At 33.6% G+C, this 65,843-nt stretch overlaps 4 protein-coding genes, 1 long non-coding RNA gene and 1 other non-coding gene across 10 annotated transcripts; 1 reads left to right on the top strand and 5 right to left on the bottom strand.

Moving 5' to 3' along the window:
- Positions 1-19,894: 19,894 nt before the first annotated feature.
- LOC136064948 (uncharacterized) lies at positions 19,895-21,963 on the bottom strand. Of its 2 annotated transcripts, none has more exons than XR_010626601.1 (3): positions 21,670-21,963; positions 21,386-21,542; positions 19,895-20,828 (listed from the first exon to the last, which is right to left on the bottom strand). It is a non-coding gene; the product is annotated as an uncharacterized LOC136064948 (long non-coding RNA). The 2 variants fall into 2 exon arrangements; XR_010626600.1 differs by having other exon boundaries at positions 19,900-20,850; positions 21,670-21,962.
- Positions 21,964-25,292: 3,329 nt separating this feature from the next.
- Positions 25,293-25,442, top strand: LOC112001002 (U4 spliceosomal RNA). The gene has a single exon (XR_010626602.1). It is a non-coding gene; the product is annotated as a U4 spliceosomal RNA (small nuclear RNA).
- Positions 25,443-30,842: 5,400 nt separating this feature from the next.
- On the bottom strand, positions 30,843-35,365 carry LOC112000986 (cell division cycle 20.5, cofactor of APC complex). The gene is made up of 8 exons (XM_024033153.2): positions 35,144-35,365; positions 34,928-35,026; positions 34,293-34,484; positions 32,745-33,011; positions 32,545-32,647; positions 32,114-32,430; positions 31,550-31,711; positions 30,843-31,181 (listed from the first exon to the last, which is right to left on the bottom strand). The coding sequence occupies exons 1-8, from the start codon at positions 35,216-35,218 to the stop codon at positions 31,038-31,040; spliced, it is 1,359 nt and encodes a 452-aa protein (XP_023888921.1). The 5' UTR covers positions 35,219-35,365; the 3' UTR covers positions 30,843-31,037.
- Positions 35,366-39,011: 3,646 nt separating this feature from the next.
- Positions 39,012-40,496, bottom strand: LOC112000998 (histone-lysine N-methyltransferase, H3 lysine-9 specific SUVH5). Its single transcript, XM_024033166.2, has 2 exons — positions 40,394-40,496; positions 39,012-40,207 (listed from the first exon to the last, which is right to left on the bottom strand). The coding sequence occupies exon 2, from the start codon at positions 40,162-40,164 to the stop codon at positions 39,106-39,108; it is 1,059 nt and encodes a 352-aa protein (XP_023888934.1). The 5' UTR covers positions 40,165-40,207; positions 40,394-40,496; the 3' UTR covers positions 39,012-39,105.
- Positions 40,497-54,017: 13,521 nt separating this feature from the next.
- LOC112000991 (superoxide dismutase [Fe], chloroplastic) lies at positions 54,018-58,619 on the bottom strand. 2 transcript variants are annotated; one of them, XM_024033159.2, is made up of 9 exons: positions 58,358-58,619; positions 58,214-58,266; positions 57,402-57,473; positions 55,727-55,915; positions 55,119-55,290; positions 54,876-54,994; positions 54,698-54,724; positions 54,553-54,576; positions 54,018-54,427 (listed from the first exon to the last, which is right to left on the bottom strand). In XM_024033159.2, exons 1-9 carry the CDS (start codon positions 58,428-58,430, stop codon positions 54,218-54,220), a joined length of 939 nt encoding a protein of 312 aa, XP_023888927.2. In that variant the 5' UTR covers positions 58,431-58,619; the 3' UTR covers positions 54,018-54,217. The 2 variants fall into 2 exon arrangements, with proteins under 2 accessions (XP_023888927.2, XP_023888928.2); XM_024033160.2 differs by having other exon boundaries at positions 58,361-58,617.
- Positions 58,620-60,539: 1,920 nt separating this feature from the next.
- LOC112000997 (probable pterin-4-alpha-carbinolamine dehydratase, chloroplastic) lies at positions 60,540-63,714 on the bottom strand. 3 transcript variants are annotated; one of them, XR_002881772.2, is made up of 4 exons: positions 63,157-63,714; positions 62,397-62,589; positions 62,092-62,243; positions 60,540-61,003 (listed from the first exon to the last, which is right to left on the bottom strand). XR_002881772.2 is itself a non-coding variant. In XM_024033165.2 (3 exons), exons 1-3 carry the CDS (start codon positions 63,508-63,510, stop codon positions 62,152-62,154), a joined length of 639 nt encoding a protein of 212 aa, XP_023888933.2. In that variant the 5' UTR covers positions 63,511-63,713; the 3' UTR covers positions 61,581-62,151. The 3 variants fall into 3 exon arrangements, 1 of the variants encoding a protein (XP_023888933.2); XR_010626599.1 differs by having other exon boundaries at positions 62,032-62,243; positions 63,157-63,713; XM_024033165.2 differs by lacking the exon at positions 60,540-61,003 and having other exon boundaries at positions 61,581-62,243; positions 63,157-63,713.
- Positions 63,715-65,843: the final 2,129 nt, after the last annotated feature.

Here is a 65,843-nt window from a genome sequence, read left to right as displayed (position 1 = left end):
GGGGGGGGGGGGGGGGGGGGGGGGGGGGGGGGGGGGGGGGGGGGGGGGGGGGGGGGGGGGGGGGGGGGGGGGGGGGGGGGGGGGGGGGGGGGGGGGGGGGGGGGGGGGGGGGGGGGGGGGGGGGGGGGGGGGGGGGGGGGGGGGGGCGCTCGTAACTTGAAATCTTGGGTCCATCCTTGCAACTACCTACCTAAAAACAACCAGCTTTTTTAATGAAAACAGTTGTAGAAGAGCCTATGGTAGCCAAAAGGAAGATGGAAAGCATTTCTATCAATGACGTTACAATTTTAGGGATGGATCCTGTTAAGTTATGGTTTTTCATATAACATTTATGTTGACTTTATCTCATGGCAAAAAATGTTGTAATTTCATTAATTTATTTCCTTGTATTTTGTGGGATTTAATTGTAATAAGTTTAGTATTAAGTTGGTGAAAATCTGATCAAAACAGTTAAAGGTAACATGAAGAGCACATGCCGGAAATTGAAGAGTCAATGAGTTTTGTGACTCATCTCACGATTTGGCCAACTCGCAAGATAACCCACGAAATGCACTGATAGTTGGGATTTTAAATGTGACTCTTATATTCTTCACTCATACTATATATACCCTCATTACCCACAAAATTGTAAGAAGGCTATTTAGAAGAAAACCCTAGAAAGGTTTCTACAACACACCCACCTTGTTAGAAAAAGCTACACATCCTTAAGAGAGAAATCCTTAGTCTCTTCTCCTCTCTTCTCCCATTGTTATACCATTGAGAGGAGATTTGTACCCAAACACAACCCACACCTATTCATAATGTAGAGAGTGTGTCAGAGCTTGAGAAGCATTGATATTTGCCAAAATAAGCCAGTAAGGCTTGGCAGTGCAATCGAGCAGTATTGCAGGATCTGGGAAGCTAGTGAAGACACGACTCTAAGAAGTCCGTTGGTAGTTGGAGCTTGGAGGGCTCAAGTTCTTTGGGTTAATTAGGCTTGGAGGGTCTTTTTGGTATCCTTGTACTCCAATTTATTCACTAGTGGATCATTTCGACTTGGAGGGTCGCGGATAGGTTTTTTGGCGAGTTCTTTTGTTTCCTCTTTAATAACACATCGTCATGTTATCTTGGGTTTGCTATTCTTTTATCTATTGCCCTTTCCATTTTAGCTTGCACTTTTTTGTTCATCCATGCAATTGTTGAGTGCTTCGATTAATTAATTTGCTAATCACGTATATTCCGCATCAAGTGTGTTAAGCATACTATTAATCAAACCATAATGAAAATTGGGAGTCTAAGCAAGCTCTAGTTATTTGCAATATCGAGCTTTCAAATCCTAGATAGATGCACTAGTCATTTACAAATGTATGTTCATTTAGGGATAGACATGATGGTATTTTTTTTTTTTTCTATATATTCTCAAATGTAGAAGGATTTCTAGTAGGGACTATGTTCATTTAAGAAAGATATGTTAACTTATCGACAATTACAGGCCTTATCACTATTAATGATCCGGATCAGCGAGTAACAAGTAAAATTTTCATATGTTCGGTGTTAAAATTATCTTTTTTTGGGTGAATTTTGGGGCTCATACTTAGAAGGCTTTCCATACTTTTTTTAAAATTTCAATCCAATTGAAATTAATGAAACTTTAAAGTAACAAAATAGAAGTTTACCAAAACCAAAAAGTTTGGACATTATTGACTAGGATGAGTCATGTTGTCTCAGACAGTGGCTCTTCAACGTTTAGTTGCAGAAGTTGAAGCTGTGGTAGTGGTGAAACCTTTGGAATTTTCTTTGGAAATAGGTACTATAGAGATTCTGAGGGAGACTCAAAGCTAATAATGAATGCATCTCTATTGTGACCTCTTACATAACTTAATTGAAACTTTTAGAATTTCAAAATTTTAATGGAACAAAATAGAAGTTTTCCTATAAAAAGAAAAAAAAAAGTTTGGACATTATTGACTAGGTTAAATTATATCACCAAAAAATTTGAAAAAGGAAAAGCCAAGAAATTCATTGTAGGATTCAAATCATTATTGTCCGTAAGTTTTTTCTTGCATAGGCATTGATGCATTTAAAAATAATAAAACACACACATATATAAAAGTTTAATACTAGGTATATTTGATTTTTATTTATTTTTTCCAACTCTTGAGAAATCTTGTAAAGATATCGATTGAGACAATCTGCAAATAGCTCATTCCTAGTTGCATCCTTTTTGTAAGTTATAAAAATAAAAAAATAAAATAAAATAAAAAAAAGATTAATTTGGAGAAACTTTGATGAGTAATGACAAAAGGAGATTTGTTGTCAAACTTTATGGTGTCCCAAAGATTAATTCGAACATATGGATAAAATTCTAGCTATTGGTTCTGCTCATCATAATTACCATACATGAAGGAGGGTTTGGTGATGTAGGTAGTATCTTTGCCTAGCTTCTAGAGGTCTTATGGTTTAGCAACTCCTGTTTCCTTGAGGAAAACTTTTCACATTCCAAAGATATTTTGTCTATTAACTTGGACGGAAAAGAAGATCATGTGTAACTCACGTGACCTTTTGCATACGTGGCACCACATGAAAAGACTAAATTGCTGATTTTCAATCCCTTAAAACAAAGTTTTCATGGTACCACAAGAATTGAATTTGTTAAATGATTTTGTTTTAAGTTTTGAAGCTTCTAAATAGGCTGTAAAATAAAAATGAACAATTCACTCTCCATAAAATTGAGATTTTCTTTATTTTTAGTAAATTAGAGAGTTTAATATTTGTGGATTTAAAATATCTCTTTGATTTTATCTAGAACAAATACTAACCCATTTTTTCTATACTTTACGTTCTACGTCACATTTCTCGCTTTTGAAATTAGTTCCCAAGAAAAAGAAGCCAATATAGATAAGACTTCATTAGCTATGTGGCTTGGCTAGGTGGCCCTTTTTTAGTGGTGACGGCGTGATAGGTGATTATAGAATAATGTTATAGACACAAAATTTTTACAACAGTTAAATTTGCAAGTTTTTATTGGCCCTTATTTAGACCTATTACTTATATTACTTTATTATTTACCATTAAAAATTTAATGACCTTAACATTCGTGAAATATTTTATGAAATTTTTTGTGTTGGCCATCTCTACCGTATGCTAGTTGGACTGCGTTCTGAAGAAGAGCGTGGAATAGACCTTCTCTATTAAAAATAAACGTCTAATGGGCCAAGTTATAAGCCCATCTCTATATTACAATTAAAGGCGTGAAAAATTGATTACTAGCATTGAAATGAAATCCTTAGAGCAATTTCAGTACTCCAACTCTCTCTCTCTCTCTCTCTAAAAAAAAAAACTATTTTTTAATTAATCGTAACATTTTTTTCTATAATAAAATGTTAAGAGCATGTCACATCATCAGTCCAATAGCATAACTCTAGTATAATGGTCACACAAAAAAAAAAAAAAAAANAAACTCTCTCTCTCTCATAACATTTTTTTTTTTTTTTTATAATAAATGTTAAGAGCATGTCACATCGTCAGTCCAGTAGCAAAAGTCTGTAATAATGGTCAAGAAACAAAAGTCGAACTTCTTCGAGCTAACGTGATTTCAAAAAATCAAATGAAATCTACAAGTGGCAAAAGAGCCCAAAAACTAAAAATCTAGCCCAAGCCAATGCCACGGTGGGCCAGTGGCATGGCATTGTACAACTTTTATGGGTAGGCGATGCCACCAGTCCCTCAACTAAAAATTTGACCTTTTTGACAGCCACAAGGCACATGAAAAAAACAATTGAAATGATATAAAAGATTCTATTATTTTAGAGAGGTTTCTATGTGTTGCAGGGAAATCAAATAAGAGAAATGGAACAAATTGGAAAAATATTAAAAGTTCTTCGTTCGACGAGTTGTCTTACTATCAATGATTGAAAAGTTTTCTCAAGAAAAATGGAAATTCTATTATTGCAAATAGTAATCTAAATCTTTACTGAAAGTCTAAATAACGTTGAAAACACTATGAATGTTTAGACTTCCAAAAAACAAATTATCAATTCAAGCCTTATATCAAATAATGTATGTGCAAAAAATAATTATAAGCTTATACCAGAATTGATAAACAATTTAAACCAAATAAAATCACATCGACAGCAGACATTAAATGTCAAAGATTAAGGGAAGAAGATGCAAACATAAGGACAACATAGCGATGTGTTATTGAAGAGGAAACCGAAGCCTTCCGCGTAAAACCTCTTCGCCGCCCTCCAAGCGGTCAATAATCCACTAAAAAATGAAGTTGGGATACATGAACAACAATAGACCCTCCAAGCCTAATCTACCCAAGTACTTAAGCCCTCCAAGCTTCTTGCTCCAACAGGGTTACGCCGAACCTTTATCTTTTCTAGCTTGCCGGATTTCGCTATAAACCATAACATCAACCAATAACCATTGGTCCCTTCCAAATTACTTTCCTTAGCACTAAAAGACCTTCTCACAGATGTAGATATGGTGAGAAAATGATTTGGTCAAGAACCTCTCAAGGATGTATCAATGGAGAGGGTGAGAGTAGAGGAATTTGAAGAGTCTCTATGTGGAGATTGCGGATGAGGCAATCTTGTTTTTCTCTAGGATTTCTCTCTCAAAATTTTCTCTGGAGGCTCTCTATATTTCGTGGGTATGAGAGGTATATATACTAGGGTGAGATAGGAATGCAAAGAGTCAGGTTTTTCAAAACAGAGCTGGTTGGCGGCTTGGCCTCACGACTTGGCTGAGTCGCGAGTTCAAGCCGCGAGCTAACAGAATGGCCATGTTGGATTTTTGTCCTGTAGTGCTCCAGTTGGCGCGACTGTTCATCTTCTCGCACGCTTCATTCGTGTGTTGCATTTGGCGGCTTGCCAGTCTCGAGTCACCCGTGAGTCCTAGCCGCGGAGCCCTGCATTCTTTCACTTTCTTGAGCATTTCTTCATACTCTCTCACTCACTACCCTTACATGAATCCCTACCTAAATATAGGGTTTCTAAGTGCTGAAATACAAGCAAATTGGTACGGAATAAAGCCAACAAGATGGTTGATTAAATTCAACATTATATTTACAATTACTCTCTTTTACATTATAGCTTAGCAAAACAGAGAGAGAAAGAGTGGGAAAATAAGTTTGTTACAACAGTCCCTGACCGACTTAATTATCTAAGTATCCCTTATAATGTGGGATCCTAGTAATTAATCCAACGCATTAGGGAAAGATCAAAACGTTAGTGTCTCCTCCTTTGCTACTTCTAAGCTAAAACGTTAGCGTTTAAAAATTCAAAGACCTAAAAATTTACCAAAATACCCCTAGTCGCATGTAAGTAACAAATTCATGACATTTTTTATTTATTTTTTATCTTACCATTGGAATAGGATTTCGTGAATCATCTTCTATCATTGGGCTTTCAATGATGACTAAAATTTGAAGTTGTTATGATAACCTTTCAATGTTACAAAGATTATGAAGAAAATGGGGAGGATTTTCTTAATTTTTTTTGGAGAATCCATTATTTTGAGTTTTTCTAGTTTTCGACTAATGGTCAGTGAAGCAAAATTGAAGAGTGGGTAGGGACTAGGGATCACTTGAGCTCCAAGTGGAAAAGCTCTCTAATGATACTGGCCAAGATAGTTTACTTGTACACGTTGCTTTTAATTTGAAGAGAGATACTACGTCCATAATATTTTACAACATTTTCCCAAAAATCATAGGTGGTTAGTTGTTATTGGTTCTTTCTTTCTTTCTTTTTTTTTTTTTTTTTTTTTTTTTTTTTTGAGGAAGAAACAATAGATTAAAAATTAAAGAAAACCGGCAATATTAGCCAGGACAACAGAAAAGAAAGGTGGCAGAACATCCTCCATCTACACAACAAAATTTGAAATACTTAAAGCATGTCTAGCCAAAAAATGAGCAACCTTATTACATTCTCTTCTTACATGAGGGTAACGTAATTCATTAAAAAAATAGCTCAAAAACAAACATCTTCGATAAATAATCCATTAGTTGACTTTTGCTAGTCCTCGAGCAAAACAGATAAAGAGTAAAACAAAACAAGAAAAAGGAAATCTTAACTAATCCACTTTCGCTGGAAATTTCGATTGCATTTAGTTTTTTTTTTTTTTTTTTTTTTGAGAGAGAGAGAGAAAGAGAGAGATTTGGAGTACGAAATCGCTCTAAGGATTTCATTTCGATGCTAGTAATCAATTTTAAATGCCTTTAATTGTAATATAGAGATGGCCACGTTGGCCCATTAGACGTTTATTTGTAATAGAGAAGGTCTATTTCATGCTCTTCTTCCGAACGTAGTCCAACTCGCATACGGCAAAGATGGCCAACACAAAAAATTTCAGAAAACATTTTAAAAATGTTAAGGTCTTTTAAGTTTTTAATGATAGATAATAAAGTAACATCAATATTGAGTCTAAATAAGGACCAATAAAAACCTGCAAATTTAACTGTTGTAAGAATTTTGTGTTTATAACATTATTCTATAATCACCCATCAGGCCATCACCACTATAAAATGGCCACCTAGCCAAGCCACAGAGCTAATGAAGTCTTATCTATTTTGGCTTCTTTTTCTTGGGAACTAATTTCAAAAGTGAGAAACGTGACGCAGAACATAAAGTGTAGAAAAAATGGATTAGTATTTGTTCTAGATAAAAGTAGAGAGATACATTAAATCCACAAATATAAACTCTCCAATCTACTAAAATTAAAGAAAATCTCAATTTTATGGAGAGTGAATTGTTCATATTTGTTTTACAGCCTATTTAGAAGCTTCAAAACTTAAAACAAAATATTTTAACAAATTCAACTCTTGTGGTACCATGAAAACTTTGCTTTAAAGGATTGAAAATCAGCAATTTGACTTTTCAAGTGGTACCACGATGCAAAAGGTCGCATGAGTTACACATGATCTTCTTTTCCTTCCAAGTTAACAGAAAAAATATCTATGGAATGTGAAAAGTTTCCCTTAAGGAAATAGGTGTTGCTAAACCATAAGACCTCTAGAAGCTAGGCAAAGATACTACCTACATCACCAAACCCTCCTTTAGCTATGGTAATTATGATGAGCAGAACCAATAGCCAGAATTTGATCCATATGTTCGAATTAATCTTTGGGACACCATAAAGTTTGACAACGAATCTCCTTTTGTCATCAAGGAGAATATACATTTTTCATTGGGGCATAACTTCTTCTCTTGAACGTTTGCGAACTAGCTCATACTCAACTTCCATTTTTAGGTTTAACTTTTCTAATTTTTGTTATAGCAATTAGAAGGTAGAATGACCTCTATGAATTAGACGTTTGAGGTGCGTGCCTTTGTCATTCCTCATAAAAGTTTCTCCAAATTAACCTTTTTCTATTTTTTTTTTTTATAACTTAAGAAAGGAATGCAACTTTTTTTTTTTTTTTCTGAGAATGAAAAAGAATGCAACTTGTAATGAGTTATTTGCACATTATCTCAATTGATATCTCTACAAGATATCTCAAGAATTGGAAAAAAAATAAATAAAAACCAAATATACCTAGTATTAAAATTATATATATATATATATTTACACACACACACGTGTGTTATTATTTCTAAATGCATCAATGTCTATGCAAGAAAAACCTTACAAACAATAATGATTTGGATCCTACAGTGAATTTCTTGGCTTTTCCATTTTCAAAATTTTTGGCGATATAATTTAACCTAGTCAATATTGTCCAAACCTTTTTTTTTTTTAAGGAAAATTTCTATTTTGTTCCATTAAAATTTTGAAATTTTAAAAGTTTCAATTAAGTTATGTAAGAGGTCACATAGAGATGCGTTCATTATTAGCTTTGAGTTTCCCTCAGAATCTATAGTACCTATTTGCAAAGAAAATTCCAAAGCTAGGTTGTTGTGGGTCAATTTCATTGACAAACCATTAAGTCCCAATCTACTCGCTGATCCAGATCAGTATGGTGATAAGGCCGTAATAACTAATAAGGCCCGTTAAACTGTCAATAGGCTGTTGGTGGACGCAATGTGTGTAGATTTCATAGATGTATCGGAAAAGGTGATTTTTTAAAAAAATGTTATTTCCACAATATTTTCACAGCATTTTCATAACAAATTCTAAGTGGTAAATTTTTATTGATTATTATGAGTGGACAAAAAAATAATTATGGTTGTAGATTCAAATTATTTATTTTTTGAGCAACAAGTTGTAGATTCAAATTAGAGTAAAGTATTGCGAAAATATTATAGACGTAACACTTCTCTATTTGAGTGGTGACTCGCCAAAATCCATCACATGTATGAAGCATGCAGGAAGATGAAGGGCCAAGACAGTTGGATTACTATAGGAAAAAAGTACAATCTGGCCATTCAGTTGGATTGCAGAAAAATGACTTTTCACATTCTTTCTCATACCCTACTATAAATACCCTTATACCCATGAAATGTAAAAAGCTTCCATAGAGAATTTTGAGAGAGAAATCCCAGAGAACAATAAGATTGATTCATCCACAATCTTATACATTTAACTCTTCAAATTCCTCTACTCTCACCCTCTCCATTATCATACCCTTGAGAGGATCTTAAGCCAAATCTTTACCTCACCACATTCAAAGCAATGAGAAGGTTATTGGTGTTTGAGAAGCAATTCAAGAGAGAACCAATTCATTTGGTTGATGCAATGGGCTAATTACTGGATCTAGTAAGCTAAAGAAGATAAGATTAGGCATAACCCTATTGGAGCAAGAAGCTTGGAGGGCTTAGGTGCATCGGGTAGATTAGGCTTTGAGGGTCTATTGTTATTGATCATGTATCCCAGCTAATTTTCTAGTAGATCAGTTTACCGTTTGAAGGGCAGTGAAGAGGTTTTTCACCAAGTTCTTCGATTTCCTATTCGATAACACATGCCGATGTTATCTTGCGTTTGTTTCTCTCTATCTCTTACTCTTTGCTTTTAATTACTATTGTGTTGTGATTAAATTATGGCTTAGATTAGTTCGCATGTTTGGATATAGCTTATATTTATCATGCCGCACAGATATTGTTTGAATACAAGCTTGTGTTGGTTATTTTGTAATTGGGGGTCTGAACATTCACTAGTGTTTTACACACTAAGTGAGCTTTCAGATATCAATTTGTCCCATTCTCTTCATGAAGTAAGAAATGGAGTATTAGTAGCATCACCCTAAGTTTTTAATTAATTGATATTGAATTTTTGCTTTTCCTTATAGTGCCATATAGAACATATTTTTACAATCGCGAGATATTAATACATAAGCTAGATCTTGAACAATGGGACTCCAAGATCTTGAACAATAGGACTCCAAAATAAACCCATCAATCCAAGCAATTTCAACACCCACAAAATCATATGCTGAAGCACAAAGTAAATTAAAAAACAAGAATAAAAGCACAATGAAAGAGAAAAAGAAAAGGTTAATTCCCTATGTTTGGTTTCATATCTATTCGTTTTTAGACCCCTTAAAACATAACCAAATTAACCTAGTTAATTAGTCAAGTAATTATTTAGTCAAATTATCAGATCTAGGTTAACACAAATATATCATATCATTGTATAGTGTGGAAAATAAAGAACACAATGATATGATAACCCAAGAAAACCAAACCGGTAAAAAACCTAGGCAGGATTTAACCTAACTATCCTCAAGGTAAAACAAATCCACTATAAAAGAATTGAAGTATACATAATAGCGACTTAGACCACTAACATCCTATTGCTACCTCGAGTAGGAAACTTACTACCACGACCATGTGACAGCTCTGAGTCCACAGACTACTTCTTTCTTGGATTAACAGCAAGTACAAGAACTCCCGCTTGTGTATCTTTAAGCTCTTGAAACTGCAACTAAATTGATCATCAAGCTCTCAACATCAATCTAGATCTTGAAAATCCTAAGTGTGTATGAAGGCAAACACATCTAGATCTCACAAGAGATTCACACACACAACATAAAGAGCAACCTCAAAATGTGGCTAGAGTTTTCCCTTTTATACTTAAAGCAAAACATAAAACTCTATACGTCAAACGGGCTTATGCTGAGCTGAAAAATTTTGCAAAAAAATAATCTTCACAAGCTTCAATCGATTGAGTCTAAGTTTCGATTGATCGAGTCAGGCAAATTTACACAGTAAATCCTGCAGTACACTCGATTCCAACTTTATACTTAAACATACTTTGAGCAAGTCTAAAACAAGATTAAAGGTTCTGATCATGGTTTGCCAACATTACAAATTGAAGTTCTAATACATTTAAACCTAAAGTCTTAGAACCCAACAAACTCCCCCTTAGCAATCTGTGACAAAACACAAACTAGACAGAGTGCTCAAAGTTACAAAAACAGCCCATTACAAAAACATTGCCTAATACAACAAATCCAACCTAACTACTATCTATCAGTTGCAAGTGTAGACAGTAGCACGACTGAATCAACCTGTATATTTTTGTAACACTTAACAAACACAGAAACACATGTGTGGAGTAAAACAAAATAAATTCTTGATTTCACGTAAATAAACTACAAGACATATATCATAAATAACCTCATAAATATAAATCAATAATCAATGTAGCACAATGTGAAACAAGAATCAGAAATAAACACATCATAGTATCTCCTTCTATCATAGACAACTCAACTAAAACAAAAAACATCATGAGCCAAAAAATATAAATACATGATGAAGCACCTAGATACAATCTAAAACACTACAACTCCAAAACAACAAAAATCTCCCCCTATTTACAAAATCTCCTATCCATATGTACTCCCCTTTTTGTAACGAATTGCCAAAGGGCAATCACTCATCATCAAAATGAGGTGGTGGAGGTGACCGTCTAAAACTTGCCAAATCTGCTCTCAAAGCTTGAAGCTCGGTAAGCATGTCCACCAACAGCTGACCATGAGCCGCTTAAACGGTCATGACAGTGTCTAAATCACAACGAATGCTAGCAACATCTGAAGCAGAAGGTGGAGGAGCAGCAGCAGCAGTCGGATCAACATAAGCATCTACAGCAGGATCACTTGAAGAAGAAGGAGAAGGAGGAGGAGGAGGAGCACCAAAAGAGGAAGAATCGACTAGGTCATTTAGAGCTAGCTCGCATCTAAGCAGCCCTCTACCGAAGAAAGGTGGCACCTATGTGAGCTATAATATGTACGGACTTAGACGCTGGAAACTGCTCTAATCCTAAATGTAACAATATTGTATGAATGAAAACAGGAAAGAAAAGAGCATGAGAAGTACAACTAGTCTTATGAACCTTAATCAATGAATGATTGAAAAGATGAGAAAAACTCATAGGAGCATCTGTGACAAAGGCATACAAAAATACACATCTCTCCAAAGGAATAGTGTGCAGGTGAGAGATAGGCCAAATGGAATGGCAAGAAATCCGGAAATAGAGATAATGAATCTCAGTCAACTCGTAAGAGGTGATCCAAGGATCAAAACCCCACTGGATAGAAGTACCAGTAATAAATTACATAATGTCATCTAGGGGAGGAGACTCATCGTAAGGATAAACAGGATGCTGGACCAATGGTGCCCCAAGAGCATTAGCCACTACAGAAGGAGTAATGGTGTACTCTTCACCCCGTATCCAACTCTTTACCTGAGTATTAGAATCATAGAAATGGACCGAGAGGTTCAAATAGAACTCTCTGATCAAGGCAGCCAAAGGGGGATGTGAAATGTCCAACAAAGGAAGCCAACCCTTACGCTCAAAGTTTCTCCGAATCTCACCATTTAACTCATTTAAAACGATCTTCCTCTCAACCCATACATTCCTATGAATTTTCAACTTTTCATAAGTTTCCTGGTTTTTCTCACTAAGGAACCGCTCACTATCAAAGGAAGGAGAAGAAGTAAAGTTGGAGGTCCTATGAGCTCTAGTCTTCCCAACCATGATGCTAAAGCGCAAAAAGGAAAGACAAAAAAGAGACAAAAGAAGAAAACAAGAAAAACCCAAAGGCAGACTGCAATTTAGCACAGAAATATAGAAAATAACAATCTATATGATGCATGAACAATACCAACACATGATGCATGCTTTGATGCAGTGAAAATAAGTTCAATTGCACTTTAAAATCACAAAATTGTCTTGAGCATAAAGCTTATATCAAAAACCCCTTTGAAAACCCACTTTCAAAAAACTCAAAAATTTGATCAATTGATCATTACAAAAGATAGATAACAGTATATAATGATCAAATTAATCAACCGAACAAGCCAATTTCATCACATTATGCTCAATTGAACAAATCCCCAATTCGGGTAGTTTTAAGCCCTAGAAAAATCAAATTTTCATAATTCAACAAATTGATCAAATTAAATCACAAAGATCATGTTCATATCATCCCATAACAAAACCGCAATGATCAATTTTGAAAGAAATTATCAAAAACACCAAAAACCCCAATTTTTCATAGGTTCGAAAATCGCCCTTAAATGCATGAAAAAAAATGCATGAACAATGAAAATAAATGGAAAAAGAAGGGTAAAAGGGTCTTACCGGTGTATGAGGACAAAAACCTTGCAAAAGTTTTGAGGGAAAACGACAAAAAATTAAGCTTGAATCCTTGACCAATCGAATAGAGAGAGAAAGTGTTTTGGGAAAAGTTTGAAAGTGATAGAACATGTGAAATCTCAAATTTTAAAAAAACTCTCTATGCGATTTTCGATTGATCAAAAATTAGATTTGATTGATCAAAAATTACCTTCGATCGATCCAGAAGCGATTGAGTAGCGATCGAAATGGACAGATTCAAACCAAAATTTTAATCGCATTTTTGATCGATTGAGAAACAGGTTCGATCGATCAAAAATCTAGAAAAAACAATTTTTTTTAAAAGAGAACAATTTTAAGTAGAAACTCCTCAAATCATAATATTTTATGAATAAAATGCATGAGTATAAGATGAAATGTTTTTCAAAAACAGTTGTATTGAACCGAAATCTCCCAAAATTAAGATTTTCAATCAATTTCCCTTAAATTCTCAAACTTCAAACACATTTTGCATTAAACTCAAGGAAGTTTCAATCTTGGATGGCCAAAAAAAAATCACACACAATAACATGTACAAAGTTTAGAAAGAGTAACTTATGTAGTGTGTGTAACTGGCAAAATCTTAAGATACATGTGAGGTAATATGTGAATGGTAAGCAATCACACTTTATACAAAATTCATCATATAAATTTGAAAGAGACTATCACCAAAAGAGTTTCATCATATAACTCCCACATCTCCTAGAATAAAAACTTGCAATCATGTAAGTTTCTTGATTTGCCTCATAATGTACACACCAATTTTATTTGATTGATTTAATTATAGTCCAATAATGTATACACCAATTTTAGCATTTAAACCGATGCTACACCTTATGTTTTTTTTGTGCATGTACTATACTTTCTCGAGCACAAAATCTTATGATATGCACTAAGGTGTTCATGATTGGCTAGTAAACAGTAGTGAGATGGTTATTTATGCCTTTCTCAATAAGATCAAGTCCAGCAATCAAAGGCATGTGACTTCAAGATCAAGATCATGTGATCAAAAACTATAAACATCTTCCCACACAACATGCACTACAAACCTCAAACTAGTCAAGTGTAATAAAATAAGCTCATCCAAACTAAACAAGGTATATAAACATGTTATGTAAAGATAAATTGACCAACCTTGATTTCAAATCCAAGACAAATAATGCAAAACACATTTTGCTTCCCTTTTCCCTTCTTTTTTTTTTTTTTTTTTTTTGTATTTTGAAAAGAAATAACAAAAACAATCCTAGAATGAAATGCATGAATGTTATGCAATGCAAATCCTAGAAAAAACAAAGAGAACAAAAGCAACAAAGAAGAATGGTCATAAAGGGTAGAGTGATGAAGCACAAGGACCATGTCAAACAGACTCAATTAGATCGAGCCTTTTGCATCCAAAACTTTTTAGATGCAACTCTAGTATTAGAGTTGTTATTCACATTAGAATTCTGAGCAACTCTAGGATTGGAATAAAGGTTTAAAGCATTTACCAACTCACCAATAAGTACCATAGGATTTTGTGCTTGATGCACATGTACTTTTGGCTTATTTGCTCGCTTAGCAGCTTGCAACTTGAAACAGTTTGGACAAATGTGCCCAGACTTTCCACAAAAATGACAAACCCATACAGGTCTATCATACAACTTACCCTTAGGAGGATTAGGAGTATTAGGTTTAGATTCTTGAAGATCAACCCTAATTTTCCTAAAATGTGTAACTTCAACAAATTTGACAACCTCACTCAAGGGAGGCTCAAAAGAAAAAAAAAAGTTTGTGGGATGAGTTTTAGGCACAGAGATGCTTTCTACAAAGCCTAAACCAGTTTTGCCTAAGGGAGATTTTTGAACGCTTAACATATGATCAAGTTTGGAGCCTGTAGATCTATTAGATTGTTCTCTAGCCATATATAATTCAAGTTCTAAATTCTTAACTTTATTAAGCAAAAGCATGTTCTCAGTCTTCACATTATTCAACAATTCATTAGCATCAAATAGTTTCACGAGCAAATTTTTCTTATCAAGTTAAAGAGATGCAGTTTTCTTTAAGCCTAAATCAACACTCATAGCTTCCTTTGCAGCAACTTTGCAAAGTTTATTATAGGCTTCTTGCAATTTTGCATCCTTAGAAAGTTTCCCATCAGAAGGGTTCTCCTCAACAGCAACATTTTCATCAATTATAGCAATAGCAGTGAAAGTAATGAAGTTTCCATTCTCATCACTACCAGACTTATTGTTAGAACACAATTTTCTTTAAATCAACACTCATAGCTTCCTTTGCAGCAACTTTGCAAAGTTTATTATAGGCTTCTTGCAATTTTGCATCCTTAGAAAGTTTCCCATCAGAAAGGTTCTCCTCAACAGTAACATTTTCATCAATTACAACAATAGTAGTGAAAGTAATGAAGTTTCCATTCTCATCACTACCAGACTTATTGTTAGAAATTTCATCATCACTAAGGGTTACAGCCATAGCCTTACCCTTAGATCTCAAGAATGTTGGACATTTAGATTTCACATGACCAAACCCTTGACAACCAAAACATTATTGACCCATAGAATTATTAGAAGGTTGACCTACTTTCTCTTTAGATTTTTCAGTGTTATTCACCTTAGTGGGATCATTCCTCCTAAAATTTCTAGGTTCAGCATTGTTTTTACCCTTTACCCTTCTGTTTTTGTTCCTAAGAAAGTTTCTAAAGTTCTTAGCAAGATAGGCAATCTCTGTAGCAGAGAGTTCATCATCAAATCCATTCACATCAACATCATCAACAGACTTAAGAGTCATTGATTTGGATTTAATTGTCTTAGGTAAGTCTAACTCATAGGACTGAAGAGATCCTACAAGTTCATCAATAATAAGGATGGAGTCTACATCCTTACTTTCAGTGATAGCAATCACTTTGGGTCTAAAATTATTAGTCAAAGATCTAAGAATCTTCCTAATAATCTTAAATTGATCATAGATTTCACCCAAATTATAAGAAAAATTAATAATATCATTAAGCTTAGCATAGAATTCATCAAAAGTTTCATCATCAGGCATCCTAATGCTTTCAAATCTAGTTATTAACTACTGCAACTTATTGATTTTAACTGCCTTTATGCCTTCATGCACAGTTTGGAGAATATTCCAAGTAGTATGAGCAACCTCAACATTAGAGATTCTCTTGAATTCCTCTATAGAAACAGCATTTTAAATAGCATTCATAACTTTGCTATTAAAAGTGGCTGCTTCTTTTTGAGAAATTTGCCACTCACTCACTGGAGTAGTGGGCTTCTCCCATCCATATTCAACGGAATTCCAAACTCTCTCATCAATATATTTCAGAAATGCTTTCATCCTTACTTTCTAATAAGCATAATTATTCCTATCAAAGTGAGGTGGGATAACAAGAGAATGACCATGTTCCATGACAACGGGGGTCAAGAATCAACTCTTAGATCAAAAGATCTAAACACTAGAGCTAACTCGCTTTGATACAACTTGTTCGTTTTTAGACCCATTAAAATATAATCAGATTAACCTAGTTAATTAGCCAAATAATTACTTAGTCAAATTATCAAATCTAGGTTAACACAAATATATCGTATCATTGTAAAGTGCGGAAAATAAAGAACTTAACGATATGATAACTCAGGAAAACCAAACCGGTAAAAAACCTGTGGAGGAATTAACCTAACTATCTTCAAGGTAAAACAAATCCACTATAAAAGAATTGAATTTTACACAATAGCGACTTAGACCACTAACATCCTATTGCTACATCGAGTAGGAAACTTACTACCACGACCACGTGACACTCCGAGTCCACAGACTACTTCTTTCTCGGATTCACAGCAAGTACAAGCACTCCCACTTGTGTATCTTTAAACTCTTGAAACTACAACTGAATTAATTATCAAGCTCTCGACATCAATCTAGATCTTGAAAACCCTAAGTGTGTATGAAGGCAAACACTTTTAGATCTCACAAGAGATTCACACACACAGCATAAAGAGTAACCTCAAAACGTGACTAGGGTTTTTCCTTTTATACTTAAGGCAAAACATAAAACCCTACATGTCAAACGGGTTTAGGCTGAATTGAAAATTTCTGCAGAAAAACAATCTGCATGAGGTTCGATCAATTGAGTCTAATTTTTTATCGATCGAGTCTAATTTTCGATCGATCAAGCTAGACAAATTTACACAGTAAATCCTACAGTACACTCGATTCCAACTTTACACTTAAACATACTTTGAGCAAATCTAAAACAAGACTAAACGTTTTGATCATGGTTTGTCAACATTACAAATTGAAGTTCTAATACATTTAAACTTAAAGTCTTAGAACCTAACAATATCCATGAATTGTCAATTACTCCTCGAAAAATTCCTAAAATTAATAAAACACACTCACATGGAATCACGTAGATGGTGGCTTCGACGGAATTACAACTTCTCCCTGACTAGATGACGTCTCAAATCTCCAGCGGCATCGTCTCAATATTTGGGTTTTAACTTTCCTTTAATATGGTTTTTATTTCTATTGATAGGTAATAGAGTTTTAAAAACTATAAAGAGTGTACAGTGTGTATATTAGTCCTAATTCTTTTATTTAATTACCAAAAAATGGCGTGACATAATATTATTGAAAATATAAATAGAGGCTTTTACGCAATTCCCTTATTGAATTTAATCTCAAAGGGAGATTACATTGTAACCCTTATTTCGATGGCAAGGTTCACGTTGGTACAGTTATTAAAATTAGGATGTTGATTGCAATATATGTTTCATGCCTTTGGGATGTGAAGTGCAATTATTCCATAGTTTAGAGTGGTTATTTATTAGGGCAAAACTTAAGTACAGAACTCAGGCATTATTTCTTAGATTTTCTTTTTAAAATTCAGTCATGTGACTACATAACTAAAAATAGACTTCCATTTCATGAGAAAAAAAAAAAAGTTATATGGATGAATTTTAAGAAATAAACCTAACGAATAGCACCTAAAATACTATACCTAAGTTTTGCCCTATCTATTATTAGCCTCTTTTTTTATTGGATATTGTATCCATTTAAGCACTTTATTTAATAGTTTGTAATTAATCACTAATCTAGAGTTTTATTTTCCAATTTGGATTTTTTTCACATATATATATATATATATAGAGGCAAAACAGAGAGAAAATCAATTGAAATTCAATTAGAGTCTAATTTTGTGCCACGTGTCCCATCTAATCTAAGGTTTTAAATTTTTGTGTCAAGTTATTTAATTTAATATAAAAATTAGAATTCAATTAGAGTTTAATTTTACGCCACATGTCTCATCTAATATAAGTTTTTTTTTTTAATTTTTATGCCAAGTGAGTTTAATTTAACGTAGAAAACGAAGAGTTCAATATAAATAAAAAAAATTAAAAAAATTAAAAAAAAAACATAATCATATATATATATATATTAAATTGAATTTTTTTTAGATTTAATTAGAGGAAATTTAATTACATTCAAAATTTAATTTTGTTTTTGTTAGCTTTCCATACAAATTAAATTGTTTAAATTTTTGCTGTTATTTTTTTCTGAGCTAATGAACATATTTTTTATATTATTTTTATACAGATATTTTGTTTGCCAAAATCTTGAACATAACAAATTGCAATTGAATTGAACGATCTCATGCACCTATCTTCATTCAATTTAAGAGATACTATTGGACCAATTTATTTTGTGTTATATTTAGTAGAATTTCATAAATAGTGATTGTGAATTGATATTGTATATGTAATATCCAATAATGATTTTCAAAATTATATGTATAATGCAATGTAATAAGAAACTTAGAGAAGCTAATATCATGAAAATTGTAAGAAAATCTATTTTAGTACCTCCAAATATTCTGGTCAAACTAATATCTTATATGTTTTATAATCCAAACTAACATTAATAGCACCGCTATAATTCATTATTCCTGTGCGTAAGCACGAATTACATACTAGTAAAAAGTAAAACAAATCCATAGATATTTACTTTTCCTTATAATTCATTTGTCCAAAAATTCACTAACTTTCCTTTTTTCATACTCCATTAATTTATTCTTGGTTCATTTAATTGGAATCGGTCAAAGTAGTCTGTCTTGTGAGTATATTATTTTTGAAAAATTATATGTCCACAATATTTTTATAACAATCCTAAGTGGTAGGTTATTACTTTTTTTTTTTTTGTGAGTAATAAAGTAATTTCAATGGTATGTTCAAATTAAAACTAATAATAATTTACTATCTAAGATTTGTTGTGAGAATATTATGTACGTATTACTTCTCATCTTTTTCAGCAATATATTTTTCATATTTTCATATGTCACTTCAACAATACACTTTTTACAATACCGAAAAGCATTTGCTCAATTTGAATATACTTCATTTTTAATCCTGGGTTTAAATTTTTCAAATTTTTTGTTGTAAAATTTGAGTTCATAATTTTTCTTCAATTCTCTTAAATTATAATTCCTTTGTTTAGAAATCTGATTTGTTTTTCTTTATATTCCTAATTATACATATATATATATACACACACACACTATTAATAAGAGGATTCCCTTGTTTCGTCTTTAATTTTTGGCATACCAAAATATTCTCATAAAAATTCTAAAATAACATGCCGTTTATTTTATTTTTTTTCCTACAAAAAAGTAAAAAAAATGTTAAAACAGTAATACTATCTCACATACCCATTTGTATACAAATGTCTGATTCCTATCTATATTTGTTATCTTATTGAATTCAAATACTTCAATTATCTTTATAAAAAAAAATACAAAATTACTTCTTCAAAAAAAAAAAAAAAAAACCCACTCCCTCACATAAAAACTACTCATTCTTATCCTGAAATTTCTATGATTTTTTTTTAAAATTCTTTAAAACATTCCAAAATTTTTGTTATCTAAATCCTATACAGTTATCACAAATCCTCATCCATCCACACCTACGTATATCATCATTTTTTTTTTTTTGGTTCAAATCTCAAATTTTTTAACTTGTCACAATTCTTATCTCAATCAATAAATTCAAATGTTTTATTGGGTTTCAACTTCTTATGGCTCTTTATTTCATTTTTAAACATTATTCCACGTTACCTTACCTCTTTCTTTAAAAAAAATAAATAAATAAATACATACGGTTATTTATATATCACTTTTAAGTATTATAACACTAATGAAACCAAAAAAAAAAAATATATATATGTGGGTTTTAGTTAACTCTACTAGTAAAGTCTCTGATGATTTTATAAGAGATTTAAGGTTCAATCTCCACTTATACCAAAAATTGTTTGGTGTCTTATCTGATGATAAAGAGTTATTACCAAAAACGGACGTCATATATTGAAACTCTCTAAAAAAAATAAATAAATAAAAAAGAAAATTATTGTACATGCAAAGCCCATGTAATGAATCTAGTGTGTGTATAGACACACACAAACCTCAGACTATGGTTTGACTTCATAATATTTTGTATCTTAAATGGTAAATCCAATTTCATATACAAATAAATCATTTAATAGGGGTGTCCAACCGTGATCCAACCCAAAAAAATTGTCCAATCTGAAGAGATCTGAACCAGAATTCGACCAAGGTGGCAGTCAACGACAAATCTTTGCTAAGAAAATTCGACAAGCATGAGTTGAGTGCAAGTCCTTGTAAGAAAATCCGACTCCAACCAATTGGACTGATAACCACCGTTAAACTTCGTCATTTCAACTGATATGTTGGTTTCTTCACCAAATGTGGTGAGATTCTCTCGATCAATGAGATCTCAACATATCTAACAAGATCTCAACTAGATCCGGCAAGCCAGATCCAACGAGATCTCAACCAAATACAACAAGATCCATTAAATTTCCACTGAAAATTATAGCTCCACCATGATTGACTATTTCTCAACCAAACCCAATGGATTTGGCTGCCAGAACAATAAAATTGTTGTGGCGGTCGAAGTCCCATATACCCATGGTTGATGAAGAGTGGCATGATTCCAGACCCGAGTTGATTGGGTCCAAGACCCATTTCCACGATTTTCGGACAATGCTGCCATTAAAATACTCACTTGAGTCTTATAACTACTCCAGTGCCCAACCCACACTTGTCTCGCAGATAAGGGTCCCAAGCACATTCACCTCATACAATAATGGGTATTAGTTTGTGGCTGCCGTGCACTTCGTTGGAGTGGTGCACATATATTGGTCCTGGTTCGAATCCACTCAGCGTCACATATTGTCTGTACTTGCTGGGAAGACCATTTGTGGTGGTTTCATCGTCCTCACTACATTGTTCACAGGTGGCGCCTGAGGTGATGCTCTTCCAGTATTATAGAGTGAATTCTTACAAATAGATTGGCTAAAGAAAACGTTAATAATTTTTTTTTACATATATTTTATAAGTGGAGAATTTGTACCTAGATATCTTGATTGAAAACATTAAAATTTTTATTTAAAATGTTTGAAATCTATTGAACAAGAAATCGTGAAAAAATGGATCGATCGAGGTCGTACATATTTTCGTAGTGCGGTAGATAGGTATATAAATAATCAAATATAGGTAGAACCTTGCGAATGCATCATCAGTGTCATATCTTTCACATGCTTGGCAACGCTTGTGGGGATATTTTCTCTCTCTCTCTCTCTCTCTCTCTCTCTCTCTCTCTCTCTCTCCCCCACAAACATTGCGTAGGGTTAGAAAATAAAGCCAAGGGAAAAAATAAATGATAAATGAAGTATTAGCAGTATTTAGACCTCTTGAAGGTTATACATTCCAGTCACAAAGTAGTAGCAACAATGAATAATAATTAAGAAAAAACAAACAAACGAGGAAACCACTGACCACTATTTTATGCGTTTGTCTGCCAATTCTTCACATAAATTTACAATGCGAATTCTTTTCCAGCACATCATACATAGTTCAGGTCGAGGACTTGCGAAAGAAGGCCTAACATTAGAGATAAAGAAGAGCTTGTGATCAGCTCAGCTGAGGTTACTGGCTGAAAACCAAACAAGAATTTAGGAATAATTAATTAGAGAGAGAGAGAGAGAGAGAGATACACAAAAAAACTTATTTAAAGGAGAAGGAAGCAAGCATCAACAAAAATTTTATTTTCATGCATGTACCTTTCTTCATGATCTTAAACTCATGCCCAACTAGGATATTCCAACATTCTCGTACGAATTATGCATGCAAACTAATGTTGAGGTCTTGCTAGAAGAAGAGAAGGCCCAGCATGAAAAAGAAGAGCCTATCAGATTAGCCAAAGGAGACTGCCTACGAACCACACAAGATGAGCTCCGAGACTCAATACTTGAAACCCCTTGGAGGAGCAGGCAAATCATCCTTGGCTACCAAACAAGACTCTTGTCCTCATGTTAGATCTCTCTTCCTCTCAAATAATATTTCATAATACCAATGTATGATGCAAATACTACATCTTAGAGTCTCTATTTATAGGAAATGAAAGAATCAAATTAATTTGGACCGCTACATAAAGTTACATCCCTCTGACTAAATTGCCCTGTCCTTATCTTGGTCTTGCATTTTTTCTTCCATTTGTGAACTGCATCAATTAGCTAACCATAATGGAATATATTCTATACAAAGAAGGAAATCTGATGAAGGCTTCAACCTGACACTTGGGTTGGACAACTTGCACCAAGTCAATTTGGACGCACCTTTTCTGCTTCAAAGGAAATTAGGGGTGTTTTTAGCAACCAAAAAAAAAGGAAACATGGGGTGTCACATTTAAAGATTTTCCCGTGTGGTTTGGTATAATTAATAATATTGCACTGCACTTTTTTTTTTTTTTTTTTGCTCTTTATCATCAGACCAAGATAATTTTTAGTGTAGATAGAGATTGAATCCTAGATCTCTTATTCAATAATCAAAAACTTTAATAATTAAACTAATTGGAACCATCGCTGCACATTATTTATTGTGAAAGTTATGTGTTAATTGTTACGATAGCAGCAGCATGGAATTAAATCAACTTGTCTTTATAAATATAATATGATTTAAAACATATGAGATCAGTTTTATGATGATTACTATTTACCATCAAACCAAGATATATCGACAGGATTCGAATTTAGGTCCTTTTTATTTTTATGATAAGTGAGATTTTATGAGTTGAATTAACTAAAACCCATATCTTCACTTATTTATAAAGGTGAAAAAAGAAAGAGTTTTTAACAAAATTGAAAAATAATGAATATTAAATAAGTGATATCATATTGCTTTCTTTGCCAACTATTGAATATTTTGTATTCTCTATAAATGAAAAATTATATATTTTTCTTTTACTTTCTTTTTTGTTTAATATTTTCATCCACTCCTATTATGAGCTAATTTGCTAATGATAATATAGTTGGGATTAACTTTTTCCGATCATGATAATCGTAAAGGAAAGAGAAAAATAGAGTTTTCTCCCCATTCAAAAACTTCAATTTGTAGCCCTCTATTTTATTGTTGTCTTTAATCCAAACCACTACATTGTCATCTAACGTTATATTATAGTATTATCTCTTGCGAAGTATACAAAAGTATGATCATGACATTTCTTACTAAATATATTGCTTATCTTGATACATTCATAAATACCTATCAAATCAAAATATGATGTTTTGCAAACAAAATACAAAAAGCCATCACAAATTTTTACTTAACAATGATTAAGCTTTTATATGAATAATTATAAAAAAGACAATAATCAAAATCTAATTGCAAAAGCTAAAATATGTCACTTTGGATTATTTTTGTTTGACTAGCCATTATTTTTTATCTAATTAAGTGCCACTATAGATTACTTTGGAAATAACCATTCGAAGTACTTTCTATTCATCCCCATTCGGGTCTGATGTGTTTTTTTCAGTTACAAGCATGCGTCAAAGTATATACCAATCTCAAATCTAATCAATTATCCTGGCTAATTAGCACTTAAAAAACTTTCTTTCTTTCTTTTTCCTTTAGGTAGCATTCAAAATGGCTTAAAAATCCTACAAAATAGTTACTACATAAAAATTTGCACTCTCATATCTCACCCTCCAATCCCCCTACCGTTTTTACATCCAAAAAAAATACATTTTTTGGAATAAGTGACATTGTATCTTAACTTTAAGTGGAGGGTAGGGTATGACCAAACAGTAGTTTATAGAAATGGAAACTTTCCAAAAAGAAAAACATAAAGAACATTATAGCATTACATCCCTTAAGCATGTATCACCCTAATTTTAAAAAATAATTGTGGTGCACTGGTGCAGGGTCTTTCGTTGGTTAAAACAAAGATCATATAGTCTTCATCTCAAATCCGCAACTGTGAGAGAAGGAAACGGCACAGCAAATAATTGCAGGACTATCTGGCCTTTTGCCCTTAATTTTTTTTTTTATTTAGTAATTTGCCCCTGTTTGCAAACTATATAGGGATATGCCCCTGTTTCGATACTCGATTACCTTAAAATCGAATTTCTACGAAATACTCGATCTGTAGAAAATCGAGTTATGCCCGATCAAACTTAAAAATAAAAAAAATAAAAATAAAATAAAACATAGAACTCGATTTTATGGAAATCGAGTTCAAAAACGCCACTATAAAGCTTTAAAACGTCACTATAAGGCTTAAAAACATCACTATAGGACTCCCTGATGGGGTAAGCACACTTATAAAAAAAAATTTGCAGGAAAACGCCGCTATAGAGCTTTAAAACATCGTTATAGGGATTAAAACGCTACTATAAGGCTTCCTAAATGGTATCACACTTGTAAAAATAATTTTGCAGGAAAAATCACACTTTTAAAAAAAATTTGCATGAAAACACCGCTATAAGGCTTTAAAACGTCACTATAGGGATTAAAAACGCCACTATAGGGTCCTTGAACCTGTACGGCGTGATCACACTGATAAAAATTTTTGCAGGAAAACGCCGCTATATTGCTATAAAACGTCACTAGAGGGTCACTAGAGGGCATAAAAACGCCACTATAGGCTCCCACTTATAAATTTTTTTTTGCATGGAACTCGATTTTCGATATTCGAGTTCCATGCAAATTTTTTTTTTTTTTTTTTTTAAGTTTGATCGGGCATAACTCAATTTTCTATGAATCGTGTATTTCATTGAAACTCGATTTTAAGATAATCGAGTATCGAAACGGGGGCACGCCCCTATATAGTTTGCAAACAAGGGCAAATTGCTAAATAAAAAAAAAATAAAAATAAAATAAAAAATAATAATAATTTAAGGGCAAAAGCCCAGATAGTCCAATAATTGCATGATCACACAATATATCAACTTTTGGTTCTTCTTTCCCTTTTGAAATCATCCTGGCAATCTGAGATTACACATGCACAAAAGGCATCCATACATTCATATCTACCAAAAAATAAAAATAAAAAATAACCTACATGGAAGCGATTTTATCAGAGACGTCAGAATATCCTTCCACTTCCTCCCAATGCTCATCTTAATCAAGGGGGAAAAAACAATATTTATAACATGCTAGGTCGAGCAATTATAATAATAATTCATAATTCAAACATACTATAGCAGTAGACACATTACCCAGGACATAAGAAAAAGTTTGTGTGCCGTACATCGGCAGCATTGGTAAGGCCAAGCTATTGCCCATAACTTGCTTCAGGGATTAAGAGATTGGGAGCAATGAGAAAAGCAAGGCCCTCACCAGCATTCCACAACGTATTTCAATACATAATGCAATACAAAGTAGAGCAAAATCTTCTTATTAAAGCATCTTTAAGCTTCAGGAAGTGACGCAACTAGTGAGGTTCTAGTCGAGGTGTGTCTATTGCTGGTTAAAAACTATTTCCAAATCCTTTCGTAGGCCTGGGTTTGGCCCTGGCCTTTGAGAATTTCTGGAAGGGCTTCCTCCAAGGTAAGACCCTGACTTAGTAATTTAATTTGTAACTTGTACACTGAGTGCCCATAAAACCATCCATATTAAATTAATTAGTGTCAAAAGCTTTATAGTTCAACTAGTTAGCATTTCTTAGTATTTCCAATAGAGATATTCAAGTTTCAAATCCCCCATCCACATCCCCCAACTATTGAATTATAAATATAATTAAATAAATCAACCATTAGTGGTAGTGGACCAATAGAGAGGAAAAATAGTAATCTTATTAATACATCTTAAATTTATACTATTACGTGGATTACAATTAACTCAATAAGTAAAAGTCATTTTACTAGAATAATTAAAGTACCTACTAAGTCTAAATTACTCATATTTTCAATCGTCAATCAAAAAGTTGGTAAGTTAATCACACTTTGGAAATTGCTCATCTTTTCAATTGATCCGTTAGCATTGGAGGTTAAAAAAAAATATTATTTTTCACAATCTAGCAAGTGGAAACTACTCATATTTATTTTTAAGTTCAAGTGTATTATGCCAAGAAAATTATTGCATTTGACTTTTAAAAAATTATGTATTCATTGATTTTACATTGAGAATTGTTGGGTTATAAATTGACCCTGGTTAATTAATTCAATTACTCAAGTTAATTAATTAGGTCAAATTACATGCAAATCGTAAAGGCACAAACAAATCACCAAATAAACTAATGTGCAGCAAAAATTAAATTGATACGGTGATTTGTTGACAAATGGGAAAAATCTTCTACAAGGCAAAAACCCCACTAGGTGATTTTCCAGTCAGTATTCCCAAGAATCCACTAATTCAAAATCAAACAGTTACAAGTATAAGGAATCTTACAACTACCCTGAGCTATCCCAAAATACCAACCTATAATTGAACCTTTACTCCAATCCCCAATTGGAATTGATCTTGTAAAGACTTCTTCCTTTATGCATAGATCCCAATACGTGTCTAACTTCCTAACAACTGATTGATTGTTGTTGGATGCAAAATTCTTCACTTCAAAGCACGTTGAAGATCTGGAAGCACTTGGTTACAAAACCCTAAAACGCACAAAAATGCAATAACTTCTTACAGAGTATATGAGTTCTCTAAATTGAGTCTCTGTATGTTTGATGACTTCAAAATAAAGCTTTTATATGCTTTAGAGGTTTAGTGAACAAAACTCTAACAGTCCAAGTCGTTATGGGCCGAAATTTTGATCTGAGAATTCTAGATCTGCATAGCTCAAGAGATCAAGAGGTGTTAAGCTAGTGTCAAAAATTACTCATTAAGTATTGATAGATGCCAGTGTCGAGACTAGTGTCAAGCTTCACTAAATCAGCTTTTCTTCACTTGTTTTTTAGTTCAATTTTCATGTCTTTAAAGCTACCACTTGTTATGTCTTATCAACACACTTCTTGATATCTTAAACACATCTTAAATCTACCCAATTACAAATAAAATGCATTTTGTCAAATGATATGCCAATACATAGAAAATATAACCTTAACAAGAATCTATGACAAACTATATTAATCTGGTGAAATATTCAAAAACCATATGCATCAAGCTTACAAAATGATCTTAGTTTTCACTAATATTTACAAGTATTGCAATTTTTTTATTGGGTGAGTACAATTATTTATGAGTTGACTATAACATTTTATTAGGCGTTTTGCCTTATCATAATTTCTTTATACAATAAACTCTATCCACCATTTCTTTATCTCCCTCTCAGTCTTATGGTATAATCTGAATGCTCTTTGGGATTATTAATATTATTAGATGGTTTAAATATTATTAATGGTAATAGTAATTGGTAGACATAATTGTTGGGGTTAGTGCCCTAAAATCCTATTATATGCCATGTATGACATTATATTCTATGTAATAATCTTGTTTTATTATTACTAAAAATAATGGTAACATTAATATTTAGACATTATCATATAGTCCATGAGATGTATAGTATATGATTTATATAATTTAGTCACAGAAGATATAAATCACAAGTTCTTTGTAAACTCAGAATTTTAATTCGTAGTCTGTGATGAAATTGGGCATTTCATCTACAAAGACTATAACATATCAACTAAGATGATTTGTCTTGCTCATAGAAGTGGAGACTTCTAGTTAATACATTGATATGTTTTAAGTATTAAGACATATTGAACTGAACCGCTGTGAGATTTATTATTCTACTAATGACTGTCAAATGAATAATAAATCTCACGACTTCTATTTACATCAACTCTTAATCTTGAAAGAATAATGAACCTGATCATGAAGTGTAGGTTGCTTTAATATATCAGGAGTGAGATCTAAAGTCACGATCAAAACCTTAGTATGTTGAGCAGCCACATTTAATGTTGAGGGAACATATATTCTCGAGATAGAATTCATAATCTCTTAACGAAGATATAAAATATTCTCTTGAAATAAGTTTAATGGGTTTGGTTATTCAGAATGTTAGGCCTAACTACTTTAGTAAGAAGTTATTAAAATATATATTTATGAAATTGGATTTTATAAATATAAGATGAATAACTTAAAGGATTAAACTGAGTACTCAAGGATTAAAATATAGTAATATTCAAAGTGGCAGTCAACATTCATGACTTTGTACTACTACGAATATTTTAATGAAAGGGTTGAATGTATAATAAAGTCTTGAGATACAATTTATTAATAAGGGCTAGAATGCAACAATATTTATATAGTGGTATTAAATATAGTTAATGATTATTTTGGGCTTGTCAAGAGTTGACAAAAAAGCCCAAAACTCATTGGAGCTAGTGTTTTATTTGTCCCTTTTGATCCTACTTCAAGCCACATACTAAAACCCCATTGGAATAACTCAAAAGGTTAGCCCAATTAGATAATCAGTTATATATAAGGAGAGAAATATACATAATTTAATAATATACGATAATGTATAAAAATGGTGTGTATGTGAGTGTGAACCACTCTCTTCTGCTCCCTTAAACTGATTGAGATACCACCTTCTTGGGCATAAGTGGAATTGGAGTGAAGATTAAAAGTGTTCCCAAGTACTTCTAATCTTTGGTTTTGAATTTAACCGCACCAAGGTATACTCTCTTGTTCTTAAATTCTAAAATTTATATAGTACTTGTTATCAATTGCAAATAAAGTAGAATCGTTAATTTTCTGCTGCGTATGTTTTGTATGCGATACACACGTGTTTTTTCAAAAATAATCACATAATGTTCAACAAATATTTATAGATCAATATTACTCAATATATGTCAGACCTCAGGACTAAATATAGTGGATCTAAGATTTGAATGTGGTATAATATATTAGTGTTTCAGAACTTAACACGAAGTAATTAATGTTAATTTGTCTCTTTTTAAGCAAAATAAAATAAATAAATAGATGGGTTTGAAATAAGTTTTGATTTATTAAGTATATATATGTGAAACAAATTTGAGATTTTTTTTTTTTTTTTTTGAGATTAAATTGCTAAAATTTAAAAGAATTTAGAATGAGTTTGAGATTTATATTTTTTTAATAAATTCATATTTAGAATAGGTACTCTCAACCCAAACATGTCTTTTCCTATTCTTAAGTAACTGCACCGAAGTAAACCAAATTAGACCACAGTGGACCGAAGTGGATCTAAATGGACCAAAGTGGATCAAATTGGACCAATATGAATAGAACAGACCAAAGCAGACCTAAATGAACTGAATAGACCAAAGTAGACCGAAATTGACTTTTTATAAAGACCGAAATGGACCTAATGGACTGAAGTGAACGAAATTGGACCAAATTAGACCGTAATGAACCAAAATATATTGAAACACTAGAAATTCCATTTGAAATGTTGAAAATCTAGTGAACAAGCAATCATGAAAAAATGGATCTAGATCATACATATTTTCGTTCTATCGTGGATAGATCTATAAATAATTGAATGTAGTTTATTTTCTTTCCCCCTTTCTCTCTCTCTCTTCTAGTCCAACAAACATTGCAAAGGGTTAGAAAATTAAGCCAAAGGCAAAGATAAATTATAAATTAATTAAGTATTAGCAGAATAGAGACCTCTTGAAGGTTATGGGCCTGTTTGGTCCTAGTTTTCAAAAATTGTTGTTTAAAAAGATGTGAAAACTATGGTTTAAAAAGTGTTGTTGAAAAACGTATTTTTAATGTAAATAAAATAAAAAAAATGTGTTTGGTACTACAGTTTAAACAACACTTTTCAGTGTTTAAAAAATATAAATATGTGTTTGGTAAGTGTGTTTTAACTGGTAAAAAAAGCTGGGCAAAGTATTAAAAATAACTTTTTTTTAATCAGGAGAGAGGAACATCCATTATATTCCCACGCTCCTCTCTTTCCTTCTTCATCCCTTAGTCTTCCTTGAGAGCAGAAAAAAACCCACGCAGTCCTCATCTCCATTGACGGCAAAGAAGATCCACAGTTGTGCTTGACGTTCCTCGGATCTCATCTCCACTGTCAACACTCCAAGACCCAGCAACTAATCGAGATTCTGTCGCCGCCGAGTCGCCGACCCATCACTCCAAGATCCAGGTTCGAATCCCACGTTCACCTTGCTTGTCAATGGGTTTTTGTCTAAAGACCGAACCGTTCCTTCTTCACTCACAGATTTCTCACTCTTTTGTTTTTTTTTTTTTTTTTTTTTTTTTTTTTTTTGTTTAAAATTATTTTGTTACAGTATTTTCAGCAAAATAAGCTGTATTCAAACGGACCTTGAATATTGCCAAGTTATCATTAATTTAAACAAACATCTATTTTGGTATTTATGTAGGGAAATTATTGATATATGGAAAAATCCTATAGGATGACCTATTTATATAAGTTATTGATATATGGCAAAATCCTATTCACTCATTTCATAATAAATTAATAGGATTTTAAGCACTCTATAAAGGGTGTTAAAACTTAAAAGGACTAAATAGAATATTGCAAGGACCTATTCTAGGCTTATTCTTCAGAAAGCATTACAAGCACTGATCCTGGCATTACATCTCTCCTTGGTATACCAAAGAACTCAGTTCTATATTTTTGTGAATTAATACAATAATCCAAACCCAAGAAGATACATCTCAACACCAAGATGAACCTCAACTTGGTCTGCATAGAACACGAAAGGGAAGGAAATTTTTAAGCAATAGGATTTCAACAAAAACAGGCCAGATATAACCCATCAGATCTCAGAGTTTCAATAGTTACTGCCTCAAACCCAGATCATAACCATTAAGTATTCATTTGTATGCATTCTCTGCCAAGATTTTCTATTAAACAAACATGCTAATGGGATTAAATCACAAATTAGCAATAAGTACGAAAAAGAGGAAAATAAATGAAATATTTTGTAACAAATTTTTGCACATTGAGCAGAATTGACTAGATTTTTCTTCAACAAAATTTTCTGTGCTTTCATCTTCTCATTTACATAACAGTAATAGTACAATATACATGTTGATCTGTAAAGGAACTAAAAAGATCAATGTGCTTTTTTTGTTTTTTAAAAAAAGTAGTAAAAGATCATGATGCTCTTTTGTACAATAATTAAATGTAAAAAACAGAAAGAGACAGAACCAAGCATGAGGAAACCAACTGTTTCAGTTCTCCTCATCTTAATGGGGATGTCTTCAGAGACAAAAGACTGTCCAGATCCGAGATTCTTGAATTGTCAACAGTAGGTGGTCCAAAAACCTCCCAAAAGCGAAGAGTCTCATCTGCCCCAGCTGACACCGCAGTTATACCATCAGGGCTCTGCATTAAATCAGCAAAGGAACTAATTTCATGTATTTTGAAGATACACTCTATAGTCTACCTGCCAGTTTGGCTGTTCTTTGAAATTCTAACAGCCTCATTGATACCTTGTACGGTATCTAATGCACAAATATGTCATCTTGCATAGGGCCACTTAAATGAGTTGGAGACAGCACCATAATAAATAGATTAGTCATATTTAGGAATTTTTACTTCATTCAAACTAAATTAGAATGATGGCTGCCATTCTTGAACTGCCCCATATTTAGTAATGGAGTCTGTACACTAGATGCTATATAAAGCACAAATGGAGCCATTCAAATCCTCTGAGAATAAATTTTTAACTTAAAACTCTTATAGGGTCAAACCTGGCAGAGGTGAAGGACTCTGGATGCATGGCGCCTGAAATCTCCTACTTTAGTCATGGACGGATACCTCCATAAGCATAGCTGGTTCTGATGCTCACTTGTGCCGTAGCCATGGCCACTCAAGATCTCTTTGTGATGTCTATTCCACTCGAGTCCACAAATCTAGATAAATAACACTATAGAGTGTTAGAATAATAGTTAAATGATTTTGGTTATGTTATTCTAGTAATGTTGTTTGTATTTTTTGAAAATACGTGTAGATAAAAAAGTGCGTGGAAATACGTATAATATTATTTAAATATTAAAAACTGTTGTTCAAAATATACTACCAAACAGCCCCTAAATTCATTAGTTCATAGTTCATAATTCATATCAGTTTATGCTTTTGAGATGAACAGTAGTTTGTCATGGTATAAGAGCATATAGCCAGAGTTCGAACCACTATACATTTTGGTATAATGCATTTATTCCTTTTAACTGATTAACACCATCTGTTGACTAATTAGGAAATTGTAGATACTATGGAAAACTAATTAAAAAAGAAGAGTAAATTCTATAACTTGCCTGAGCTTTGGTATCTATGCTGTTAATACAGGTCCCCTTTTGTGTATTCCATATCTTAATACAACCATCTTTTGTGCCTCCTCCTGAGGCAAGTACATCGGACTGATATGGGCACCACGCAAGGGCCTTGACTGCAGCGCAATGGTCATTGAAACGATACAAGAAATTGGATGAGCTCATTTTGGAAGCTTCCCATATGTATATGAGATTTTCATTGCCTCCGCTTGCCAATGTATTGCCTCTACTTGACCATTTCAAGCCACACACTTCTTGAGTATGTAGTTTTATACGGGAAGTCAAATTGTTTGGGGCTCGAACTGCCAAATAAAACATGTATGCCAGATCATAAACATATAAATTATCTCATTCTATCAATTATTTATTACTCTCAGAACAGAATAAGTAAAGGTAATAACATATAATCAAATTACCATCATGATTAATGATGGATTTGTCCTCACTTCCTGATGTTAGAATGTGACCATTCCATCCAGTGGCTGCTACTCTGCCATTATGACCTTCTAGGCTTCTAATCTGTGGGTTAAGCATACAAGTAATCTGAACCTTTAAATCCAAAACAAATGAATAATATTTCAAGAAAGGCATAAAACAAACACAGATAGTGCTTTACAAGTTTAGAGGTCTCGGCATCCCAGATTTGAAGTTTGGAATTTATATACCCAACTGCCATTGTCTTGGCGTCCCCAGACCATGCCAGACTTGTAGGGTAATCATTGGCACCGACTTGCAACAACTTTTGAACTTCTCGGTTCTCTGACTTCCACAGGTACAATTCTGAGCCCAGAGCAATGGCAAGAATGTTGTTTCTCCCCCAATCCATGACATTCAAGTAGTAGTCATTTTTTATGTTTGGAGCATCTAGAATCCTAGTTTCTCTCTGCAAACAAAAATATAAGTTACCTGTGAATGAACAACGTAAAATGTAAACAATGAATGGAGTAAATATGCAGCCTTTACAAACATGAATCTGAACAAGGGCGCAGCATACTTTCATGAAGCCCAAGCCACGTATCTGATTGTCAAGCTTAGCATACATCTACATATATGGCTTCATGAAAGTACCCTAGACTGTCAAAATTAAGGGCTGCCAGTTCTCCATAAAATTCCGAATGACGAGAAGAATGATCTGTGCAATCCATACAATTCCCCTTCCAGAAGGGTAGATCTTGAGTTTGTGGCCTGCCCCACATTGCAAGCCATAGAATGAAAGTGGCAATTTGAATCTAATACTTTCCTAAAATCAAATGCCTCCAAGAAACTTCACCCCTCTTATCCTGATTGTCCGCTTAGCGGAAAACTGACTTTTCTTTTATGGAATCACAAAGATTTTGACTTCACAACCCATTGAATATAGCGTCTTAACTCTTAACCAGTGGCCACATGCTGAACAGTTGATCAGCAGCAATTGGAAATATCTAGATGGAATCACTTGTATTATTTAGCCATCTTTGCATTTCTATCCACCACCCTACAAAACCTAGTTCCCAAAAACAACCACTAAGGCTCCATTAGAAAGCCAATTATCAAACCAAAATAAATTTCAGTCAGGTACAAACATCCTCTAAGTTCATGTGTGATTTGACTGCATCTTATGTTTTGTGTTTGTTTGATCAAAAACCTCATCTGTACTTATTTTCTTAACTCTCAACTTCACGTGATATTCGATGTGCAATGGACTCAGTTCAATAAAATTTCTGTTCATAGAAAGATTCAAGAAAAAATACCCCTTAAATCACATCCTAAAATTTATTTAATCCTAAAGAAGCTAAAATGATGTACATTGCTGACAACACTATAACGAATATGCAGTCCTCTATCGTGTCTGAAATTCCAAAGCAAGACATGAAATTTGAATACTGTCATGATAAATACCAAACAGGTCCTATTTTGGTCCTATAACTCTAAATAAGGCCACAGAATTAAAAGCACTATCATGATTGTCCAAAAGCACTATCATTTGCAGTTATCTCTTCGCCTTCGTGGTGCTAAGAACTCTCAGCATATCCTATTAATAAAAATCTAAATGAACATATATATATATAAGCATAAACAGAAATATACATGAATTAATATGAAGTTATGTATTCAAACTCATAAAATATCCTCAAAACCACACATGAATTAGAAGAAAATAAGCAAAGAACAATAAAATGATTACATTGGGCAGTTTCCGAAATTGATTCTGCTTTGTACTATAATCCAATGCCTCGACCTCTTGCCGTTGCATCTCATCAATATGGCGAATCGATCTTCTACTTGATTTTGGGCTTCCCCTGAAAACCAACATTCTAAACGGTCTCCCTTCCGAATCCAAGGTCAGCTTATCCTCCAATTTCTGTCGGTATACTTCCTGCCTCAAAGAAATGAATAGAGATTACCAAAAAAAGAAAAAAAGAAAAAAAGAGAAAAGAAAAGATTCCCACTTCCTAAATTGCAACAAGTTCATCAATTACCCAACTCGAATTTCAAGGAGATCTTCATGCCAACCCCAATAACTCCCAAGAACTTAAATACCCATTTGAAGTTGTCAAGATTTTCTATAAATTTTGAGTCACAAACGTGAAAAGACCCTTGAATCTAACTCATCCGTTCATCAACTTCAAGAACACAAATTCAATAGAAATAAAAAACCCATATAACTACCTAAGCAGTCAATCACAAAATACTAATTTCATATACAAGCAGAGCATCCAAGAACGTGAATAACTCAATAAGAAAAAAAAACCCAAGTAACATTTTCACACATTTAAAAAGAAAAAGCAAGAAAGCAATGAGAAGAATGAGGAAACGTACATTGAAGTTGGGATTGAAAACTTTCTTGGTGGTGGTTGTCAGCAAACAGTGGGCTTGATCAAGATCCATCAAACTCCTATTCGGTATGAACCGGTCTCCCTTCACAAAATACCAAAGAAAGAAGATAAAATTCAAATTAGGAAGTGGCAAAGAAACAAAGAAAAAGAAAAAAAAAGGGTTGTGGTTTGATTTGTAAGTAGTGGAGTGAGAGTGTACCGGAAAGTCGTATTGGGTGGTGGGGTCGCTGAGGAGGCGAGTCGGGGAGTACCAATCTGGTTGAAGTTCCCACATGTTTTGGTTGCTATTTGCTAAGAAGAAGAAGGCGACGAAGACGAAGAAAGTTAACCGAGAACAACAAGGGGCTTCGGGTTTGGGTTTTTGCTAAGGTATATCTATCTCCCGCCAATTAGTATTTCTACAGGTAGAAACTCAACCGTTATTACTTGTTAGTTGGTTTTCTCCTTGTTAGTTAGTTTGTGGTAAGGTACATCTGTCTCCCGCCAATTAGTATTTTTGTGTCGGGTCTGATCGGGTCAGTTCGGTTTGGGGTAACCCGCGGTAAACTAATTATTTATCAGTTTTAAATCTAAGTCGGTGGGAGTCTTATAAAAACATTTATCTCATTAGCGATAGAGCCACTTAATTTAGGATGGCAAGATACCTCCATCCCACACTCTACCTCCATTTTCCTTGCTCTAATCTTGTCATGAATTGAAGATGGGAACAGGATGGCGACGAGAATCCCATGATATGACCCTGTCCTACCTCGTTGCTATCGCTGCCCCCCTCCTCCTCCTCCTCCCCAACCCCCAAATTAAGCATTATTATATACACTTCTCACATATTATAAGGGATTGATCTAGTAGTTCCTAAGATCTCATGAGATCTATGAGGTACTTCCTATATAATATAGCTTCAAATATGTTTTTAGTTCACAATTTTATGGGGTGTTTTTATTTTATTTTATTTTAATTTTAAAAATTTTCAAACCTTAATAAATTTAGTGTTTCATTTTAGTCATTCTTTTAAACTGTGTTTCATTCTCATCCTTTACTATCACATAATTGACAAAAATTGCTGACATGACTAACAAAATGTGTTTGTTTATGTTTATAANAAAAAAAAAAAAAAAAAAGACGTTTCTTGATTTATTTTATGAATTATTAACTATTTTTAGAAAATAATTTATTAACATTAATGTTGTTGTAGCTTGTGGGGTACGCTTGGTTTATTTTTTGGACTAAAATTTGAAGCTATAGAGATATATAAAATGAAAATAATGAAACTTTTATTTGAATGGTTGATGATGGGAAAATTATCTATAATATTTGATTTTTTTTAAAGAGAAAAAATTACAAATAATTTGAAGCTAGTAATGCAGCATTGCCTCTAGTGTTGATGTCCCAATTCATGAGAATTTTCAAACAAAAATCCAAAAAATTACCATCGATTAAATCAGTATCAATCCAAATTGTGAAAATATGAGATTATAATGTTAATGAATGGGATGAAATTTGACAAAGTTTGAGTAGATGTTAGTTTTGATTTTCATAAACTTTTTTGTATTTATACTTCCCCCCCCCCCCCCCACAAACTTCGAATCCTAGTTCCGTCCCTGGACTTCGTTGATTCATATTCATTTATGGTAAAATTTTCCTAAGTTTGTAGAATAATATTCATTGCAGCCAGACTAAATTTGAAATTGCATCAGTTAGATCTCAAAACGACGTTTCTCAATTAATGAAGAATTAAAGGAAGATATCTATATGGATTACTTTAGGTAAAGGGACATAAAGACAAAGTCTACAGGTTAAAAAAAAAAAAAAAAATTCTTTGAATGGATAAAACAATTTTCGAGGTAATGGTATTTAACATTCCATTAAGCGATATTAGAAACAGGCTTCAAAATGAGCCTTCTGGACCACTGTTTTTATACATGGAGGTATGAAGATAAACTAAAATTGTTATCTAGATGATATATTATTAGCCAGTAATTTTCCATATATGATAAACAAAACCGAACTATGTTTTGGATCCAGAAAAATATCCGGAAAAAATACTTCGACAGTTTTAGCAGGGAAGACTATAATAGACTAGTGAGATACCTATTTTTCAAAGGAATAATACTCAACCAAAAACATGTTTCCAACACATGAGGCTAATATTGAAGAAATGAAAACTGTTTCCTATGCACAAGCTGTGGGTGGCCCGTAGCCTTTTTTAACTGTGATACCACATAATTCCTTTGAAGTAGAAAGGAGCAACCTAATTGACTTGCTGCAAGTTGCCCAATCATAGTGTCAGGTTGAAGCCTTCATCAGCTTTCCTTTTCTGTATAGAATATATTCCATTATGCTCAGCTAATTGATGCAGTTGACAATTAGAAGAAACTAATCAAGACCAAGAAAAGGACAAGGCAATTTAGTCAGAGGGATGTAAAATTTTGTAGCGGTCCTAATTGGATTCTTTCATTTCCTATAAATAGAGACTCTTAGTTGTTGTATTTGCACATCCAACATTGGGTTTATGAAATATTTGAGAGGAAGAGAGATCTAACATTAGGATAAGAGTCTTGTTTGTTAGCCAAGGATGACTTACCTGCTCCCGCAACGGGTTTCAAGTATTGAGACTAGAAACTCTTGTGTGGTTCGTAGGTAGTCTCTTTGGCTAATCTGACAGGCTCTTCTTTCTCATGCTAGGCCTTCTTTTCTTCTAATTAGCAATTGTTAACACTATTTTGCATGCATAATTCATAAATAAGAAGAAAGGTACATGAAAATGAAATTTCTTGTTGATGCTTGCCTTCTCTCCTCCAAATAGGTTTGAGTGTATGTATTATATTTTTTCCTCTCTAATTAATTATTCCTAAACTCTTGTTTGGTTTTCAGACAGTCACTCTGGCTAAGCTGATATAGGCTCTTCTCGATCTATAATGTTAGGCCTTCTTTCGCAAGCCCTTGACCTTAACTATGTGTGATGCACTCGGAAAGTATTTGCATGGTAAATATATGTGAAGAATTGGCAGATAAACGCAGAAAAAAGTGGTCCACGGACTATGGTTCTAGTTCTCGTTTGTTTGTTTTTTCTTAAATAATATTCATCGTTGCCAGTACTTAGTGACTGGAATGTATAGGGCCTGTTTGGTCACCCTTTTTAAAACATAGTGTTCAGTGTTTAAACATTGAACACTAGTGTCCAAAATTTAAAAACTATGTTTGGTCACCATTTTCTGTTCAGGGTTGTTTGAAAAACAGTGTTCAAAAACCCATGTTTGAACAGCATTTTTTGGAATCATCTCGGAGCTAATTTTAAACAACAAAAATGCAGTTTCAATGGCACTTTGGTAATTAAATTGAACACAACTATGGGGCCACCTGGTCAGCTTTTTTTCAAGTTTGTCTCCTCTCTTTACTCTCATCTCTTCAAAACCGAATCCTTTACTGGTACGAAGATCCAAAACTCTCCTCCATAACTCCCCAGCAGAACTCTCCGTTACTCCCCTCACCGACCCAGAGCCATTAAATCCTCACCGACCCATCAAATATTGTTTCAATAGCAAACAAAGAATAGAAAAATTGGGGTTTTCCCGATTGGTGAGGAAAACGTGTGAATAATATCGTGAAACCCTTTTTTTTTTTTTTAATAAAGGAATTGTGGGTCTCGTAAACAATGCAGCTAAAAGCCAAAAAAAAAAAAAAAAAATCAGAAAACACAAAAGGTGAAGGAAACGCCAGATCCAAACGCTACCCCAATATGACATTCATTTCACAGGCTAGAGTAAGACTTGCACTTATCTATTTGGTTTTTACTACTTTGGTTTTAGGGAAGAGTTTATAAGGAATTTCTGAATAGATTTCAGAATTTGCAGTGGTAAACATTACCACCATCACTTGGCTACATTAGGTGGCTGGCAATCTATGAGATACAAGCCAATATTATTCAAAACTGCAGTATATGTCCTTGGTCTAATTAATTACTTTGAATCTTTGATGGTATTTTGTTCAAAGTTTCCTTGATAATCCTTTATAATTTCCCCAAACATCCCATCCCATGATATCCAAACATTAACAAGAGTATAACAGCATTTATCAAAAACCTAAAGAAAGCACTTCAATTGCACAAAGCTATGTCTACAAAACAAAGAAATCTTAACTGATTCTAAAAATAAATAAAATCTTCTACATGGTAAGCTTCGGTTGCCCCGGAATCCTTCTTAACTCGAACTTGAATACAAGTTTACCAAATGCTCCTCTTTCTTGCATACATTTATCCACAAGATACAAGCCATCATAGATGTATACTATGGCTTTTGAAGCCTTGGAAACTTCAGAGCCGCGAATTACCCTTACAGGAGTTCTAGCTTCCATACTATTCTTCAAAGCAAGGTTTCCACGTTCAAGCTTCTGATCTTTTGGCTCACTTCTTCCAATACTTGGATTCCCACCTTGACCTGAATAAATCAAGACCTCAGATGATATAATGTCATTGACATAACGACCGGAAGCAACAATACTCGTCGCCAATTTTTGTCCACCCTTCACCATGTAATCAATTCCACCTTGAAACTGACGATGAAGGCCAACAACATTCAGTTCAGTTGCACACTCAAACTTGTCACCAACTTCAACTCCAGGAACAGCTCCTATCCGTTTGTCTACGTTAACCCATTTTCGCTCCCATCGAAGATCTATTGCTGCTGCTACATAAGCAAGCCTGGTTGCCCCATTTTTTATTCCTGACTCTGCTTTCAATTCTCCCATGCGCTTGCTCAACAGCTCTCTGAATAGAATCAAAGACTCCTCCACTTTTTTGCGATTATCAATAGGTTTCAAATACTTAGACACAACACTTACCTTTTTATTCACAACATCCTCATTTTCTTCATTTCTATACATCATGTTAATTCTTTTGGAAGTTCCACCACATTTATCATCTGAAAAAACCAGAGGTTTGGTTTCTTCCATGGACTTCCTCTTAACTAAAACACTGGTGTTAGACTTAGAAGAAGCAGAAACAGATGGACCAAAGCCAGAAGGGAAATCCCGTTTAACAGGGAAGTCCCTCAAAACCCTTGGCTTCTTGTGCATCTCCTTAACACTGCTACTAGGAACATTAAGCTTATTAGATTCAGCATCACTTTTAGCACCCATTACAGTCACATCACACACTCTATTAGAGTTGGAAGAAGATACAAAACCTCGCTGTTTTGTAGATGTAGGTGAATTAAACAAACCCATTATTGGTTATTGTTTGATTTTTCAAAAAAAATTGAAGAAACACCTATTTAGAAAAGCAGAAGAAAGAACCATATATCAGACAAAGATTCATATCCATAACATGGTAAAGCATGTTTAATAGAAACATATCACATAATCACCAAAAAAAAAAATCTCTATATATTATAGACGAAATATTAAGAATAGAAACACATAGAAATCTATATATTAAGAGAGAATAAACACTTACAAGAAACTTGTTCAATGGCCAAGTCTACTTGTTTGCTACTTCACAGAGCGAGTGAATAGGCAAGGGAAAGTGGAGAAGTGGAACTTTTAACGGACAAGATTATATATTCAAGGAGCAATGTTACGTACAAATTATTTTATAACACTTTTACAAAATTTAATTTTTTATTAATTTTTATTTATATTTATCATTAATACCGTTTTTTCATTTATTAATAATCGTCCATTATAACCAAATTACCAGTTGTAAAATAATTTTAAAATAATTTATATTTTTAACATTATTCGTATTTAAGTCCTCCAATGAGTTGCAATGCATTAAATTTTAAATAAATTCAAATTTTGATATTTCGGAGTCACTCAATCAATGTAACGGACAAAAAAGATGGTGAGTGAAAAGACACTTTGACTTCAGAGTTCTGACCTGTGAGCCCTACTCATGTTTGTGTGCGGTCTAGCACATTGAATGGGCTGGCATTGAGCCAATAAAGTACCTTTTTTTTTTAAAGCAGGAGCCAATAAAGTACTTTATGTCAGAAAATCATGTTCATGCGTAAAAGCTTTATCGTTTTTTGTTTTTTTCTCTTTTTGCGAGCCTATTTTGCGTATGACCTTTGATTTTCTAATAAACAAAACCCGCCATTTTGATTTCTACCAAAAAATAAAAATTTAACCCCTAATTTTGCTGAAATTGTAGATCCACCGTTTACCATTCTAGGCAAATTATGACAAAAATTATCATATTTATTAGGGTACTAGCATTATTTTTCTTCTCTATTAAAATTACTTTATAAATAAAAGGTTTCTTTAAATGGTATTTTTAAAATACTTAATAATTGATCAAATTTAAGAAAGTTATAGAATTATTTTTTTTTTAAAGAATCGTTTTAATATTAGAAATACTAAAAACTGTAAAAAAAAAAAATTATAAAAACTTTCTAAAAATATTTTTTAAACTAATGTGCATCTCTTTAAATAAATAAATAAGTAATGGTGTTTTCTTTATCTTTTTTCTTTTCTTTTTCTTGTTGTAAAAAATTGTGTTTTCTTTTATAATAAACGGTTACTTAAAACATATCTTGTGTTACTTAACGGCACTAATCACTCATCATAAAGCCAGTTCACATGAGGGATGTTGCATTTTTATATGTTTGAGTGAGAAAATTTGAAATATATGAAAAGGGTGAACAGGGAGGGAAGTCTTTATTTTAGGGCCCGTTTAATAATGTTATTCTAGTAACATTATTTGTATTTTTTGGAAATACATATAAGGGAAAAAGTGTGTGAAAATACGTGTAATGTTATTTAAACACTGAAAACTGTTATTTAAAATACATTACCAAACACCCCCTATATGCTGATGCTCCCCTTCAAGCTAGAGCCCTAGACCCCACCTTGACCACCCTACCTACTAATACCTAACTGCCACTTGTAAAGACATTTGTTAGTAAATTATTTTAAGAAAATTTTTATGAAAAAAGAAAAAAAAAAGTCATTAATATTTTGATAGTATTTACAATTTTTCATAAAAGTATTATAAAAAATTTTCTAAATTAGTTTATTAAAAATTGTCCTAAAGACACTCATTAACGTAACTCATTATTAAAATATTAAAGAAAAACATAGACCTTAAATTACAAGAAGACCTCGGAAGTAAAGCGCAATTAAAGTTGTAAGGGCACAACTTGATTCACAACCCAAAAGAGATTTGGACAATGGCCCAATAAGCCCACAACAATAGATTTGTTAGAGAGTGAGTTGGATATCAAACGTTCAATGAGATAAACATTAATCACAATGGGATAGAGAGTGTTGAGGGCCAAAATTTCACAAGAAAGCTCATTCCATGAAAAGTAAAAAAAGACCATGAACTTTAACAAAAGAATGCCCAATTCATGAAGTTCAAAAGGACCATGAAGGCCCAAAATCCCAAAAAGAAAGAAATAATAATAATAATAAAGAAAAAAGAAGAGGACCTTGGTCAAGCCAGAGGAAGGATTCCGGGCAAACCAGAGAATATGCAGTAAGAAGAAGGATCCCAATCAGACCAGAGGATATGCAGCAAGATGTATGTCAGATTTCCAACAAAAAATGCCATTAAAAAATCCAACAAAATCCAGTGAAAGAATTGGGCCAGGATACTCAGAGGCTGCCAAAGGTTCGGGATCCTCGAGACGTACAGCACAGCTAAAGTGAGATTGATACAACTCAAAAGGAGTACCACGAAATACAAGAAAGGAAGAACAGATATGTCCCTCTCAAGCACTCAGTGGTGCAGCAAAGAATCTGAAAGCTTGGAGAGTGACAATTCATGAACAAAGGCTGGTACCTCAGGGAACCCAAAATGAAGAACTACAAGGGGAAGTAGCTGGGAAAACCTTCAACACAGAAGGAATGGATTCTGCTCACTTGGAAAAAATGACAGCAAGAAGGACAACTAAAAAGCTGAGTCTAAGAGGTAAAAAGTCTTGAAAGAAGAAAGGGTAAAGGTCTGCTCTCCAAAATTGAAAGTCAGTAAGTGGCTTTTGGGAAAATAGGACTAAAAGAGGAAAACTATGAGAAACAGAGAAAGAATCAGCAGTTAGAATGGCTGGCATAACAGGGGCTCTAATACCCAAAGAGCCAAGAGGGGAGAATCAATGGTATCCAAACCCTAAAATGACACTATAAAAGGGGGGAAATAGCCAACATTAAGGGGCATTATGCAGAAGCAGCAAATCATAACAGAATCTTTGAGAAAACACGGTCTAAAACTCAAAGAAAGTAAAAAACAGCATCTGGTATCCCAGAACAGCCACTATAGAACATACATGGATTTAAAGGGATTCAAACTTTACAAGTCTTAGAGGCTTAGATAGCCATCTAAGTCTGTAATTTTTTGAATTTATTTGGACCTTGTAATGCATCTTAGTGAGCACATTGTAATTCACGATTAAAAAAAATAATGAAATATCTTACATTGATTTGAGGATCTCTAACAATTATTTCGTGTATTTCTTTATTACATTGTCTTCCTTTACTATTTCTTACTGCTCAGTACATATATTCTTGCTTGCTAGTTTTCCTTTTACTCAGCCAAAAGCTAAGTCCTTTTACTGGGGTCCTCACTTCAACTTGAGCCTTGAACACAGCCTCCAAAGAAACATATGTCAAAACATGCACACATCAGATATCACTCTCTTTCACAAAAATCATTCTCACTTAACTATCTTGGAAGACAAAGCCCAAGCAAAGCCACTTGGACTTGAGTTCCAAATCCCACAAGTCTTGTACAAAAGCACTAAGTCTGTGAGAATTAGGACCAAGATCCTCGTGGCTGAATCATTCTCATAAAATTCATGCACATATATTTATATGTATTAAAATGTATATCCTAATCTAAAGAACTAACAATTATTTAAAGTTATGTGTATTATATAATGTGTTTTATGTAGCATCTATAGAGGTAAAGGGAAAGGACAAAACTCTATTGCATAATAAACATGGAGAAAGATCATATAATTCAGAGAATCAGCATTCTGGGTTCTTACAGGCCTAGTACGCCCCAGGATCCCACAACAGTATGCCCGGAATCCCACGACAATATGCCCGGGGTACCAAGTGAAGGAACTCTTTTAAATGTTTATACAATAAAAGATAAGCCTTAAATATTATATTTCAATCTCTTTCTCATTGTGAACATTATAAATACTTCTTTTACTTATTTCGTAAGTGTAAATGGTCATTTTATGACACTAAAACACTTATAATGATATTTTATTGCTTAGGAGGAATCACATTTTTGCCTTGAGGAGATTTATATGACTTGCGCATAACTTAGTTCGTAATCAGCCCTCATTTAGTTGCGGTAAATCAAGCCCAGTCCACCAAAAAACAAATATTTGGCCCAGGATCCTTGTCTCTACTTGGGCCTATGTGCTAAGAAAAAAAGTACTCTCACAAAAAGCAAATAAAATGATTAAGACATGCAAGTTTGAAAGGAAAAACACTCCTCGGTCAAGCCTGAGGAAGGTCTATTTTTATATATGTATGTCTTTCTCACTTATACAAATGTTTCAGTTCTTGGTTACAAAGTTCTCTCTTTCCCTCTTTTTGTTGTCCTCTTCTACATATAGATCTTCCTTTTCCTTTTATATCTAAACACAAATCCTCTTAATCTTACACTTGGAGAGCTAAGATCACATTCCTATGACTTCTGTCTCATCCGAAACATATTAGTAAGCTTTTACCCTGCAATCTTAGCTATGCCACCACTGTTCATGGTCATTTCCTCATTAATGCGGCCAGGGGAGCGATTGTATTATATTTAATGCGAAGGGGATGACTTCTACACCCTTCTTCCTTCATCCTTCTCGTGTTCCGTGCCAAGCCTGCCTTCTTTCCTTTTTGATATTTTAACTTCATACACCTCATACAGCTAATGCTCATCCCCGAGGTCCGAGGTGTATCCTCGAAAATAACCTTGGCTACCCGTTTAAATCAAACTCGACATCCTCATCCTCACAAAAGTAATTATATTTAATTTTCAATAAGTGACCATCTATTTTCCATATGATCAAAATAATTGTCATTTTTTTTCCCTTTTTTACTCTCAAATAATTAACATTACTACATCCCTAAAATAATTCAAAAGTAAGGTGGAATGTCAATTATTTTGATCATTTATTGAAAATTAGGTATAACAAGTCTAATTTGGTTATATCTTGATATTGTAAGTGTTTTTTTTTTTTTTTTTTGGATAAAAGATATTGTAAGTGTTAATTTACTCTTATATATATCATACCTATTTAATTTTGAAAATTCCACTGTTTTGTGGGACTATTCTGAGCTCTCAACCATTTGGGATACAGACATTATGTGGTTGTTTTGCAGGTCTAAGAAGTTTTCAAATTTTTTCGAGCTTGCAAGATTCGGGTTGGAGAAGGACAGGCAACCTGAGTTGTTTGCGTCGATCACGTGGACAATTTGGTCTTGACATAATCAACTTCAAACCAGCAACAAGTTTTTCCTGCCATCCTAGGTCATACCTTCAGCTAAGCAATTGCTTCAGGAGTTTACTGAGGTGCAACAAGCAACTCCGTTGCAAATGTTTTCCCCTCAAAGGTCTCAGCCAAAGTGGGACCCCCTCCTCCGTTGCTCCTTAAGATTAATTTCGATAGTGCAGTCTTCAAAGAAATAGAGGAAGCTGGGTTGGGAGTGGTTGTCCGAGATTCTCATGGAAAGGTGCTTGCATCCTTGGCGGAGAAGATCAAGCTTTCATCATCCTCAAACGAAGTTGAAGCGCTAGTAGCAGTTCGAGCTATCACCCTTGCTATGGATCTCAACCTACCCTCTTTTATTGTCAAGGGAGACTCGGAGGTGGATATTTCAGCCTTAAGAAAGGAAGAGGAATCTCTCTCATCTTTTGGCCATCTGATTTATTCTATTAAGCATTATTATTATTATTATTATTATTATTATTATTATTATTTGAGAAAGAAACTGATTGATTTTATTAATAAAATTCAACTACATCCAATTGTAAAATCGAACCAATATGAGATAGGACATCTTCCATCCATACTTGAAAATCTGGTATGCATAATGCATTTTTAGCCAGACTATGAGCAACTCCATTGTCGTTTCTCTTAATGTGAGAATGCAACAATCCTTCTCTATGAACATGTGAAAACCTAATACAATGAAATAAACTTGCAAAACATTTAACATCACGACTAAGTAAACCAAAGGATTCCAAAGACTGCGAATCTGCATTCAAAGCGTTCATTGCAATCTCTGAAACCCCCTCTAGAGTGACATCTTCCAAACTCAAATCAGCCTCAAACTGTAAAACCGTCAATATAGCCAAAGTTTCGAGCTCTATGACAGTTAGGGGGAGAGGGATGATTCTGACCATGTGTGCCAAGCCTTTTCCTTGGCATTCTCGGATGATCACTCCAATCCCTACCCTATCTTCTTCTTGAAACATTATATTGATATAATTTTTCCCTGAACCCTCCACAATTACATCAATAGTCAATCTCCAAAACAACACTAATCCACCTCCCATATCCAAAACAACATCCACAGAATTTTGTTCCCAAAAAATCGCATCATTAGAGTTCACCTTCAGGATCGGCCATGGAGGAGGTTTCCAAATGGCACGGTGTGGAGGCTAATTGGACTGATCTGTTCATTACCCTTCATTGTTGTTGTTGTGCTTTTTTCCTTGTCTGGAAATTGACCATATTAAACACTTGCCGTTGGCATTGCTAGGAATTAGAGTTAATAGGAGCAATAATTGGTGATCTGTCATCATTCCCCGCATTTAACTCCGTATCAATGCCCTTAGGACAGCTTAATATCCCATTAATTGTGGGAGATTATGGCAGTGAAAGTTCCGAGCTACCTAGATTAGTGAGATTCGTATCACTCCAACCGTTACTCATTGAATTACTTCCCAAGTTGGACACGGCATTAACTTCCATATTGAGCCCGCTATTACTTCCATGCATGAAGTCAGGACCCAAGTTATGGATGTTAATACCTGACCTGGCGTTACACCAGACCTATGAGTGGCTATCTTAGCATTAACTTCTTCAGTGCAGCTGTTACATTCACCTTCAACCTCTGTAAGTCCAACAGTCACCATGGGATGGCTTGAGATATCACCGTCAAGGAGGGTAAAGCCATTGTTATCAAACTTTTTTCTTGTTGCATAGAATCTTGGGCCACAACTTGCATTACACCTTGATTGTGGAAAAATTCCCTGATTGTAACGTTCACTGTCTGCTTCTTTCTCCGGCCCGATGGACGACTCTGTGTGGTAAGCTGTGATGCAGCATTCTGGCCTTCTCTTTTTGATAGAGAGAGGCACTTCCATGACTGTGCTGGTCCCTCCATAGAGATTGATTGAATTTCCCAACACATAACCTGTAAAAACAGTTTCCCAAAACCCTTGAACAAAAACCCCATATGCCAAGGAATACACGTGGTACCCCCAGGAACCTAACAACACCTTCACAAGATGGGACAAAACCTAACAACACCTTCACAAGAAGGGACAAAACAAATCTACAGTGCTGGAGAAGTTAGAGTTTAGACCCTAGAACTCTCAAGCAGCAGAGACAAACTCTCCTTCAGAAAGAAGGGACAAACAATTCTACTGTCCAAGGGAAGACCTAGCTTCCAGAGAGACAGAGAAACTTTTTTAGGCCACTCATATTAAGCATTATTTAGTTTCTTGTAATTGCATTTCTTTCTCACATAGTTATAGGTCAAGGAACTCTGTTGCTCATTTTTTAGCAAAACATGCGAAAATTATTGATGGTTTTTCTGTGTGGATGGAGGATGTTCCACCACAAGTTGCTGATGTACTTTTAGCCGATTTTGGCTAATTTCAGTTTTTATACAAGTTGGAGACGAATACTCCAAAAAAATAAAAAAATGCTCCACTCCATGTACCATTAGTTAATAAATGAAACGCGTTTATTTTTTTTCCTTTCTCAAACTAATGAAAAAGCCTAATCTTTACGGAAGTTAATGCCTCAAGTCACTGACACCTCCCACCAGGGGTAGCCCAATATATTTGGAGATCTAAAACGTTATATTTAAATATGGTTTTTTTGTTATCGCTTAAATAATATTTAACTAATGTTATATATTATAATTTTTTTATAACAAAAAATCATTCTTTTTATTTTGTAATATTCTTTTTATTTTATTTTTGAAAAAATGCCAAAATTATAACAAATTTTACTACAAAAAAACTTACAAATAATGTAGCAATGAATTTGACTTTGTTATAATGAAGAAATCAAGTACTATAATGAAGAAATCAATTTTCATAATATCGAGTACCATATTATTTTTTTAATTACACAAATTCCAAGTCAGCAGTGTCACACTAACAACTCACCTAGGAACTCGAGTTCAATGAACTCGAGTACTATTTAGAACTCGATTTTGTGAAACTCGAGTACTTAAAAAGTGGTAGATTACTAAATATTCCGAAACAATACTAGTTTGCCACAAATTTTACAAAAACGTAGTTTTTGGCTATTTTCGCCCAAGTTTGTTTCTCTGAGATTTTGTGTATTGATTCGGTCTCTATTGTGTTTTTAAGTTAAATGGTTTTAGACTAATGGCAAGGCCACAGGTGGTCAATGTTCTATTAACAAATCAGATCACAGATGGGAAAAGTGTCATTTTTTAAACCACAGATAAGTAAAATATTTTTTGGGAAAATCATAAATGAACAAAATGTAATTTCCCTTCTTCTTCTTCTTTTTCCAATATCTCCCCACCAAAAAAAAAAAATTATCTCCACACACACACACACAAAAAAATTTTAACATATATTAATTTTTGCCCAAAATTTGGGCCTTTCTCTGGTAGAGGCCCTAGGCAATAGTCTAAAGTTGCCTATAGTTGATAGGCCCTAAGCAATAGTTGATCGTTCATAGTTGATAGTTCCTGTTATAATTGTCAGAAGGTTGGCTTGATTTTTTTGTCAAGCCTTAATTCATTCTCTCTTTTGCATGCATTGTCAACACAAAGCTGATTCTTGTAACACGCGCGCCTACATAGATAGTCTAGGACTCTAGGTGCGCAGCATGCATGCTTGCCGAAGTTTTTGACTTCCTTGTTGCATGCTTGCCTTCACATTACTTTTAGGACACAAGCCTTGCCCACTCAGAGAAGGGTGCAAGAGAAAGTGGTGATGCGTTGCAATTGCAAAGAAGGAAAATAACTTCTCTTTGTTAATTTTGTATTTGTTAGAGAGAAGCATTGGGTGTATTGGAGTCCGGGTTTTGTGAGTGACGTAGACGTTACATCATTGTGTATACTAACATAATAAATTGGTTTAATTATAGTTTACCCATATGTGATTAGACTTGATTTCATATTGCCCATCGGATTGGAAAAATGTCATTTTGTCCATCCAAGTCTAGCTCTTTTATGTTGTCGTTTGGTCTATTGACTATTCCTGTTACCCAACTCATCACTTCCATCTTTTAATTTTTTTTTTTTTTTAAATCAAGATTTAGAAAGGCTATTTGTAAGAAAATAGAGTCTTTGGTTCAAAAACACCACAAAATTTCATAAAAAAACTGAGAGGCTGTTTGGATGGCCTGTTTCATAACTCAATTCTCAAAAATGGTGAGACCTAGAATAAAAAGTCTATTTGGCTGCACAATTTCTCTATTTCTATAACTCTGTTTCTAATACTCAATTCTCTGATTTTTGAATTATGGGTTATGGAAACTAAAAACACATTTTAGCTGTTTTCAATTTCTATAACTCATAACTCAATGTCATTTCTGTAAATAACACTACATGGAAGAACCCAATGTCAGTTAAAGCCACAACTTTTGACTCTTTTTTTTTTCTTCACTGGGTTCGGTGCGTGCGTTCATGTTCTTTTTTTTTTTTTTTTTCTTTTTCCTTTCACACTAGTGGCTTCTTCACATTTTTCATTGGGTTCAATTCTTTGTCTGAAAAAAAAAAAAAAATTTAATACTGGGTTCGGTGAGTTTGGGTACTAAGAAAAAAACTGCACCGAGTGATAGTTATAGGACCCACAAATAGTGTGAAAAATATTGAGTGATGGAAAGTGAGTAATGGTGCCAAACAGGTGTGAAAAATTAAGTGATGATTGATGAGTTATGAGTGATGAGTGATGAGTGATGAAATTTGAGTAACGGAAATTGAGTGATGAAAAAAATTCATCCAAGCAGCCTTTGACTAAAATTTTAGACAACGAACTAAACACGACTCATTTCAATATATAACAATTCCTATGTCAACAACTCAATGAGAACCCAAAGCCCATCACTCTCTCTTTCTTTCCCTTTTTCTCTTCGCATTTAAAGCATTCTCATTAAGAATTCTAAAATTTTTAGCATTTAACACTTCAAAAACCTACTTTATTTATTATACCACCTCACTTTAAGATACATCATACATCAAAACTTCTATATTTTTTACCATTTCATTTAAATAATATAAACTACTCATTAAAATAATAATAAAACATCTACACAAAAAATCAATAACAAACAGCCAACCACCTCCTCCACCATCCCCTACCACTGCTCCACTTGTCATAACCACAGTTACAACAACTGCCACTGTCGCCACCACCCACAACCATGACCACCAACCACCAAAATCATAACCAAATCACAAACCCAAACTCACAACCTCTTCACCATTCACCAGCAACAACCGGAAAAAGAAAAAGAAAAACAACCCTCCAAAATCACAACTAAATCACAAACCCACAACCTCATCATCGGAAAAGGAACAAGAAAAACAACCACCGAGAGAGACCCACACGATCAGAGACCCACGTCGAACTCTTAACCGATGACCCACGCCAATCTACCCTTAACGCCGATGCCCACGCCAGTAAAAGACCCATGAACCTAGACCCACAAAATAAAATCACCCCGCCATCAAGCTCTACCTCCATATCGGTGGCAACTGCATCATCTTCAGCATCATCGCTTCCTCCAAGCTCCACACGAGGTTCGAAGAAGATCTGGCGCCGGAGATGGTTCCACTTACTCCAGTGCCGGTTGTGAAGGTCTCCAATGACGTACAGATCAACGATTATAGTGATGTGTATGAAAGCGGCGTCGTTTTGAGTGGCGGAGGATTAGGATATAGTGTTGGTTACGATGCGGCGAAGAAGAAAGTGATGGACGACGGTGACGATGAGGCTACGGTGGTGGTGTCGAGGCCGGTAGAGAGGAAAGATTCAATGGAGCGGAGGAGCTCAAACGGTGAAATTGAGAGAAACAAAAGCTACGGGGAAAGAGAGCAGAGGAAAGTGAGAGAGGAGAGAGAAGAAAGAAGAGAAAAATAATAAAAAAAAGAAAGGGAAAGTAACAAGAATAAAATATTATTTTCCGTTTAACATTTGCGCTACAGTGGGCTTGTATTAATACAAGCCCACTATAGCAGTATGTCAAAATTTTTGAGATTTGAAAGGTTTGATGTAGTTAGTTTTTTAGTGTATTGGTGCTAAAATTTAGCATATAGCACTTTTAGCATTCTTAATGAGAATGCTCTTATATCTCTCAATTTAGCACTTTCTCTCTTTAAAAGCAACACCCACCTCCTCTCTGAATGGCATGAAAGAATTGATGGTGTGGAAGTAACTTTTTTCTTTCACTAGTTTATTAGCGTTTAATTGTTTTGGATTTGAGTTTGTTTGGATTTTGGATTTTGGGTTTCACTACCTTGTAATTTTTTTCATTTCTTTTTGTGTTGTTCTTTATTATAAAATAAAATTATATATAAATAAATAAAGGCTAGGGAAATTTTTGTGTTTGATTTGGAAATTGTGGATTAGGGTTTTATAGAATTTTTGTTAGATTTGGTGTTTATCTATACTATATATAAAAGGATTCTCCTCTTGACTTTTATGTGGTTCAAAAATATCCTCATTAATAAATGGTAACTTCATTCAGAAATAGGGTCATAAATGTCAAATAACAAATTTTATTTTAAATTTAAAAAGAAAACTCTTAAAATTTAAGATTTTTTTCCCTTCACATTCAAAAAAAAAAAAAATTATAGTTATTTGGCATTTGGTACAAGAAAATCCACATTACTCCTAGCATCTAGATTCCTAAGAATATGATTCCTTACAATCTGAATGCCTAGGAATGTAGCTATTCCTATATTTGGTTTTATTGGAAATTTCCTGAGATTCTTAGGAGTGTGAGATGATAATATTTGGTTTATTCCTAGAAATCTTAAATGAATTATTTATTTTTCTCATTCTATCCTTAGATTTGAATGTAAACTACCAAGTCCTTTAAAAAAAATATTCCTCTAAATAAATAATGAAAAACAAAATATAAACTATTAATAATTTGTTGAGCAACACACACACAACAACAAAGGTAAATACCTGGCAATAATAGAGGGTCCCCTTCAAACTTTTTTTTTTCCCACATAAAACCTAAATAGAACTTTGTTAAAGAATATATCAACAAAGTTGTCTATTCTGTTTATGTTATTTTGACGGGAAAAGATATTGATGATTTGTTTTATATTTTATCTTAATTGCTTAAATGATAAGGAAAAATGGTTTAAATTGTCAATTTATAAAAAAATACAATTTCCTTTAAGCTTAGAATCTAAATACCCACATATTTTAAAGAGAATCATCATTCCTACTAAGAGAGGTTTAAAGGGGTAATCTAGATTCCCCTGACATTGGATTCCCTGGTGTAATTGTAACCAAACATGATAATCTTTAAACATTCCTGAGAATCCTAAAATATTACCCATTACCAAACGCCACATTACTACTTATTTCTAAAGTTTATCCTTTTTATTTGTTTGAAAAATAAAAATATATATTTCTAAATTATAATATATGCAAATCATTGACCTTTATCCAAAAAAATAAAAAAGTCTCTGAGCACAAGATTTTGAGATTCCAACTAAGCTTCAAGAATACCACATCAAATTTAATCCTTCTTCCTCATAATTTCTTCACTCACACACACACACACACACACACACACAAAAGGATCTTGTGCTAGATTTGGCCATATACGTTGTTAATCCAAAAAAAAAAAAAAAGAAGGGACCAACGATGTATTTTAGCCAAACTTGGCCAACAATTAGGACTGATATTATGCATAATTGTGATATTTAATCTCTCTCCCACATATGTAACATAACTTTCTTCTCGGGTCAGAGAAATATTACATATCACATAGAATAAAAATTTCCAAGCTAATGTTTGAAACTAGGTAAGAATGACACAAAATCAGTAATGTCGTTTGAAACTTTGGTGACAATACAAAATCAGTCATAATGATCTGTTATTGGATGAGCTATTTAGGTTATACGTCAATAGAAAAGACAACCTATAATCTATTGACAATGGCACAAACTACTTCAGTTCAAAGAAAAAATTATATATCTTATATAAATTTAATTCATCAAATTGAAATGAAACTCAGAGGAGTTTGAGAGGGGAAATTTGGGGTTTTTTTGTGGGGGGGGGGGGGGGGGGGGGGGGGGTTGGGAAGTAATATTATTTATTGTTTATTATTAAAATTAGCACTTTTAGAAAAGTATTTTGGAAAATAACCTCACCTTAAAATCGTGTTTTGAAAACACAATTCCACGCTTAAAATTCTACTGATGTGAACTGTAGAGGCAACACTTCATGTGGACACTTGCCCCATCAACTCCAGCCACAACAACAGAATTTTAGGTGAAACCATATTTAAAAACAAGATTTCAGTGGTTAATTTACAGCTATTCTCCATGATATTTTTTTCATAGCCCTTTTTTTTTTTTTTTTTTTTTTTTTTTTTTTGAGAACTTCATAGCCCAATTTTTAATAATTATTAATAACATATTTTTTTTTGACCAGTGAAACTTGAAAAGTATATTTCAACTAGGACTGAGATATCATGACCATTGATTTAATCCAATGATCAAGAAAATTGATAGTTCATCAATGTGTGCTTTCTTCATGTTCTTCCCTTCTCAGTTTCTCTTATTAATATTTGGTTCTTTCTATTTTCCTCCCCTTGCCAAACACTCCCTCCTCCTCCTCTCCCACCCACCACCACCATCTCTCCCCAACCCCATAAATAACCATCCTATAAAGCAAAGTTGTACCTTTCATTTTGTTTGAAATGTCATCTATGTTGTTCCTTATTTTAATGAAAGCAAAGTTTACCTCAAAAATTCCATCTAGTGTGTAGATCCGCTCAAACTGACCTCTCTCTCTCTCTCTATATATTTTTTATAAGTACAACACCCTAAAGAACTTCTAACTTGACAACAAACAAACACAATTCATTCATTCGGCCTCTGAATCATCAGATTTACTGTCCTCGTACATCTCAACAGCTTCGTTGTCTGAATTTCCCACCTCGTTTTCCTCTTTTTTCCTCTTTTCTTCTTCCTCTCGTTCACTAGCTTGAGCCTTTGCAATTTCAAGTCTAGAACTGACCGCTTCCCATGATACTAGCTTCTCCAAGAAGATTGATATGTAATCAGGTCGACGGATCTGTAACATGAAAATAACACAGTTTTTAGGCTCTCTTACCAACATGAGTCTGTTATAAACATATGGACATTACCATAAAATGGAAGCAAAGTGTATTTCATGTTTTATTAACTAGGTTTCCTCACCTGAAAGTCAAGATAGTAAGCATGCTGTGGAGACAAATCAAATTTAGAAAAATCAGTTCTCAGATAATAATAATGATTGTTTCCAAAAAGAAGCATACAAGGCTAACTCATTGAACTAGGAGCAAAATTTAAATATGTTAAATACCTCCCAAACATCGATGGTAAGAAGTGGCTGCAAGAAATCGACAAATATCATCAGATACAACAATGAACTGTTATAAATCTTTCCATAATACTGGACGCCACAATATATGAACATTTTTTATGATATATACAATATCTGAACATGAATTAGGAAGGCTGTAGTCCTTCAAAATACTTACAGAATAATCCCAAACAAGTGGATTTACAGCATTGGGACTCTTCACAACCACAAGCTTTTTGTCTTCATCTGATGGACGGGGATTTTCAGCATTTCCAACATCTAGTCTATTTGCTTTATCTAGGAAAATAAGAACAGGCAACATTACACCATGCCAATTCAGCTAACAATATTAGAGGTGAACTCAAAGAAATTCGGAACAGAATGTAAGAATTGACATGTTCAAGTGGAAGAAACTACTCACATGCAAGCCACGCCCAACCAGAACCAAATTGTGTAGATGCAGCTGACCTGAACTCTTCCACAAATTTTTCAAAAGAACCGAAGTCCCTTTCTATCAGTTGTAGAAGCTCCCCAAAAGGCTTTCCTCCACCACCTGGTTTCATGGATTCCCAAAAGAAATCATGGTTCCAAATCTGCAAACAGGTAAATACACTAGTCAGAAAACTTTAGCCAAGAAAACCAATGTGAGAGACCAGGGTGTAATCAATCCAATATCATTACTGTTATCATGAAATTACCTAACATAAAATCCCAATAACATTTAAAACATCCATTGCTTGTATGAATTGGTAGACAAATAAACTATATGCCAGATAAAGAGTTGTTAATAACATAGGAAAGAATCAAGTAAAGAAGACACTTTATACGACATTAACAGAATTTTTCCATAAATTTCTATTATTATGCTCCGATAGTAATCATCGGACATGATGCTTATGACAACAGCAACAACAACAGAAATTACCGGAAGCAATTTGAACTAGGTTTCATTACAATGATATAATTCAAAACTAAATACATGACATCAGCCTCACAAAATTATCACTCAAACAGTTTAAAATAGCATACCTGTGCCGCATTGTTGAAAGGTGGAAGAATATCACCCTTGTTGTATGTAGTGATTATAATATCTTCTAACGGCATTTCATCTAGCTCTGTTCCTATAATTTGCTTGTTTAGGTTATCCACATAGCCCCTATGGTGCTTCCCCCAATGATACTCCAATGTCTCCTGGCTCATATGTGGCTCCAGAGCATTCTGTCACATTAAACAAAGTGGATAATAATCACTAATTAATATGGACTCAAACTTGTCTAAAAATTTCAACAAGCACTCAATGAAAATTTCCACCAATTTCACTAGTGGTTTAAGTTGCATGGAAGTGTTAATATTTCTCTCATCATAAAGTTTATTCGCCGTGAACAACCAGTAAAAAGCATTAAAGCTGCAAAGAACAATACACCAATTGCAGTATCAAAGAAAGATGATGGAGAGTTGGCCGAATAAACAAAGAAATTAAGTTGATATAAACAGCTTGTTTGTCACAGACTTAGCAATGACAATGGGGTGGAATAATGAACAAAGAGCAACTCATTGCCAGGCCAGGTTCATGACGTAGAACAGATTGCTCTAATAACACATCTGATTCAAGATCATATATTGGACTGTAAATCAGGATGCCAGAAGTTGGGGCACACAAGATGAATATGCAATACGTATTATCATTTTAAAAATAAAAATCATACATTTATTTGATTTACCATCATTTCAAAAAAAAAATTAAATTTCTTGTTAAAAGAGGTTATCATAACGTACAGGAAAATTAGTGGTTACGATCTTTGAAGTAAAAAAAGGGAAGAAGCAATTGACGCATGTAGATGTTCCTTGAGTAAAAACAGGATATGGAAGATATAGGTAATTGTCCTGTCATGGTTCTCATTTAAAATTTAATTAAATTAATAAGCTCTAAAGAAAGCTGACAAGTACAGCCTAAAAAATTGATGTAAAATAGCCATCAAAGCTGAAGATATGGGTTTTTATGTAATAATGAATGCTAGTATGTATGATACATTTGGCAAGCACATAACTTACTAGTAATGCAAAAGGTAATCAAGGCAAGCCTGAGAAAAATAGACAATATAATCACTCAATTTCTTTCCAAGGAACCACTCATATTTTAACAAAGCAATGTGCTCGACAAGGCAGTATCAAGTTCAACGCGATATAATACCTATGCATCTTCTTATATCACACACACATAAAATAAGCCATCATTTCTCTATTAAAAATAGAACTTAGTTAAAAATTTCAGTCCTTAATTGTCAGAATGAACATCAAGAAGTCTGTGCCCACTTCCTTTGCTGTGAACCAAAGGAAGCCTATACACAGAATGCATATAAAAGGTAACTAGAATGATATACCAGAGAAAAACTCTATAAAACAGGAATCAAAATGATGCGTTATAACAATTTTTATTATTATTGTTAAGCTACATGTGAACCTAGTATGTCTTGAACCCTCAACCTAAATCCCTATCATATTATTATTGTTAGAGAGAACACATGTAATATAACATAGGGACACCATTATGTTGTATTAACCACTTACCCTTATGATTATTATTCAATGTGAGATTTCACTCATACTTGTATATCTAACAATTATGAGGACGTGTCAGTTAAATAATAGCTCATTAGCCATGTCCTATACCAAAAGTTATACAGAGGGGATCTTCAAATCTTACCAGTGGATATGGAGGAGGCTTCAGCTCCAATTTTGCAGTAATTGTCGGACCAGCTTTTCTTGTACAACATCTCTGTTGCCACACAACATCAAATGTTTCTTATAATTAAGTAAAAAAAATAAGAGAAATGGGAAAAGGGTTTATATTGATGCTCAGTCCTAAAAATTCAGGAATAATGACAGTATAAATCTCCAATAAACAAATAAATAAAGGATTCTTTTGTTCTGGGACATGCAAAAAATGATATGTTAATTGCAAATTGTCTTATTAATTAGGAACTCAAAAATCAAAATGTCTAAATCTGGAAATAGATAATTCACAATTAGGCCACAATATTACTAACAATCATTTAAAATCTTAAGATAGCAGGATATGCGGGTCAACAATTACATTGAACAGAATCTTTCTTCTTTTTCTTTTTTGTTAACATCTAATCAAGAGAGCATATACCCCAAAAAGATTTATCTATGTTCTATAGCCAGCTGTTCTACAGCTTGATTACCAAATTTTCTACTTTAACAAAAACTAATCAATACATGGTTGTTTTCCTGATACAAACAATTGTTTCTAATATATTCATTCAAATTCTCATAGCCTAGATTATGTGCAGTGCACTGCAAAATTTTCAACAATCAACCAATGTTCCATTGGGGTAATTGGGCTGAACTGAAATTCCAAAAAAGAGCTCCACAGCAAGAATTGTTCAAAAAGCAACACCACCCAAATTCTGTTGTTTATAGATTAGCCGCAGCAGAAATTTGAATTTAGAAAAAAGCTATAAATATGGAAATGAAAGCAGAGTTAGTGCAGACCTTTTTGTTTGTCCATTGGAGACCAGGAGTTGGTTCTTGAATTCCATGTAGCCCTGTAAATTAACCCAAACCCATGTTAGAGAGATATATAGAGAGAGAGAGAGAGTACCCGAGTGGTGTAAGAAAGACATTGTAGGCTACAACAACCTTGGCGAGGAAGAAGTGCGCACGTTAACCAAGTAGAGGATGCTGCAGCTGCAGCTACAGCTACCACCATGTCTCAAAAACTCAAACGTTATCTTTAGTGCTAGTGTTTTGGTTTCTTTCTTTGTTTCCCTCCCTTAAGCACGAGCTAAATTTTAAACTTCCTTATTACTCTCAAGAACAAAGAAGAAGAGAACAGTACAGCAGTACTATGTACTAGACTAGTCTCTTCTCAAAGAAAAAAAAAAAAAAAAACAGTACTAGAACTAGTACTAAATACTAGTAGTTCCCAGCTTATCAAAAAAAAAAACTAGTACTTCCCAGTTCCAAGCTCTGAAGAAGAAGAAAAAAATAAGAGTGCAGTCTATAGTAGTACTTCTGTTTCTGTTTTGGATATTGGGCTGGCTCTTGGGCTCAACCAATTGAGTTGGACATATTTGGGTACCATTGATATATATTATTGCTATTCTTTTATCAAAGTGTTCTTTTAAGCCCTTTGGCCCAAAATGAGAAAAACGATTTAAAAGGGCAACTATTATTATTTTTTTTTTTATAAAATAAAAAAAAATTCGATTGTATATAAAAGATTGAGATAGTAGCCAAACCTTGTAGCTTTTATTGGTATTTTCAACGTATACGTTTAGGCCCTATTTGGTTCCACATCACCTCAAAATATGTTTGCTTCCATTTTTTGTTCTTAATTTCCGAATTCAGTACCCAAAAATGTGAGAATGAGAGCAATATTTTGGAGTTTTCAGATTCACGAGAGGCATTCTCATAATAAAACTCAACTCAATTGGTGTTGGGCCCCACTTGAGAACAAAAACAAAGTTTTGAAAATGAAACAGGCCTTTAGAAATTAGAATTCAGATTCTCTCTCCTCTGTATTGTAACTATTGTGATCATTAATTTTTTTTTTTTTTTTAAAGTGTATTTACAATTTTTGTGATGTAAGATATAATTTTCTGTAGGACTAATTATTTTAGAAGCATGTATTATGATTTTAGAGTTTTTAAGGTAATTCTATTAAAGATTTTCAGTGAACTGCATTTTCTCATATCCTCGTCATTTAAGCAAGCAGCACTTTTTCTGTATATAATTAAACTATTGGTGCCTTTTCATAAATAAATAAATAAATTTTTGATGACATGATATAACGTTCGAACACTAATTGTTCCTTGAAATGAAGAAATCTTTATCCTTTTAAACAAGCTAAATTGTAATTCACACCCTACCTACTAATGACCCAGTCCATGACATGCTGCTTAAAAGGACACACTGAGGAAAATTTTTGATGCTTTCAAGAGGTGCCCGGCTGCCAGCACTACTCTCTGCACCCCTTTGGTTTCACCCTTGTAAGTGTATTTACAATTTTTGTGATGTAAGATATAATTTTCTGTAGGACTAATTATTTTAGAAGCATGTATTATGATTTTAGAGTTTTTAAGGTAATTCTATTAAAGATTTTCAGTGAACTGCATTTTCTCATATCCTCGTCATTTAAGCAAGCAGCACTTTTTCTGTATATAATTAAACTATTGGTGCCTTTTCATAAATAAATAAATAAATTTTTGATGACATGATATAACGTTCGAACACTAATTGTTCCTTGAAATGAAGAAATCTTTATCCTTTTAAACAAGCTAAATTGTAATTCACACCCTACCTACTAATGACCCAGTCCATGACATGCTGCTTAAAAGGACACACTGAGGAAAATTTTTGATGCTTTCAAGAGGTGCCCGGCTGCCAGCACTACTCTCTGCACCCCTTTGGTTTCACCCTTGAGTTGTTCATAATCACAAGAGCACAAAGCATGGTACTCATTTGTTTACAACATTTTCAATCCATAGTTTAACCATTGCCAATGCTTAACAAGTGCAGTTCAAGAAATTTATCATGACATATATACAAAGAGCTGAACAGAGTAGACCAAATTTTTTAAAAAAAAAAAAAAAAAAAAAAAAAAGGCAGATGCCCCTTCGTAATTGACAAGGAAATTTGCAAAATCTTAGGATGTTATAAAATCCTCTCCAATAAACTGGTACCCTTTAAGACAACTCTACAACAATAAGTCTAAAGTCAAAATATTTTTTACAAATTTCACAAAAAGTTGCAAGTTGTTAACGATAGATAATAAAGTGGAGAATGTACAATCAATAAAAATTTCCCAACTCAACAGTTGCAAAAATTGTTGTCTTAGCATTATTATAAAGCTATAATATTGACAAAGAATTATATAGTATTCTGAGATTTACATCTCAAAAAATAAGAGAACAAGGGAATGTACAGGTAAATAATGCCAAAGATATCTCCAATATACACATCAAAACTATGAGATAAACGGGTATGTTCTTCTTTCAATGTAATCTCCAACAGAATAGATAACATTTAATGGTAAAATGATAACGTTCACATTTCAAAGCAATTTTTATACATACATATCCTATAAAACTATAGTAGGATCTTCTACATATCTTGCTCTTTTTAATCAAACTTTGTGTATCCAAGGAGACCTCAAATCATCGTACCATACAGTGAAATGAGTCAATACAAGTGATTCAAGGACATACTCGAGTCTATATCAAGTAAGAAGTTCAACACAAGGCATTCAATAGCATTTTTGCCCTTCCAATAATATAAAACCTATCATAGACAAACCAAAAAGTAATGTTACCATTCCACAATAATTAAAATAGTGAAAAAAAAAAGTACATATATCTTATAAAAAGACATTATTTATACACGAATTGTAGGATGATTTTTATTTAGGTAAGCAAATTGTAGGTTAATATGCAAATTCTAGAGTTGTAGATACAAACTTGTTCACACACAAGTTGCCTTTTTTAGGCTGATTCTTAATATTAATTTATCTTATATGCCTTCTTTCTATTAATCTTTTTGTTTTTCCCCAGTCTCTTCCTAGGTACACTCATTTGAATAATTACGTAATTTCTCCTTTATGATCAATCTTCCATTTCAGACTCCCTCAACCAAAGCCTTGCACTTTATTTTCCAACAGAGGTATGTTCTACTGTAATACACACAAACACACACGGATACATGCCCAGAGACACACGCACACATAGACTAAAGCACAGAATTGTTATAGTATTATGTCTTATACTAGAGGTAGTTTGATGCAGAGCACAAAAAAAGGGAGTTGGAGAACATAGTCTCTAAACTGACACCAGCTGACTAACACAAATCAAAACAAGGCATCAATGTGAAATAGTGTGAATAATTTACAGGACTTGAGAAAAAGCCCATGAACGCATAATGTCAGCCAAAAGAGTATAATCTAGGACTATACCACTAAATTACATATATCAGAATGGTATTTCAATATCTTGTCACCAAAAGCCACACTAATTATTGAAGTGAAATTGTAATGCCCCAGCTATTCATTGGCAAGATATTGTCCTTTTTGGGAGTGATACAAATTCTTTCCCTCAAGGTTTTAAAAGTCCTCTTACCATTAGAGTCCAAGGCCCTCCATATAAGGCTTAGGACCTCCCACTACCTAAGCAATGTGGGACTAAGTCAAGATTTGGTTCTCCCTTACCTCACCCCACTTAAGAGCTCTTTAGGCGTTTTGGGTCCCCACAGAAATGTAACATGGAAGACATTATAAAAATTGAACTTAAAAGGCAATAAAATAACAAGGGACACACCCAGAAAAAAGAGTACATCTTTTCTAATACAAAATGAGCCATTACAGTCACTGGGAAAACCTTATGGCAAGATGGTTTTGGGAGCTTCTTCAAGCAACCAGTGAGCAACATAAGCTTCAACTAGGCCCAAACTCTTTTTCTAGGCACAAGATCTGATGTTTTTATGTCATCTATTTTGGCAGCCACAATGAAATCATTCATACTTAATCCTCCTGCAATTCAAGTGGAAACTTTTCAATGGCCATGTAGAAAATTAAATTCTGCCTACAGAAATTAAAATCAGGAAATTAACTTATAATTTGGTATATTGGGTACAAAACTTTTCCACTTGGCACAAAGATAATTTTCAAGTATAGAAGTTTTACCGATGGCAGCTGTCCAAATTTCAGCTCTAACTTGATTGGGTGCTTCCAAGTGGATATTTGGGTAATGCCCTGCAGCTTCTACAACCTTATAAATCCTATTGATGAGTTCAACCCCGCATTTAAAATCTCTCAATTTCCACAAACATTGTAGTTTAAGCCCACCTTCTTCTTCCAATAGTCTCCAACCTACTACCTACTGACATATTCATAAAAATCATGTTTTTAATAAGAAAAAGAGTCCCAAGAAGAAAAACAACTACTTTATCGAAACAGAATTTGCCAATTCAACTTTATCAAACAAAGTTACTATATGGGCATAAAAACAATTTTCTATTAGATAACCCAATTCATTCTAGCAAACAATTCCATTGTCATATGAAAGATGACAGCTTTGTAGTTTATCAGTGTCTAATGCATGAAAATAAGTTAATGGGTATCAGAAAAAGAAAGGAAATCAATCAAACTTGTAACTTCATTCGGCTGACCCCAAGTACAAGAAAGCAATAAGCTAACCCAATTCATAACATGAAAGATGACAGCTTTGTAGACTGTCAATAGTGTCAAATGCATGAAAATAAGCTAATGGATATCAGAAAAAGAAAGGAAATCAATCAAAATTGTAACTTCATTCAGCTGACACCAAGTACAAGAAAGCAATTAGATAAAACCCAATTCATCATATGAAAAATGACAGCTTTGTAGACCACCATCAGTGTCTAAGGCATGAAAATAAGCAAATGGGTGTCAGAAAAAGAAGGACCTTCTTCAAGAGTTTTTGAGCATCAGTAGCGGACATGGGGGATTGGAAAGGAGAAAGAGGAGTACACTGCTGCTGAGAAAGAGAGAGAGCAGAGATATTGGGGATGAGAATCTTGTGCTCAGTGTCTACGTTGCCTAATACCTTGTCTGCAAAACCGCTCGCTACCTCAGCAGGGAATGGGTCCCTGGCTCCAAAATCGCCTAACTTGTCAACACCACCTTGAGCCCTCACTCTAATACTACTTCTGAAAGACACTGTTGGAATGGGTTTGAGGTAGTGTTGTTGTTGTTGGTGGTGAGGATAAGGGGAGAGGAGAAGAGGGAAGGAGAGGTGGGTGGTGGTGATGATAGCCATAGAATAGTTAATTGATATGTGACTTTTGTTGGACTTTTGTTGGAGTTGGAAACGAAACAAAGAGAGCTCTTTTTGTGTGGTGAGTGTGGTGAGGATTTTATTGGGTCCAGCCGGCGCTGCAGCTTGTGGATGTGGCGGTTCGCTACAAATTGGACCACGATGCTCCTTTACCTATTCATGGCTGAGATTTGAGTTTATAAATTTAAAACTGATTAAAACTGGAATAGTCAAAAAGTTGAAAAGGGGTCGATTCTCAATTTTACTGATTGAATCGATGGTTTTACAATTCAACCGTTGATTTTATGGTGTTTACTGGAATGATTAAAGGTTTGATTTCAAGTTGAACATGTCAATTTGATCTGATTTTTAAAACCATGATGTTTTCTTAAATTAAAACAAAAATCTTGCTTTAAAATAAAATCTCCCATTGTTTAAAAATAAATAAATAAAAATAAAAATCTCGCAATTTTACTTGAAATTAAATGATTTTTTTTAGAATAGTAATTAAATGAATCTTAATTAAGAAAAAAAATCACTTATGATTTATTTAATTAAGATTCATTTAATTACTAAATTATTAGTCTCTAAAGTTTACTATGTGAGCATAATCGGTCCCTGAAGTATTAAATAAACACTACTGGTCCTTCAAGTTTTAAAAATAAGTTGTATTAGTCTTTTGTTAACTGTTGTTAGTGGTGTTACTTACGTGACTAACGGAATAATGACTTAGCATTTCTTTTAATAATGTGGCAATTTTTTAAAATAAAAAAGTTGCAATATTTTTACACATAAGAACCATATAGACCAGTTCCAAATCAAATCTGAACTTAATTGTTGGCTGGATAAGCAAGACTCAATGTAGTATCAAAGGTCTAGGCTGAATTGGTTCCAAGAATCCAAGGTGGAGATCAAAACACTGCTTACTTCCATTCAATAGCCACTAGCTGTTTTCAGAAGAATAATAATGATGGATTGCTAGACCAAAACGATGTTTGGAAGCAGGATTTGAGAGATATTGAGAATATAGTGCTGGACTATTATTCAAATCTATTTAAATCTTCAAATCCAATGGAGTTTACAGAGTTGCTACAAGCTATCCAACCGAAGGTAATTGTGGAAATGAATACCATGCTTCTAGATGAATTCAAAGAATTTGAAGTGAGTAGGGCACTGAAACAAATGTATCTACTGAAATATCCTAGTCCTGATGGTATGCCTCCTTTATTTTTTCAACATTTTTGGCCTACTACTGCCGTTGTAGTGACTAAAACTGCATTGGATTTCTTTAATCTTGGTATTATTCCTCCTAAATTTAATGAAACTCATATTGTCTTAATACCTAAGATTAAGGATCCAAAAAAGGTCACAAATTATCGTCCCATTAGCCTGTGTAATGTGATTTATAAATTAGCCTCAAAAACTCTTGCCAATAGACTCAAAAAAATCCTACCAAAAATTATTAGTGATACTTAAAGTGCTTTTGTGCATGGTAGATTAATCACGAATAATGTCTTGGTAGCATTTGAAACTATGCATCACATAAATCAAAAGAAAATTGGAAAAATTGGAGAGATGGCTCTTAAATTAGATATGAGTAAAGCCTATGATAGGGTTGAATGGGTGTCTTTGAAAAAAATAATGGAGAAATTAGGCTTTAACTCCAGATGGAGGGATCTTATGATGCAATGTATATCCTCAGTTTCCTATTATGTTCATATTAATGGGTGTCCCCAAGACAATATCACCCCTACAAAAGGCTTACGCCAAGGGAATCCTCTTTCTCCTTATCCTCTTCTTTTTCTTTTTCTTTTTCTTTTTCTTTTTTTTTTTAATTTGTGCAAAAGGTCTCTGTTTTAATCAAAAAATCAATTCAGGATGTTGATATGGAAGAGGTGGCTGTTTGTCAGGATGCTCCTAGTCTTTCCCATTTATTCTTTGCAGATGATAGCTTAATCTTCTATAAAGTTTCTCTGGAGGAATGTAATTCTTTGCAGCGTGTTTTAAAAGTGTATGAAGAAGCATCTAGCCAGCAGTTGAATAGAGCAAAGACATCATTATTTTTCAGCAGCAATACTGATAGAAGTATTCAAAAAGAAATTAAGACAAGGTTTAGAGCTCAAATTATCAAATAACATGAAAAGTATCTTGGTCTTCCTTCACTAGTTGGACAGAAAAGGAGAAATACTTTTAATGAAGTTAAGGAAAATTTGGCTAAAAAGCTTTATGGGTGGAAGGAGAAATTACTATCAAAGGTTGGCAAAGAGGTCTTAATTAAGGCAGTTACACAGGCTATTCCAACGTATTCTATGAGCTGTTTTAAAATTCCTGATTCC

Source organism: Quercus suber, unplaced genomic scaffold (assembly GCF_002906115.3).
Source record: "Quercus suber isolate HL8 unplaced genomic scaffold, Cork oak 2.0 scaffold_805, whole genome shotgun sequence".
NCBI classification, from domain to species: domain Eukaryota; kingdom Viridiplantae; phylum Streptophyta; class Magnoliopsida; order Fagales; family Fagaceae; genus Quercus; species Quercus suber.
The sequence above is the reverse complement of the archived record's forward strand: the minus strand, read 5'-3'. Positions and strand labels throughout refer to the sequence as shown.

Excerpts from the sequence above, each read along its gene's own strand:
- LOC112000986 (XM_024033153.2), bottom strand. The coding sequence starts at position 35,218 with ATGTGGGAACTTCAACCAGATTGGTACTCCCCGACTCGCCTCCTCAGC. Across the intron at positions 32,431-32,544 it reads ATCCATCATTAATCATGATG|TTCGAGCCCCAAACAATTTG; the intron begins GTAATTTGATTA and ends TTTATTTGGCAG. Across the intron at positions 31,182-31,549 it reads GAGTCCTTCACCTCTGCCAG|AGCCCTGATGGTATAACTGC; the intron begins GTTTGACCCTAT and ends GATTTAATGCAG.
- LOC112000998 (XM_024033166.2), bottom strand. The coding sequence starts at position 40,164 with ATGGGTTTGTTTAATTCACCTACATCTACAAAACAGCGAGGTTTTGTA.
- LOC112000991 (XM_024033159.2), bottom strand. The coding sequence starts at position 58,430 with ATGGTGGTAGCTGTAGCTGCAGCTGCAGCATCCTCTACTTGGTTAACG. Across the intron at positions 55,916-57,401 it reads AGCCTCCTCCATATCCACTG|AATGCTCTGGAGCCACATAT; the intron begins GTAAGATTTGAA and ends TTAATGTGACAG. Across the intron at positions 54,577-54,697 it reads TTACCATCGATGTTTGGGAG|CATGCTTACTATCTTGACTT; the intron begins GTATTTAACATA and ends TTGTCTCCACAG.
- LOC112000997 (XM_024033165.2), bottom strand. The coding sequence starts at position 63,510 with ATGGCTATCATCACCACCACCCACCTCTCCTTCCCTCTTCTCCTCTCC. Across the intron at positions 62,590-63,156 it reads CTCAAAAACTCTTGAAGAAG|GTAGTAGGTTGGAGACTATT; the intron begins GTCCTTCTTTTT and ends ATATGTCAGTAG. Across the intron at positions 62,244-62,396 it reads AATTTGGACAGCTGCCATCG|GAGGATTAAGTATGAATGAT; the intron begins GTAAAACTTCTA and ends CTTGAATTGCAG.